This window comes from Glycine max, chromosome 1 (genome assembly GCF_000004515.6).
Source record: "Glycine max cultivar Williams 82 chromosome 1, Glycine_max_v4.0, whole genome shotgun sequence".
Classification (NCBI taxonomy): domain Eukaryota; kingdom Viridiplantae; phylum Streptophyta; class Magnoliopsida; order Fabales; family Fabaceae; genus Glycine; species Glycine max.
The window spans coordinates 52,875,654-52,947,392 of NC_016088.4; the positions used below are offsets into that span (position 1 = coordinate 52,875,654).

General features: G+C 33.0%; 8 protein-coding genes across 9 annotated transcripts; 3 read left to right on the plus strand and 5 right to left on the minus strand.

The window, feature by feature from the left end:
- The first annotated feature begins 724 nt into the window (after positions 1-724).
- On the plus strand, positions 725-6,550 carry LOC100792065 (cytochrome P450 CYP82D47). Its single transcript, XM_003516544.5, has 2 exons — positions 725-1,809; positions 5,727-6,550. Exons 1-2 carry the CDS (start codon positions 847-849, stop codon positions 6,354-6,356), a joined length of 1,593 nt encoding a protein of 530 aa, XP_003516592.1. The 5' UTR covers positions 725-846; the 3' UTR covers positions 6,357-6,550.
- A 119-nt stretch (positions 6,551-6,669) lies between these two features.
- LOC100778059 (extra-large guanine nucleotide-binding protein 1) lies at positions 6,670-12,764 on the minus strand. Its single transcript, XM_003517221.5, has 8 exons — positions 11,210-12,764; positions 10,984-11,121; positions 10,780-10,884; positions 10,488-10,673; positions 9,597-9,774; positions 9,102-9,343; positions 8,121-8,284; positions 6,670-7,561 (listed from the first exon to the last, which is right to left on the minus strand). Exons 1-8 carry the CDS (start codon positions 12,350-12,352, stop codon positions 6,970-6,972), a joined length of 2,748 nt encoding a protein of 915 aa, XP_003517269.1. The 5' UTR covers positions 12,353-12,764; the 3' UTR covers positions 6,670-6,969.
- A 5,400-nt stretch (positions 12,765-18,164) lies between these two features.
- On the minus strand, positions 18,165-19,945 carry LOC100778593 (protein JINGUBANG). The gene has a single exon (XM_003517222.5). The coding sequence runs from the start codon at positions 19,852-19,854 to the stop codon at positions 18,472-18,474; it is 1,383 nt and encodes a 460-aa protein (XP_003517270.2). The 5' UTR covers positions 19,855-19,945; the 3' UTR covers positions 18,165-18,471.
- Positions 19,946-27,126: 7,181 nt separating this feature from the next.
- Positions 27,127-29,008, minus strand: LOC100306577 (uncharacterized). The gene is made up of 6 exons (NM_001250061.2): positions 28,879-29,008; positions 28,735-28,797; positions 28,572-28,624; positions 27,691-27,867; positions 27,516-27,599; positions 27,127-27,418 (listed from the first exon to the last, which is right to left on the minus strand). The coding sequence occupies exons 2-6, from the start codon at positions 28,780-28,782 to the stop codon at positions 27,250-27,252; spliced, it is 531 nt and encodes a 176-aa protein (NP_001236990.2). The 5' UTR covers positions 28,783-28,797; positions 28,879-29,008; the 3' UTR covers positions 27,127-27,249.
- Positions 29,009-37,322: 8,314 nt separating this feature from the next.
- LOC100779130 (wall-associated receptor kinase-like 14) lies at positions 37,323-43,693 on the plus strand. The gene is made up of 4 exons (XM_003517223.5): positions 37,323-37,577; positions 37,861-38,619; positions 41,762-41,842; positions 42,071-43,693. Exons 2-4 carry the CDS (start codon positions 37,905-37,907, stop codon positions 43,357-43,359), a joined length of 2,085 nt encoding a protein of 694 aa, XP_003517271.1. The 5' UTR covers positions 37,323-37,577; positions 37,861-37,904; the 3' UTR covers positions 43,360-43,693.
- Positions 43,694-45,004: 1,311 nt separating this feature from the next.
- LOC100779657 (thioredoxin-like protein HCF164, chloroplastic) lies at positions 45,005-47,000 on the minus strand. Its single transcript, XM_003517224.4, has 4 exons — positions 46,635-47,000; positions 46,360-46,554; positions 45,736-45,839; positions 45,005-45,567 (listed from the first exon to the last, which is right to left on the minus strand). The coding sequence occupies exons 1-4, from the start codon at positions 46,809-46,811 to the stop codon at positions 45,285-45,287; spliced, it is 759 nt and encodes a 252-aa protein (XP_003517272.1). The 5' UTR covers positions 46,812-47,000; the 3' UTR covers positions 45,005-45,284.
- Positions 47,001-49,515: 2,515 nt separating this feature from the next.
- Positions 49,516-50,273, minus strand: LOC100780194 (uncharacterized). Its single transcript, XM_003517225.5, has one exon. It carries the CDS (start codon positions 50,220-50,222, stop codon positions 49,713-49,715), a length of 510 nt encoding a protein of 169 aa, XP_003517273.1. The 5' UTR covers positions 50,223-50,273; the 3' UTR covers positions 49,516-49,712.
- A 134-nt stretch (positions 50,274-50,407) lies between these two features.
- LOC100781270 (methylesterase 3) lies at positions 50,408-58,949 on the plus strand. 2 transcript variants are annotated; one of them, XM_041016419.1, is made up of 3 exons: positions 50,414-50,812; positions 57,598-57,721; positions 58,546-58,949. In XM_041016419.1, the coding sequence occupies exons 1-3, from the start codon at positions 50,636-50,638 to the stop codon at positions 58,830-58,832; spliced, it is 588 nt and encodes a 195-aa protein (XP_040872353.1). In that variant the 5' UTR covers positions 50,414-50,635; the 3' UTR covers positions 58,833-58,949. The 2 variants fall into 2 exon arrangements, with proteins under 2 accessions (XP_006573618.1, XP_040872353.1); XM_006573555.4 differs by lacking the exon at positions 57,598-57,721 and having other exon boundaries at positions 50,408-50,812; positions 58,548-58,949.
- Positions 58,950-71,739: the final 12,790 nt, after the last annotated feature.

The window sequence follows — 71,739 nt, forward strand, 5'->3', positions numbered from 1 at the left end:
ATCAATTATGATGTAAAAAAAATTATGATCGAAAACAAGTAGAAATAGTTTCTACTTCTATCAAAATCGATTCTATATAATTAATTCTGTAAAATCAATTTCATTCAAAATTAATTTTTTTACTGTCAATTCAAACAGACTGTGTTGGTAGTAGTTTGTGGGAGATGTTGTAAACCTCCTCATATTTGAGATCCATTTTTATTGATAAAAAAAACTAATTTGCACACCTTGACTTCTCACAAAAATTCAAACAAGTCACTCCTTTGTTTTTGGCTCACCCTCCTTTCTTACAACTTTTTTATATTATGAAACTACTAAATCTACAATAGCCAATTCTTTCATACACTTTCTATGAGACTAAAAACTTGAAAATGTTTTAAAGTACCAATTTTAAGTGAGTCACTAAACATATTTATAATTACTCATTAATTAAGTATATTTTAAATGTTTTTCATTTAAACAACTTGGTTTACAAACCGAGCACGTGAATTAACTAATGAAAGGTTATTTTAATTTTCACCTTAATAAATGATTTAAGTTTATGTCCTGTGTGTGTTAAATATCCAGAAAAAAAAACTTGGTTTAGGATGTGATAATATTATGGACAAAGTGTTTGGTATCTAAGAGTTTTTGTTATTATTGGATCACTTAACTCAACTCCACTACTATTGAAAAAAAAAAGGACTTAACTCCACTACTAATGGTGAAAATCTTGAAAAGAACACCCAAAGTGACACCCCTATATAGATGGTAAGATGCGAGGCTAAGCTAAGCAACTAGATAACCGACATATGTGTTGCCTATAAATTCTTTAGCTAAATTTGGTATTTCAAGAGCATCAGGGTCATGGATGCTTTTCAGTTCAAAATTCTTATTTCAAGCATTCTTGCCCTGTTAGTGTGCGCCTTGTTTTATCAATTTAAGAGAACACTTTGTGGCAATACAAAGAAGATCTGTAGTGCACCTCAAGCAGCAGGTGCATGGCCTATCATTGGCCATTTGCACCTCTTCAATGGTCATCAACTCACACACAAAACACTTGGCATGATGGCTGAGAAACATGGTCCAATTTTCACAATAAAACTTGGTTCATACAAAGTTCTAGTATTAAGTAGTTGGGAGATGGCCAAAGAGTGTTTCACTGTCCATGACAAAGCATTCTCCACCAGACCATGTGTTGCAGCCTCAAAGCTAATGGGCTACAACTATGCGATGTTTGGCTTCACTCCATATGGTTCTTACTGGCGTCAGGTAAGGAAATTAACTACCATAGAACTTCTTTCTAACAATCGTCTTGAGCCACTCAAGGAAACAAGAACGTTTGAGTTAGATGCTGCAGTAAAAGAGCTTTATAAGTTGTGGACAAGAAACGGTTGTCCAAAGGGAGGGGTTTTGGTGGATATGAAGCAGTGGTTTGGTGATTTGACGCATAATATTGCTCTCAGAATGGTGGGAGGGAAGTCTTATTGTGGGGTTGGTGATGATCATGCTGAAGGTGAGGCAAGAAGGTATAGGAGAGTTATGAGAGACTGGGTGTGCTTGTTTGGGGTGTTTGTGTGGTCTGATTCATTTCCATTTCTGGGGTGGTTGGATATCAATGGATATGAAAAGGATATGAAGAGAACTGCAAGTGAATTGGACACTCTAGTTGAAGGGTGGCTAGAGGAACACAAAAGGAAAAAGAAAAGAGGTTTGAGTGTGAATGGAAAGGAAGAACAAGATGATTTCATGGATGTCATGTTGAATGTTCTGCAGGGTACAGAGATTTCTGGTTATGATTCAGATACCATCATCAAAGCTACTTGCCTGGTAAGTAAAATGTTCGGCTCTCTTTTTTTTCATGGTTGCTACTTGCTTTTACAATTGATGGAGTCCAAAAGGAATCCAAGACTTTGTGCTATAAACTACATAATTTAGGACATGCTAATAAGGATATTCATAAGACGCTTTTAAGCCTTTGGTTCTAAAAGAAAAGAGATAAATTATGCTGAATCTAACGTAGCATTTTATAAATCAATAAACGAACCATTGCAATCTTGAGTCCATCTAAGTAATAAATTCAAAAGGAATTATTCCAACAGAAAAGCAGGAGTACAAGACATAAATTTCGAAAAAAGTTGATATATATTTTCTTTTGAATAATGATTCGAAAATGCTAAAGAGTACAAATTTGTGTTGACAAAAACCATTACCACTACCACTGTTATTCCTGTCAATTTCCCCCCTTTTTTTATTTTGTTGTTCAACCTCGCTTCTTATTATTTCGTACGATGTAACGAACTCTTAATAATTTGGTTCGTCTACTCAAGTCTTTTCACAAGGAACAAAGAATATATCAAAAGCTATTAGTTTTGTTTTGCGAGGCCACAAGGGTCCACTTGTTCAGAAGAAAATCTCTCTTATTTTAAAATCCTTCAGTATCACAAGATATCAAAGCTATTAACACCCATAGCAGGAGTGCAACAACAACAACAACAACGCCTTATCCCACTAGGTGGGGTCGGCTACATGGATCAACTTCCGCCATAATGTTCTATCAAGTACCATACTTCTATCCAAACCATTAATTTCGAGATCCTTTTTTATAACCTCTCTTATAGTCTTTTTGGGTCTTCCTCTGCCTCGAATTGTTTGTCTTCTCTCCATCTGGTCTACTCTCCTCACTACAGAGTCTACCGGTCTTCTCTCTACATGCCCAAACCACCTAAGTCTATTTTCCACCATCTTCTCTACAATAGGCGCTACTCCAACCCTCTCTCTAATAGCTTCGTTTCTAATTTTATCCTGTCGAGTCTTACCACACATCCACCGCAACATCCTCATCTCCGCTACACCGACTCTATTCTCATGTTGGCTCTTGACCGCCCAACATTCTGTTCCGTACAAAATCGCCGGTCTTACCGCAGTCCGATAAAACTTTCCCTTTAGCTTGATCGGTACCTTTGCATCACATAACACCCCCGATGCTTTTCTCCATTTCATCCATCCTGCTTGAATGCGATGATTCACATCCCCTTCAATTTCCCCATCATCCTGTATTACAGACCCAAGATATTTAAACCGTGTGACTTGAGGGGTAATATGGTCTCCTATTTTCACCTCTGAGTTAGAAACCCTCATTCTTTTGTTGAACTTACATTCCATATACTCCGATTTGCTTCTGCTTAGGCGAAAGCCATGTGTTTCTAGAGCTCGTCTCCAAGTTTCCAACCTCTCATTCAATTCCTCCCTCGACTCTCCAAGGAGGACTATGTCATCTGCAAAAAGCATGCATCTCGGCGCTATCTCTTGGATTTGTTCCGTGAGGACATCCAGAATTAAGGTAAAAAGGTAGGGGCTAAGGGTTGACCCTTGATGTAAACCAATTGTGATGGGAAAATCGTCTGACTCTCCACCCTGTGTCCTAACACTAGTCGATACCCTATCATACATATCTTGGATAGCTCGAATATATGCAACCCTAACCCCTTTCTTCTCTAGAGCTTTCCACAAAATCTCTCTAGGCACTCTATCATACGCTTTCTCCAAGTCAATAAAAATTAAGTGCAAGTCTTGTTGGGCCATGCGATATTGCTCCATCACCCGCCGTAATAAATAAATCGCTTCCATGGTCGACCTTCCCGGCATGAAACCAAATTGATTCTCAGTAACTTGAGTCTCCTTTCTTAATCTCCGTTCGATCACTCTTTCCCATAATTTCATGGTATGACTCATGAGCTTGATTCCCCTATAATTTGCACAATTTTGTATATCCCCCTTGTTCTTATAGATTGGCACTAACGTGCTTCTCCTCCATTCCTCCGGCATGCGTTTTGACCTCATAATTTCGTTAAAGAGTTTGGTGAGCCACTCAAGACCTCTATCTCCAAGAGTTTTCCACACTTCAATAGGTATGTTGTCTGGCCCCACCGCCTTACCATTACTCATTCTTTTCAACGCTTCCTTTACTTCCTGTTTCTGAATCCGACGATAGTACTTATAGTTCCGGTCCTCTTCTCTTGTGTCTAGACTGCTAGAGTCATATCCATATCCATCATTAAATAAGTTGTGGAAATACGCCTTCCACCTTTCCTTGATATCTTTTTCATGCACTAAGACTTTGCCTTCTTCATCCTTAACACACTTTACTTGATCCAAATCTCTAGTCTTCCTCTCTCTACCCTTAGCAAGCCTATATATAGATCTTTCTCCGTCCCTGGTTCCTAGAGCTTGGTATAGTCCGTCAAAAGCTTGGGCTCTTGCCTCACTCACCGCCTTCTTGGTTTCATTTCTAGCTATCTTATACTTATCCCAAGTTTCAGAATTTCTACACCTAGACCACTCCTTGAAACACTCCTTTTTTACTCTAACTTTGCTCTGAACATTTTCATTCCACCACCACGATTCTTTACCCCTAGGTCCAAAACCTCTAGATTCACCCAACATCTCTTTAGCCACTTTAATAATCTCTTGGGACATCTTGTTCCACATATCATTTGCACTTCCTTGTGATTGTCCACACCAACCCTCCCATATCTTTTGTTGGAAGATTCCTTGTTTCTCACCCTTCAAGTGCCACCATTTGATCCTTGGTGCTACCAGAGGACTTCTTCTCTTTGCCCTATCTCTAATTCTTACATCCATAACCAAAACTCTATGTTGGGTAGTCAAGCTCTCTCCTGGAATAACTTTACAGTTCAAGCAATACTTCCTATCAGACTTCCTGATAAGGAAGAAATCTATCTGAGAACATGTCCCTCCACTTTTGTAAGTGATAAGATGTTCCTCTCTTTTCTTAAACCATGTATTGGCTATAGAAAGATCCAAAGCCTCCGAAAACTCCAAGATGGATTTACCCTCCCCATTCATCTCCCCTAGGCCAAAACCCCCATGCACCCCCTCAAAACCTCTAGCCCCGCTACCTACATGTCCATTGAGATCCCCTCCTAGGAAAACTTTCTCTCCTTGGGGTATATCCTGAAGTACCCCTTCTAGATCCTCCCAAAATTTTACCTTAAAGTGTTCTGCTAACCCAACCTGAGGTGCGTACCCACTAATAACATTAAAGGTGTCCTGTCCCACTACCAATTTTAAGACTATGATACGATCTCCTACTCTTCTTACATCCACGACATCCTTCTTCCACTCCTTGTCCACAATAATCCCTACCCCATTTCTTGATCTGATTTTTCCCGTATACCACAGCTTAAATCCCGAGTTGTCTAATTCTTTCGCTTTTTCACCTGTCCACTTAGTTTCTTGTAGGCACATAAAATTGATCTTCCTCCTCACCATAACATCCACTATTTCCATAGATTTTCCAGTAAGTGTGCCTATATTCCATGTACCAAAGCGAATCCTCCTGTCATGAACTAGCTTCTTTACCCACACCCGTTCACGAAAATGTGGGAACCCTTGCTTACTTTTCACTACATCCGGGCGGCGATGCAGCGGCTCTTGCTCTTTTGACACTGTACTCGAGCCATACAGCGCGTTGCTTCCGGGCAACGACCTAGCATTCACATTATTACGTAATTGATCCATGTCATAGAGATTCGACAAAGTTTAACGTTGGCTGTCGAAAGCCTAACACAACCCTCTCCTTTTATCCGGGCTTGGGACCGGCTAAGAATAGCAAAGCTACCCTAGGCAGGAGTGCACTTCTCCAAATTTTACGTTGGTGCACATGAACGTTCTGTTTGACGTCTAATTTTGAATTACAACCATGAACTTGTATATATTTGCAGAATTTGATTTTAGCAGGAACTGACCCCACCATGGTCACGCTAACATGGGCACTATCTCTGCTACTTAACCATCAAACAGAACTTAAAAGAGCCCAACATGAACTGGGCACTCTTATGGGAAAGCACAGGAAAGTAGACGAATCTGACATAAAGAAGTTAGTGTACCTCCAAGCCGTTGTGAAGGAAACTCTGCGCCTGTATCCACCAAGTCCAATTATCACCCTTCGTGCAGCCATGGAAGACTGCACCTTTTCATGTGGATATCACATTCCTGCAGGCACACAATTGATGGTGAATGCTTGGAAGATCCACAGGGATGGTCGTGTTTGGAGTGACCCTAATGATTTCAAGCCTGAAAGGTTTTTGACAAGCCACAAAGATGTTGATGTAAAGGGTCAGAACTATGAGCTCGTCCCTTTTAGTTCTGGAAGGCGAGCATGCCCTGGGGCATCACTCGCTCTGCGTGTGGTGCACTTGACCTTGGCTAGACTCTTACATTCTTTCAATGTTGCTTCTCCTTCAAATCAAGTTGTTGACATGACAGAGAGCTTCGGACTCACAAATTTAAAAGCAACCCCGCTTGAAGTTCTCCTAACTCCTCGTCAAGACACCAAATTTTATGAGGACTAGATTATATTAAGCTAGGTTTCTCAAAATATATATGGTCAGGAAGCTTCTGGGTACTGAAATCGGGGCTTTCCATCTTGTAATAACATGTTTAATTAAGTTGCACTGTATTATGATTGCTGGAGCAATTTGTAGTATTCTGATAATTCTGAACTTGGGTAAAAGATAAATGAAAGTGAATGAATAACCTTCACGAATATTATGTCTTTTTTATGCCATTCACAAACAGGATAGTAATATCTTAGGCTTGAACGATATACCGCCGTGATACATCATGTATTTTCTAGCACGCAGATGCAGGTTTGCAACTCCAATGTAAGTTGACAGACCGACTAAAAGTGATATACAAATTTATCATCAAGTTGCTACCTTACAATATGAAAAATAAAAAATGAATTTGAGCATTACACCATGATCTGTGGTATGTGCTGACTGACTCACCAGCATACTCTAATCGCTGGAAACCTTACCTACATGTGTCTACGTCTAGCGAATCATACAAGTGGATAGCTAGTAGAGGAAACCATCCATTTTACTCTCAGTTAGCAGTATATGTACACGAACAGATATCAAGCCATACATAAGTATGGCTTGCAACTCTTGCCTGAATTAGCAATCAATGAGAGCATGAACTCGCCTCAGTGCTATACATCGAGTACTCACTCAAGCTAAAGTTTGGTCTCTCTTCGCTCCACTTCAAAATTTCCTTGGCGTATTTAAGTGATGAATCAACACTACCAGGCTCCAACCCCTTCACCAGGGACACATACAACTTTCGTCCTGTAAGAGATGAATAAAGCCTTTTAAACTTAACCGCTACGTAATGTGAAGCCAGCTGACCAAGGGAGGGATTATTATTAATGCTGTTGCTATTGCTGTTGGGACGATTGCAACTGATTATTGGATGGAAATCAGAGAACCATTCACACTCGGTCAAAGGAACTTGTTCGATTTTCTCCTCAAACAGATCATATTTGTTCAATATCAACAAGAAGTCCATTTGCTCAAAGGTTGGATGAGTGACAATGGTTTCAAAAAACTTTCTGCTTAGTACCATCTTGTTAGTGAGACAACCGTTGCCATCAACAGAAAACTGATCATAGTCAGTCAAGGAAACACAGAAGATGACCATTTCAACATCCTCAAACATCTCTAGCCACTTGCAATTTTCTCCTAGCCCCCTTGCATGCACCCTAATTAGTTGATACCTGTTAACCAGACAAAAATTATGAATCATCAGAAACATTCAACAGCAGGTGTAACAATGACCTTGAGGGACAATAATATTTCACTTTCCCCCATTTGCAACAAATATAGAAATTGGAGCACATCTTTCTCATAAGAAGTTCAACTTTTACACACTAAGCCCGACTATAAAAGCACTTCAATAACCATTACAGTATGATATTGGCACTTCTATCCAATGAATACAAAAATTTATCTAAAATATAAAAAATAGAGACATTAAAAATGAGAGCACTTCATATCCATATCCAGAGATGGGAGAAACCTCCATTGTGTTTCTTAAACATCATATTAGTGAAGATTATAATTCATCCTTACTACAATTCTACCATACTTATCCTGCATTTAGTTTCTTTAGATATTTTCTAGTTCTGATGTGCTTGCATTTACAACCCTTGTACCTTGGCAGTTTCAGTAGTGCTATTAATTGCCAAGAGAAAACAATTACAAGAGCAATTGGATTTAATCAGAGCGGCAACACATTTCTGATGCATAACAAATGGCACAAAAATTTTCACGTACCTGACCAAAGAATCATATCGATCGGTAGTGTCAACAGTTTCCTCAGACACTGATTGGGGAAATGAAAACTCCACACAAGCCACCCCATTAGATGAAGTAACTCCCTCGGCATAAAGGATATCTAAATCAGAGAGTTCATAATCTGTCCTTAATATTTTAACAGCCTAAAACAGAAAATTGTCATAGTTAGAAACAACAGTGTCCATGAACAGCACAAGTTGTCAAAGATACTAACTCAACAACTTCTTCTAGGAGAGAAAAAGTAGAAATGGAAACCTAGAAGAAAAGAAAATAAGGAAGCAAGCTCGTGCAACAATAAAATAATATTAATGAAGCATTCTAATAATGCTAGCATGTGAAAAGCGGTTTTAATTTATACTCATAAACAGCTGAATTTGCTAGACTGAAATTTAATGTTACTCCTCAAGCTTAATGCTTCTGCCCAATGTCCATTGTACAATAGCCACTACCTCTCCCTGAGAAATGATCCTTTTACAACCAAATTTACACCCACCAGTCCAACACCTACTCTCATTAAAACTTGTGAAACCACCATGTACAACAATTATATTTATCCCTCCATTGTTTTTCTCATCTTTGCAGAAGAAATTGATTAAATATAAAATCCCTTCATAAAATGAAAAGTCGTTATTCCATAAAGAACTCAGTTAGCCAGTTTTAAAATTTTTAAATGTATTTAAGGAGCTTCTTAGATCAAATTTACCAGCCTGAAGCATCAAATTACTTCTTACAAGTGCACCTTAATTAGTTGTTCCCTTTGATACTTTAGAAGATTTATTCATGCTGCTTAGTAGAGGATCTCATTATCTTCAATAATCACAGAATTCACTTTGTATAATTGAAAACGCACAACATTCTCTTCAATATGCAAGTAACAAACAAAAATATAGAGGGTTAAGGGTTTTACACAATTAATTTGACAAAAGCATACAAAGTAATACAATTTAAGAATTATCTTACCCGCTCTAAGAAATAACCGGCAACACTAGGCAGCATTTCTAATTCGCTTCTCCTTTCGTATGTAGCCTTAATGGCAGCATCATTCCATAATTCCTCAATCAATGGTGCATATTCACGAGTAGCAGCTGGAAAGATGGCATCAAGTTTGCCCAACACCATAGTTTTCAGTAACCAATCAGAGAATGCTTTCAATCTTGGACCAATGGAATATACAGTCTTCTCATCAAGCCTTGGACTAGTTCCTGTAGAAAACCATAATTGTAACAGTCAATTCTTTAGTATAATACAGAAAAAGATAAGAACAGAACTACGTACCATAACAATACCTCAAACATACACATAAGCATGCTACAAGCCATTTGGACCAACAAGTGACAACTAAATGGTGCACAATTGGTGCTTTAAAAGGAAGATAGCTAGGATACTAAGTCAAACCTCAATATAAAGCACATATTTCTGAGGGAGAAGTGTAAGGGAGGGAGACAAAGCTAATACCTGTGGTATCTTGTACAGATGATTGCCTTTTTTTTAAATCCCCCAAACTTTCCTCTTCAAAACGCTCACGTCCCTCGAGCAGCATGCCAAGGTAGGCATAAACATTACTCTGAATGATCAACTTTATATTTTCATGCTCATCTTCTGAGAATGGGACACTTTTGTACAGAATCTTGGCCTGCCACAAATAATTTGCAATTCTATGACTACATTGACTATTGCCAGCATCTCTATCAGTGACTTTGTTTTTATATATAGAAGGGAGCTTGTCAAAATATTATTTAAACAATTTCTCAAGTACCCATGAATAATCACATACTGCATCCAACTATGAATTCAGTTGTCATTTACCACCAAAATTGGCCTTTCTGATCAAGGAAATACTAGATGGGACAAAAAAGAGTAACACAATTGGGCATCCAATTAACATTTACAACAGCCTTTGCTTTTACATTGAGGAGGGGGCTTGACAAAATTTTATTTAAACAATTCCACAAGTACCCATGAAAAATCACATACTATGTCCAACTATGAAGTCAGTTGTCATTTACTGCCATTATTGGCCTTTCTGAATAAGGAAATACCAGATGACACAAAAGAGAGTAACATAAATGTGCATCCAATTAACATTTACAGTAACCTTTGCAGGATTGAAACTATTACTGTCCAGTGTCCACAATTTATTGTGATTAACTAGGTAAAATACTCATGTTTAGTGTTTAGAAAACTCACAGAAGTTTCTTTCCTTTCAGTTTAAGAGAATTAAGAAACAATTATTATGGTAGCAGGTGCCTACAAGAGTACAGACCATATTTTGTCCAATTTAATGTAACTAATAAATCCAAAAGAAATTTAAACATGACTTGATTCACAGATCAAATAAGAAATCACCTGCTTAAAAATAGTGCTCGTTCCAGATCCACTGCAACCAACTAAGAGAAGCTTCTGAACTATCCCATGCTCAAGGTAGTCAGGCATTGTTCTGCTAGCCAGACTGGAGGGTTGTTCTCCCAAAGAATTTGAAGATTTAGAAGGAACTGGCAGGGACAGGAAAGCACATACAAGCTTCGTTCCAGCCTAACAGGCAGAAATGAAAGAAGTGTGTAATAAATAACATTTGGCTGGAAGGAAACAAGAGACAAATACCTCCCCCGTCCAAAAAAAATAAAAGAAAAGAAGTTACCTTTCCCCATATATATCCCCTTGTATTCTTCTGCCCCTCTTCTTGGTAGGAACCATCCTCATTGACCCAAAAATGTGGGTTGCCAGCACATTGAACTCCTGCCAACTGCACACAACAACCAAAACAGGATTCTTTCAAAAATTCTGTTTCACAATAAACAAGATATGGTTATTAAGAGAGAGCCTCTCAATATGAATTTTTGACCTGCAACATACGAAGCTCCACTTTAGTTATTTCCCGACCATTGATGAAAACCTGAGTGTTTCCATTGCTAGCATCCGGTTGGATGGGGCCTCCAACGTTCAGATGCGGACTAATAATTTGTGAAGGCTTCTGTCCCTCCTGTGAAATCATAAACCAATCAGCAACCGTAGTAATAACACTCAAAATTCAAAAACCATACAAATCACAAATGCATTTAAATGAATACCTTCCCCCAAAGGCCAGATACTTTATCATACCAATAGTTTCCTGGCTTCAGCTTCTTCGGAGGGTTGGGGCAGTTCTGCAACGTAACCAATTCCTCATAAGAAAGTGGATGTCCATTCACACAAACATACTCAGGTGGAAGCTGATTCGCTTCACAAAACCTCTCAGCCTTCATAATCTGGCGAACCTCCAAGTCATTAAGCAAACGCTTGAGCATCCGAGAGAACTTCCCCAAACTCCCTCTTTTGGCTTCATCAATCGGGAATCCAATGCAAGTCACACATTTCCTCCCCTCGGGCATAGACCCCATAGCTCTAAGCACACAATTACCACAATATTTCGCATCACAGACGAGACAAACCTCTTTCTCAGTAAACCTACTCCCCTTGAAGCACCTATAACAAGACCCTTTCTTCCCCTTCGTGAGAGGTGCCCTTTTAACAGGTTTATTACTCACAGTGTCGTCCACATCAAACTCCTCATCCAACGCATCATCAGTGTCCACATCGAAAGTAACAATAGGGGGACGTTTGGCATCGATATCCTCAGCCTTGAGAGAAGAAACCCGAGTTGATGGATACTCCAAACTCAGCACTGACTCAGTGGACGCCCAATCTTGCTGATTCAACTCGTTGAAATCCAAACTCTCTTTTCCGTCTTCCAAAACCCTCAACGCGCCAGAACTTCTCCCTGACTTGTCCCAAAACTCAACGGTACTAGAGCTTCTAGTTTCTTCCAGCACTCTCGAACTTCCCCCCAAATCGGACAATTCGCCGGAGCCGTCGTTCCCGGTGGAGAACTCGAACGCGCCAGAGCTGCTCAGCTCGCCGGAGAGCTCGCCAACGTTGCTCTGCGAAGCTCGGTGCTCGAACGCGATCACGGAGGTGGGAGAGACCGTAGTTTCGGACGCTATCTTGGAAACCCTAGCTTCGGTTCGGAGGGGCTGGTGGTGTTGCGGCAGCAGGAGCGGCTGCACGACCGGTAGAGATAAAGCGTCGGAGAGAGGAACCTGGGAAACGACGGCGGCGACCGGAATGTTGTCGACGCTGATCGGAACCGCCCTAGGGAGGTCGCAAGTTAGCGGCGGGCCGTCGTACTCGACGGCGAACGAGTACTCGGCAGCATTGGGCGCCGCCGGCGACATGGTTGGAAGAAGAGAAGCGGTGGAACCCTAATCGGAAGCGAAATAGGAATACAATAAAACCATGAAAGGAAAACAGAGATGGTTTGTAAATGATGATTGAGAGAATAATAATGCAGTGAGAATGAATGCGTGTGTGAGAGTGAGAAGAAAGGAAAAGAAAAGAAAAAGGTAATTTTTAGGTGAGGGAGTGAGTGGGAGGGGAATTGGGGGAATCTTTCTTCTTTTTTGGGCCACCTTTGCACATAAGTTGCGTGTGCACTTGTTTTATCAAATCCTCCATATACTTACGCTAGTTTTGGGAAAAAGAAAAAACATGTAACGGATGGAGCCATGAAGGATTGGATTGAAGAAGAATCTGTTCTGGTGCCAATCTCATTCCATCACTCTCTTGCGCGCGATTACATTTAATCTCCCTGACTTCTCGCTATCAATGTTATTATTCCAAATAAACAATTCTTGTTGTTCATATTTACTTTTAATTCTAATCAACACGGATAAATATGTTACTATTAGTGGTATTCATTTATTCATCTAATCAAATATGGATCGAAAAAGCCCAGAATCAAACGGATTGAAAAATCCAAATACTTTGTATCGAATCAATTCAAACCAAACTTATATATAAATATATTTTTTATTCATAAATTTATAGTATCAATTATTTTTATTTTTATTTTTTATATTTGTAAAATTATCATATAATTTATATCTATTTTTTAAAAAATATATTTAATTAAAGATATGTGTACTAATTATTTGAGTTAAGATCAATAAATATTCTATTATTACTTATATAATGAGATATAAATAAAACATGAAAAGTATGATTAAAATTATTTTAAATTGAATTCGATTAATTAAAAATTTAAACTAAACCGATTAAATGATAAATTAACAAAATCAAAATAATTAAATATGATAATTTTTCTATTCAAAATCTATCTAATTCAATCTAATTTACAATCACTCTTGATTACTATCACTTTACTTTTAAAAAGACTTATCAATATTTAGTTTACACCTTATCCAACTTATAAATAGTATCTTTCCCACTCTCAATCAAAACATCATTTATTACAACTTAAGCATGTTATACGAGTTCAATCCAAAACATTAATCAATTAAATGACAGAGTCTCAAAATTAAGTACCGCATTTTTAGGCAAAGTAAGACTTCTAACAAAACAATACTAATAGTTTATCAAAATTAAAAATAATATATCCATTAAACTTAGAACCTTTAATTTTTTATATAAAAAAAATAAGATTACGATGTTAATATCAATGAGTGGTTAGATTTGAATTTAATTTTTTTAAAGTCTCTAAATTCAAATATATCGATAGAATTTAGAGTCATTAAAACGTAGTAAATCTGTACATAAATGACTTCTTAATATTTGTTATTATTATTAAGATGTTTATTTTCACTATTATTGATATTTATTTTCATTAAAATGCATTTAAGTAGTAATATCTCACAACTAACCATTTAAGACTTGAAGTTATAAATATTTATCAAAATGAATTTTATCTTTCTTAAAAAGATTGTACACGTCGCTCAATTTATTAACATTGTCAGATATTAACGATAAACATATGATTTTTTTTAAAATATATATGGAAAGATAATCTAACTTAAATATTTCCAAAAATATAGAAGTGTAGTTTAGCTTCATTAGTTTAATTAATTGCTACAATGTTTAGTCTTACATCAAATATTAAAACAAACTATTAATTAACTGATTATAAAATATTGTAATTATTACATCAAAATGATGTAATAAAAAACACAACACACCTGATAAAACCCTGGTAAAAATGGACCATCAAAGTGAACATAAGCTAAATGTCAGAAGACATTTCATCCTAATTTTGTTTTTCTAAACCTTAAAATGACATGAATAAAATTTCTGAACATTTGAATTCAAAACCAATAGCTAAAACAGATAAATTAGCATCAAAAGAGGTGCAAAAGCAACAATTAGGGGTAACATTATATAATGCAACCTATTCCAAACTGCATAAATTAAGAATTTCTGATACACAATCTGTAATGACCCCCCCCCCCCCCCCCCCCCCCAAAAAAAAAAAAAGAATCATCCCTGATAATTCTAGGTAACTTAGCTCAAACGTCAATATATTATTAAAAAAATACATCTGAATTCAATAATCAATGAACAGAATCCAATCGAATGAAACAACGAAACGGCTAAAACAGTCAAATTAAAAGCAACCTCCTAAAACCCTCGCAAAACCCTAAAACCAAAAAAAGAGGGGAAAATCAAAGGATTTTCGGAAAGTAAATGACTTGTTGGGTGAATGGGGAAGAAAGAGTCATTAAAACGTAGTAAATCTGTACATAAATGACTTATTAATATTTGTTATTATTATTAAGATGTTTATTTTCATTATTATTAAGATATTTATTTTCATTAAAATGCATTTATAACTTAATTTAAAATTGAATCATAAATTAACAAAATCAAAATGATTGAATTGGGTGATTTTTCACTTAAAATTGATCTAATACAATCTAATCTACAAATACTCCTAATTACTATCACTTTACTTTTTGAAAAGACTTATCAATATTTAGTTTACACCTTAATCCACCTTATAAATAATATCTTTCCTAGTCTCAATCAAAACATCATTTATTACAACTTAAGCATGTTATATGAGTTCAATCCAAAGCATTAATCAATTAAATGACAGAGTCTCATGACTTTAAGTACCGCATCAAATCCTTTTTTAGGCAAAGTAAGACTTCTAACAAAACAATACTAATAGTTTATCAAAATTAAAAATAATATATCCATTAAGGACGAGTGGTTAAACTTAGAACCTTCACTTTTTTATAAAAAATAAAATAAGATTATGATGTTAATAACAATGAGTGGTTAAATTTGTATTTACTTTTTTTAAAGTCTCTAAATTTAAATATATAGATAGAATTTAGAGTCATTAAAACGTAGTAATTAAATCTGTACATAAATGACTTATTAATATTTGTTATTATTATTAAGATATTTATTCTCACTATTATTAAGATATTTATTTTCATTAAAATGCATTTAAGTAGTAATATCTCACAACTAACCATTTAAGACATTAAGTTATAAATATTTATCAAAATGAATTTTATCTTTCTTAAAAAGATGGTACACATTGCTCAATTTATTAACTGTGTCAGATATTAACAATAAACATATGATTTTTTTAATATAAATGGAAATATAATGTAATTAAAATATTTTCAAAAATATAGAAGTGTAGTTTAGCTTCATTAGTTTAATTAATTGCAACAATGTTTAGTCTTACATCAAATATTAAAACAAACTATTAATTAAGTGATTATAAAATATTGTAATTATTACATCAAAATAAACTAATTAATCGAGTTAATCATTGGTGTTTCATATTAATAAGCAGTGAATGATTGCTGTAAAAATAACCAGTAAATGATTGAATTAGAAAAATCTTAGTTAATTCGTAAATGAAATTGATTAAAGTGTAAGGTAAAGTATTTGGATACGGTCGACAGAGTATAACTATATACTAATTCATAAAAAGAAAAAAAAATAAAGGGTACGGAATATACTTTTGAATTGAAAAGGAAAAAAAAATAGAATCAATTTTGTGACATAATATTAGTCTGTCACGTTATATATATAAACGAACTATGTTTTGACCTATTATGTCATTTGAGCTTGTCATCGTGTCATAAACACATAGTTTGCATCAACTCAATTTTAACTTATTTGACAAATCAAATTTGATTGATTTTAAAAGTATTTTTATAAATTAAAACCATAGGAACCAAAATCACTCGTGATTCAAATAAAAAAATTCTTTTAAATTTTATTAAAAAAACAGTACAAAGAGAAAGACGTTTAAGCTTCATTTTTCTTATAAAAAATTGATAAGATTTAGTTTAGTTGATTAATGTGAATATTATAAATTTCTGATATCTATTTTTTATTTTTATGAATAAAAAAATCTTTAAAAACAGACAAGAGTCTAAAAATAAATAGAACTTACACAAAAAATGTTAGACTTCAATAGTTGTCATTCTCTCTTTTTTTATTTATTTATTAATGGACTTTTACTTTTTTTATTCTCAAAGTTCATCCTCATTATAATTGAATATATACTAAACTGTTTAACGATTCTCTTTTCCATGTCAACAAATTAATAACCAGTCAAAAATTTATATTTCATCATATTGTGATTTATATAGTCTTGACTATATGCTAGAAAAAAATTAAAGAGAGGAAAAACTACATAATGAAAAAATGTCAAACCTTATTTTTTTATGTCAAACCATCAATAATATAATAACATAGGTGGAGTGGAAGTGTACGTGAATCTATTGATAATTATTTGATGAAAAAAAATTTGAGTTCTTTGATATTCAAAGTCGTTATATATACACAATTCTTCTTGATTTTCTCTAATAATGAGGTGTTAAAAAAGGAAAATTGTTCATCTGACTTATACACCTTAACTCTTTTTTATAATTGTCAAGTATTAATCTTTATGAATAATTATGCCTTTAGAACATTACATTTATTCGTGAATAGTTATGGCTATTATATTTCTTATTTATGTTTTCACCCATCATGTATAATAATAGAAATAACATTTATGGTATTTACAAATTATATAACCCTCACTAAATGACATGTTATAATTCTCAATAAATTTATCCTTATAAAATGCTTTTAATATGGACAAAAATCTTTTAGTACAATTTTTTTTTCAATAAATAAAAGGAGGCGGAAACTAAAAAATTAATACCCATGCGAAAAAATAAACGAGTTTACATCATCCATAAAGGCAGGCAAAATAAAACTAGCTAGGCACAACAAAAAATAACATAAGATGATCCCTAGAAGACAACTCATCCTTCACAAACAAATATGCAACTTGATTTGTCTCTCTTAAAATGCGACTCTACTTATAAATTAAGTTGAAACCAAACACCTTCACGTTTTATATAAAAAATTAACGATGAGCACACATGCGTTAAAGGACAACCCTCATTGAGGAACCAACTATCTACGAATGAATTCGACTTAACCATGGCACGATGATAAGCAAGCTTTTTAACAAAGTCTCACTTGAGTCACATACATATATATACAATAATGTATTATAAAAGTTTAATTATCTTATTATTTTTAAATTTATTCCTTTTAGTTTCTATATTTAATAAGTGAAATTCTCAAAACATCTTTACTGTTAAAAACTAACTGAATTAAATTTTTTTAATAACAAATACTTTTAAGAATTAAAATGTGAATTTCATGAACTAAAACCTTCAATTATTAACTATAAAAATTAAAAATAATAAATTTAAAAATTATAAAGAGTACTTAATCCTATTATAAAATAACTCTTCGAACTCAAAATTGTTATCTTTATTTAATATAATCTCTGCAAATCTCGTCCGTCAACTGTTATCTCACAATTCTTAGAAACTTTTTGATTTCGATCCATATATATGACTATATCATCACTAGCAAACAAATTGTCATCCACACCAGAATATACGAGACATTTCAATTTTTTGTTGTTGTATTATCACCTTTTTTTTATCTTCAACTCCTTTCCTTTCCAATTTCCATTTCTTCAACCAAAACATCACATTAATTAAGTTGTATGTATTATGCACTATCTGTCCATAAAATCACATATTTCCGCGTGTGTAATATTTCCATTTAACTCCCCAGGCTTCCTTCCCATCATCACAAAAAGGAAACTTAAAAAAAAAAAAAAGTAAAGAGAAAAGAAAGTCATAATTCACAATCTGGTATCCAAAACATTTACAAACAATTGTTAGAAGTCAAGAGGTATACATTCCTCCTCTAACTCATTAATGTATCAATACATATTACACACACTTGAACACGAAACATATATACACCACCAACAACCTAGCAAATGAAACCCAAACCAATGAGTAGTATCATGGTTTTAACTTACAGTCCGCAACATCAACATATTTTAAACTCCAGAATTGCATTAAGATGGCATCAGTGACATATTTTTTGACTCACTATAACCCACAATTTAAAACGGTGAGTGATATGATTATATATTCTCTTGTGCACACAGCTAGTATCTCCTTGACCCCATTTTCCTTAAGGAAGACACTCTGGGGAACTGATCAACACTAAGCCTCGGTGGCTGGTGGTTGTTGTTCTGCGCACCCGCATTAATATTCTCCGACACTTTCCACACCTTCACCGACTTATCCAAACTCCCACTATACAAAATCCACCTTCTCTCGTTACACATCGCTTCAGGGTCCTTCTCCGCCGCCAAACACTTAACAGGCCCAGTGTGCCCCGACAGAATTTTCACGCACGTGTGCTCCTCACTCAGCGTCCTCTTCCACACGCATATCGCCATGTCCGCAGACCCGCTGAACACCAAACTCCCCGCCGCAGCCAAGCACAGCACCGCCAACTTGTGTCCCCTCAAAACCCCTTTATGCTCCAAATTCGTTTCATGAACCCAATAATTCACCAACCCTTCAGAGGAACCCGCGTATAGAACATTCCCCTCTTCATTTATCGCTAGCGACGTCACCGCACACTCCTGCTTCAACAGCGTCTGCGAAAAAAAATGCTTCGTCCCCTTCCCCTGAACCTCGCGCCGCCAAATCTTAACGGTGCCGTCAGCGGACCCCGTGAAAACCATACCATTCAACCCCACAACAAGCGCGTTAACGGCGTCGTCGTGCGCCTTAACGGACTCCAAACACTTGAAATTCGATGTTCGCCAAACCTTAAAAGTCTTGTCCCACGAGGCGGAGTATATGAGAGAATGATCCTCCGTTAAACTGAGGCAGGAAATAGCGTCGTAGTGTTTGATCCATATTACGTTACGGTGCCGTCTCACTTCCACGTAGTTGCTCGGTTTCATGGAACATTTGATGTAGTTTCTCAGCGTTGGCAGCGTCGCCACGCGCTTGTGTTGTTGCTCGTTTTTCCCCGACACTTTCCAAACCCTGATCCTTCCGTCTTGGTGTCCTGTGAGGATTTTCTCTCCGGCAATTACAATGGCTTTCACCAAGCCGCTGTTGGATTTGAACCCCGCGAACTCCTTCTGGTTCTTCCACACGCGGATGTTCTTGCTGTCGGAACCCGTGTATAACAAGTCCTTGGTTGCAGCGAGGGAATAAATGTGACCCTCTTCGCGGACAAGGGAGCCCACGAGAGCGTCATTTTCGTTAGAGCCGGAAAAAGCGTCATCGTTCGTGTGAGAGGACCATGGAGATTTGGATAAGGGAGAGAGGGAAGGGTCGTAGGGAGCGTTGTCTGCTTCCATTTGAGGATCCAAATGAGGCGCGTCCAATGTGATGGGGTTGTTTTTTCTTGGATGGCTATCGGAGTTGTAACCATCGAACTCGTCTTTCTTTAACTTTCCGTACTTTCTTCCATGGATACTTCCTTCATCCATGTACCCGCGTCCTTTTCTCGATGACCCTGTCATTCTTTCTTTCTTTATTAATTATTATTCCTTCCTTGCACTACTCCTCATGCAAAGTAGAAAAAGAAACAATAATAGAAGCCGAAAGGTTCAAACTTCAAAGGCAACTTAAGCTTTTATTTGTTTTACAGATAGGTACAATAAGGGTTGAGGGTTCGTACAATTAATGAGGAAATGTTAATGATTCCTTGTCATGCCAAACCGCCGGAGGGAGCGTTGAAAGGTTTGGTATTGAGGTTGACAAAGGAACTTTGTTTGGCATGTAGTTGTTGTTGTTGCTGATGGCCTGTCCATGTGGAGCTATTTGTCTAATTATGTTATGCCACGTTTGCTATGTGTGTTGTTTGTCTAACTATGTTACGTGTGCGAATACGTGGGTCAATATTCGTGCCAAACTAATGGAAACCTTGGATTAGGAAAAAAGGTTGTAAGATTAGATAGTGAAAGAGAATTATCAGGTGATGATGATATCCATATTGCTAATCCGAGGAATTGTGCGAATTTAGATGTGTAGAAGAGTAAACGGGTTGATTTGACCCGTCAAACGAGGTTTGATTTGGTCAATAGACTAAAATTGGTAAGTTTTCGTCCTCTTCCAAAAAAAAATATATTCTAAGATTGGTGCTTTTGTTTTTTCCTGTAACAAAAATCTGGTTTATTATGTAAAGAAATAAACCTGTCACGAGACCTACCCATGGTTAACGTGCAATTATGCAACCATTCAACACTTCTATACAAGAGAAATTTTAGTTAAGTAGGTACTTGGATGCTAGAGAATATACGGAAATGTTGGAAAAATATTTTAAATCCGTGATCACACTAACAGTAATAATAATAATAATGAGATATAATAGAGACAAAAGGTGTATACAGAGATTTCCAGTACTTAAAGCAAATGTTTTGTAAAAAACAAAAATAGATAAAATAAAATTTTTCCTTTCTAGTATATATGTAGTTGAAAGGAAATGACAAAGGGAAAGATAATTTTTTTAATCTCATTTAATTTTTTTAAATAACATATTGTCAATACCCCTCATATAAATGGCATGTTTATAATTTTTGGGAAATGAAAGAGTTTAGTGCTTGATATATCTTGGTGGTGTAAGTCTTGCAACTAAGTTACAAAGGTTATTGTAAACAAGTATATTTCTTCATCTCTCTGTCTTCCACCTGCTGCGTACATAATTATTCAGTTATAAAAATGTTACACCGATGTTTTACTTTTTTGTATTTAACGGGACTAAAAAGCCCAAAAAGGAGAGACTACGAGGAAAGTAACTGGGGGTTGTAAATACCCCTAGCATCACTGCTAAGCCACTGCAACATCATAGAAGGAGCATGCTCAAAACTCAGAAAGTCATACTCCATATCACAAGCCCAATTAGCCAAAACATCCGCACAGACATTAGCTTCTCTATAAGCATGAATCACCGAAACACTCCTAATCTCAGACATCAGAAGACGGATGGCTCTAATCAAGGAGAATCAGAAAACACACCCCATAGAGGTGCTAGTAATACTTTGCATAACTGCCTTGGAATCAGTTTGCAACACTATATTAGACAACCTTTTCTCCTTAGCTAACTTCAATCCTTGATACATTCCCCCACAATTATGCAACAATGGGAGAAGCACAACCAGTCTTCTTAGCAAAACTGCCCATCCATCTCCCCTGATGATCACGGATTAGGCCACCACAACCCGCCAAAGCAAATTGATCTTTAACAGGTCCATCAGTATTAACACAAAAGGAACCAACTTGAGGAGGCTTCCATTTTTTTAAAATTAACATTTCCACTTTAATCTGTGGTTTCAAAGAATGAATGTCTCCCGGATTGTGCAAATACCCTTTGACAAGAAAGCTTAATATCATCCCAAGGATTCCTAGGATATATGAAGTTACTATCAAGGATCGATTTGTTTCTCCAAAACCAAAGAAGGTAGCAAGCATAGGCCCATAAATTCATCCAATCATGACTGAGATTGAAGATGATCCAATGCACCTCCATTCCAAAGAAATTGCTTCTAATCTCAACCGAAATTAGATGCATCCACACCAAAGTTTCTTCCTGAATACCACAATGATGACAAATAGTTGTGCCTCCACTCCATTTAGTTGTTCTACTTCTTGTGTGCAGTCTTCCATGGGTCAATTGCCATATGAAGACTCTGACTCTTTGAGGCACTTGCATCTTCCAGATTTTCTTCCAGTGCCCTTCTATAATCAGAAGGTGAAAGCCATTAAGCCTCTGGTGGGCACTTACAACAGAGAATTATCTCAATTTCTTCTCGGCCAAAGCCTCTTATCCTCACCAGCTTGGTCTTGGGGAGGTAACATAGCAATGATATACTGAACAATATCCATAGGTTATAGGGAATTCAACAGAGTAATATCCCATTCCCCATTTAAATCAGTTAGATCTTTGACCCTCAAATTAAGAAAATTGGAAGGAATATGAGGAATAACATCAATCAATTTAATCGAGCCATTGATCCATTTTTCCTGCCAAACATTAATATTACCCCCATCACCAATAATACAAATTTCATTCTCCACAATGATTGGCCATAAATTGGCAATGGCTTTCCAGATATGGGAATTTGCAGCTAGAGTTAGGATTTGGCCAGAATTACCTTCAGCTCCTCTATTGTATTTTCCCAACAGCACCTCGCCCCAAAGACCATACTTGTAAGAGCGTAAGGCCCATCCTAACTTCATCAAATAAACCTTGTCCATCTGCACTAAGTTAGACATCGCCATACCACCATGGTCTTTAGGAAACATCATAGTTTTCCAGCTCACTGCATGTATTTTCCTCATCATGCCTTGGTCACCCCAGATAAAAGCTCCCTGGGTTTTCTGAATGTCCTCAAGAGTTATGCAGGAAGCGTTTGAATCACTGATTTTGCAAGAGTTATGCGCCTAGCAAGAGAAAGCTGCTGGGACATCCAACCAGAGACCCGATGAGCCAGTTTTTCCACAAGATACTGAAAATCTCTTCGTCTAGGCGCTTTACCAAGAAGGGAAACTTCAAGATAACGACCTAAAGAAGTGACCTCATTGAAAGGAGCAATCTAAAGAATACCATTCTTTATATTTTGATCAACGTTCTTTGAGGAAAAAAAATGCAAGATTTTTCAGCACTCAACATTTGACCCGACATATGACAAAATTTATCTAGCATTCCATGACATTTCATTTGATCAATGGTTGCCTCCCCAAAAATTAACAAATCATCAGCAAACGTTAAGTGAGAAATCAAAGGCCCACTTCTACCTGCCTTCATTGGTTTCCAATCACCCACTTGCACAGCTTCCATAATGAGATGGCTTAATTTGTCCATACACATGACAAAAAATATACGGAGACATCGGGTCAAAAGGAGCAGCTCTATTACCATTTCACATAACATTTGATTGCACCAAAGATATGCAATGCATAATGACAGAAGCAAGTTTGTCAGGAATTCCCACTTCATGAAATATATCCGCAATGAAGGACCATCTCATGCGGTCATAAGCCTTGACAAGTTCCACTTTAAGAACAAAGAACCACGGCTTCCTTTTTATGAGACGCATAGAGTGAAGTATTTCTTGAGCAACAATAATATTTTCATGAATACTCCTTGAGGGAATAAAACCAGTTTGATAGGAAGATACAATCCTAGGCATTAAAGGCTTTAGCCTATTTACAAATGCTTTTATTAGAATTTTATAACTAACATTGCAAAGGGAAATTGGCCAAAACTGGGTGGCAAACTCTGGTTTATCAATTTTGGGAATGAGACAAATGTCAGTATGATTGATGCTACCAATAGAAACCGAGCTGCTCCAAAAATCTTTAGTGGATCTGCACACTGTCTCCCCCACAGTATCCTAAGATTTCATATAGCTAGCAATCGTATTTTTTACACGTTTGAAATCAATAGAAGTTAAATAACTATAAGATTAGCAATTTAAGAAAAGAAACCAACTTCTTTTGGATTTTAAATTTGAAATAAAAGACTTTTACAAAAAATGTAATCAAATATAAATCAAATTAAATTAAAATGAGTACATCCACTAAAATTTTAAAAGATAAACCTTTTTTCCCGACCCGAACCGTAGATATTACTCTCAAATTGAAATGTTGTCTATATCTTTTAGAGAAAATAGGTTAAATATAGTATTTATAGATAAATTACAATAGATCGTTATAATAACTCTCATCGATTTGGAATTTAAAATTTACACATCTCCCTAAAAATGCTTCAAGTGTTGAGGAACCATCTCCATTTTGATCTCCAAAATTTGAAAAGATTAGCCCGATACTTATCTTTAAAATCTTCAAATTTGCAACTCCCTAAGAAATGACTCATTAACTTATGACCGATATCAATGTATTTGAGAAAAATCTTTAAATTGTGAGTTTTCAATTTTATTTTTGTTCCTTTGAAATCTTTTTTTTAATATAGAACTCTTAGTTGAATTAAATTACATCAACACATCTACAGTACCTACTTAATATAAAAAAAAACTATAAAATGAATTTTAAATGAGTATAAGTGGTAACGACTGAAATTCGTAGCTCTCACTAGTCACTAATTTTCAATTTTGTTTCGTTTTCCTTATGTCCTTCCAACATCTCCACGACGATAATTTATTGCCTTGACTTGAAAAGAGTAAAGTGGATTCTTAGTGGAATGTCATAAATAAAGAATATAAAGAGAAGTACGCCATCAGTTTACTTGAAAAATGAAAACTACTTGAAAACTACTTGTAAACAAAATAAAAAATAAATGAAAACTACCCATTGTTTTCCTGCCAAGTCGACTCCATCGAAGAGGAGGGGTGTGCAATGTATTTCTTATGGTCTGTTTTTCCTTTTTTGGGGAGAGGAGGGGAGGTTCTGATTTCAGTGATATGAGTGCCAAATTTTGAATTAGGAAGGAAGATCTTACTAAAATTACAACTTCTATCTCGCCATCACACACCACATCTTAAAAATAGACAATGAACTTACCTAAAAATTGGTAGATGACTTTTAAGATCCCCTTAATCTCACTATCCAATACACCCTCCTTTCAGATCTTAATATTTTTTCATGGCTGAAATTTAATGCATTATAAATAACTAAATAAGCAAACACCAATCATCTTTATCCTACAAATGAATAATGGAGTCCTACTAACTATTACCCATAGAGTACTAGTTAAAGAATCAACAAATAAAAAGTTTGTTAGAATTGCATTGGAAATCAATGAGAAATGTATTATTACACTTTCTTATAAAAACTTTTCACTTTTGATTTTCTAACTAATGTCTTAAGTTACTGGTTAATATTTTCCTAAATAAGGAAGGAACATATTAATTTACTTTTTATAATTAACTTGCTTGGAATAATAAAGAGTAGTAATAACTATCGCTTGACATCACACAAAACAGCCAGCGGAAACTGTTTGGTGGTTTCGTAGTAATGCACTGAATCTATCTAAATACTTTTGTCAGTTAACACACGTACTTTATGTCTCTTGGACATACTTACGTCCGCATCCCTAGTTTGAGAAAAAACAACAGGCTTTGAGAACCCTGAAAGGGAAACCACTTCCTAACTTGGTGGTTTCCATCTATATATATTAGAACTTCATCCCATTTCAATACTCCTATGCTATGCTATGTTTAGTAGCAGCATTCTACCCAAACAAACAAAAACAAAATGGCTTTCATGATGGAAGACAAGGACTCTAACACACTTGATGGCGTCTCAAGCCAGCTCCAGCTAAAATCCTCGTTGTCTTCCAAAGCCTCATCGCAAACCTTGAACAAACAACAAGTTCTCAATCGCATTCGACACCGTAAGTCCTTAAACAGAATCAGAGGTGCTTTTGAGGATCTTTTGGGTAGTTCCAAAGGCAATACAGCCTCAGCCCAAGACCAGATTTGGCTCCAACAAGATGACGCTTTCTCTTCTCCTTAAATTCCCATATGATATGACTATTGACTTATCGCTGCTACTGTTAGTTTTATTTTGTATATTGAATATGGAAGTACTAAACTACTTAAATGTATCATCACCCTTCAAATTGACTAATTTGTTTTAACGATAAATGATTGTCTCATCAATCTTCAAATGGACTACTTAAATGATGATTGTACCACTGAAATTTATAAGCAGGTCTAATTTGTATGTCGTGCCACGCCTAAATGTTAAGCAGCATCCCTCTACTCAACAAAAATATACATTTTATAAGGGCCACTTTTTTCCTTGCTCTGTCCTTTCAGACAGAATCTGTAATCAAAAGAGAATCTTAGGGTGATTTTGATTTTGATTTTTAAAAATTGTTTCAAAATGTAATGAAACAATGTTGATTAAACAGGTAATGTAAAGGGCAGAGTGTCAAATTGGAGAAGGGATTAACAAGATAAAAACAAAGATGAAGATATATATCACATACTTGTTTCAGATTTTAGTATTTAAAACACTTATTTTGGAAATAATTTTAAAGCTTAACAATGAGAAATTAATTGTTGAGTAATATAAAATTGAAAAAACAATTTTTTTTCAATAAAATTCATCCCCTCATTTAAAACTAATTCAAGGTACCAAAAGTCATTTAAACAAGCAGACACTTAAGTCCCAATGGAAGTGGGTTAGTTCATGTCAAATAGAAGCTCCTAATATTTGTCCCAAAAAAAGTCCAAAATACCTATAGAGCTACTGGTTACAAAATTTTTAATAATAATTAATACAATGTTTTTGGGAAGGGTGGTCTGTGGGGGTAAACACAGGTGGGCAAGCAATTAACTGCAACTAACATTTACGCGTTGTATATATTAGGGAATATGAGGAAGGAAAGGAAACAAGTAAATAAAAAAAAAAACACTAAATTTTTAACTGTTTTTAAGCTGAGAAATAAAAAGTTTTTTTTTTCTGTTTCATCCACAAGATTAAAAAAAAACACACCCACTTCTCCCTCATATTGACATATAATGAATGGAAAATGAAGATCTCTAAACAGTTTAATAATCTTTAATAGAATTTTTTTTAAAAAAAATTATTTTATCTTAAAAAACAAATAATGGAATAAAAAGTTCAATTTTTATTTTTATTTAATATAATTATATTTTTCATAAAATTTCCTTTTTTCTTTCAACTCTCTTCGACACATTCAAAGAAACAGGAAAAAAAAATATTCACTTTTTTTCTTCATATTTCCATCCATTCAAACAACTATTTTGTTCAAATTTCTCTTTCATTTTGTTTGTATTTTACTTCTAATCCAAACAAAACTTAAGGATATCTTTAGGTTACACAGTACAGTAGACCAACAGCAGCACCAATGCTAACAGGTTAAAAATAAATATTGCAACACTAACCTCACTTGGCAAAAAAAAAAGTTTATAAATAAATAAAAATCCTCATTTACTGCGAAGCACCCCTGACCGAGAAAGGAGACGAAATGCTTTGTTAGAATTATTCAAAACCGAAGAAGATCTTTGAACTGACATTTGCTTCTTCTTCAAGAAATCTAAGGCACTGTTTAAGCATGGAGGAGGACCTATTTCGCTCAAAATAACAGGTTTCAAACTGCAAATCACAGCAGGAACATAAATAAATACAGGGTAAAAAGCAACATGAATGCATCAAAATAGAATATAGAATTAAAAGGGATGAAATCTCTAACCCTGATTTCCTTGATTTTCTCTTCCTAGAAGTGGTAGGCTTTATTTCATCTTTCTCCTCATTGTTGTCAGATAAGAAAACTTGTCTTCAAATGAATTATAACCTCTTAGAGATTTTGTCCAAATAAGAACGCATATTTGTGATACAAGAGAAAAAGAAAGATAGATCATACATACTTCTCACGAGCTGCAAGCATTTGGACAATGTTGTCAGGAAGAAATCCTGCTGCTGTATTTGATTCTTGCTGTGGTTCAGAGTCTTCTACATCTTCAGATTTTTTACCAGCTTTGGATGGTCGAGGAGTTATTTTTTGGGCCCATCTCCTCCTACGCTCTTTTCCTTCACGAACAACCCTGCCAGTCAAAAATGCAAAGCCATATAATTAGGCACTCACTGAATTAGATTGCTTTGCACAAGTCCAAAAACAAATCCTGCGAGTGACTTCAACAAAGCTGAAGCGCATGCAATTATATCTTAACCTATGGTTTAGCACAGAAAAAAGAGTGATACAAAAATTGACATTTGCAGGAACAATTTAACTGATGCTAAAGGTTAGCATATATTAAATCATACGATTCAACATCCTTACAAGAATTTGTAGACTCTCATTTAACAAATGTTGAGCTGGAAAGCCATTTTATATATACACTGAGCAGACCCAAGTTTGATCGGATTTACTGAATCTTTTTTCCAACAAATTCTTCAAAACCATTAGGCACCTAATGCTAATCGATTATTAAACACTAAACAGCAGAATCAGAAGCTCGCAAAGTCACGTCTTTCAATAGAAAAGAGTTTTTGAATCTACTCAGTAACATTCTTTGCAACTATTCACCCCAACCCCTCAACGGTATTTAGACCAAGCTAGAAATTATCCCAGTATCTATCAATCTATATTCGCGAATTTTCAATCATGATGCAAAGGAAATACAGAATATTCTCAAAAGCATTTTCTTTTTTTTTTTAAAAAAAAATCTTAATTCTCAGTTTTCACTCTCAACAACTAGGTAAGTAAACTGAACCTCATAACTAGGTAAACAAAGGTTTGAAGCAATACCTGGCCTTATTTTCTCTTTGAATCCTCCGAATCTCTTCGTCTTGTTGTATACCCTGCAAAACACATGCTTGTATGAAGTATGTATTGATTTTGTCCCAGTCAAAAAAAAAAAAAAGATTTTGATTCGATTAATTGAAACAAAAATAAGAAAAGAGCAAGAGACCTGTTCGGTTGTGAATTCCTCGGGGGCGTTGTCTTCTCTGTCAGACATTGTTGCTCTTACTCTCTGTCGAGAACGTCAAAATCAAACTATGTATAAATTTTAAGCAACGCAAACGTTTGGAAAACAATAAAGAAGGTAACTTACCTTCGCCGGCGTCGGGGTGGCTTCAAGCCTTCAACTGGTTCTCCGCGCCTTCACGAGTGAGGTGAGGGAGTGACGGTGCAAGGAAGAGGGTGCTAGGGTTAGGGTTAGGGAACGGGGTAAAGCAGCACGTGAGGGAAGGGGTGTTCAGAGTTCAGTCATAAGCTATGAGGTACAGTGTTGTCCACTCAAAATAATAGGGGTGAATGAAGTAAAAGCCCAATAATGAGGGCCTTAGCGGTCCATTCCACCGTCTAACTACTACTCATACTTATGAATCGTGATCACCAAAGATTCACACTGATTTTTAGATTAAAAAATTTGGAAGGAAAATTAACAAAACTGAAAAAGTAGAGACAAAAGTATAACTAAATCTCTATAAAATTCAAAATTTGATAGTTAAATCACGCGTTAAAGTGGTACTGATGGACATAAAAATCATGAACAAAACACGATTATAAAAAAGTAATCCTTTCTCTATCTCAATATAATTATTGTATAAGAAAAAAAAATTAAAATAATTATCATTTTATTTATTTATTTATTTTAGATTTTAAATAATTTGATCTACTAACTACATAGGATATATGTATATATGTGTTAAAATGCATACAGATTTAAATTGTACTTACATGGTCTCAAATCTGCCTTCAAAGTCAATTGAAAAATAATGTTTTTTTTTACATAGTGTTTGATAACTTATCAATATGACAAAAATACATCATCGACATGATATGATTAGTCTTGATCAAACATCATGAAAATTAATTCGAAATAAATGACATGAAAAGGAGTCTAATTGTAACTGGTCCATTAAGGATAATATGATTAATGGTCTTGGCTTCATAATTTTCATGAATTTAAGGAAGTAGGCATATGGGGATAAAATTTTTTAATTATATTCTTATATTTATTCAATTATAAAATATAACAAATAATTAGATAATATATAATTATAATTCAATTATTGAATTAATAAATATTAAAATGTGTTTGACAAGATAAATAAACTAGTCTACAAGCTCAAAGGTTATTTAATTAAAATAATTTTTTGATAAATAAGTTTATTTTACTAGTTTATAAGTCCTTAATTTTTTTTATCAACTTATTAAAACTAGTCCTTATTACTTTTATATTTGGAAACCCTTAATCTTCTCTCTCACCAAAAAATGGAGCTTGAAAAAAAAAACTTCTTTTTATCTTGTTTCTTTTTTTTTTTTATTTGATTTTGATTCATTATTATATTCTACATTCTTCTATCTTTTAGTTTCCTTTTTCTTTTTCTACAACTAAAGAGCCAACCTGTCCCTCCTCATGCTCTTTTTATTCTCATAAATATTGAAGAACAATGATTTATTTGAATTGGATGTACTTTATTCGAAAAAAATACCTTCAGCAAAAACAAATTAAATTCAAAAATATAATTTATCTCGCTTTTCAAATTTTATTAGAAGATACTCTAATGATGTCATCAGATTTATATAATTTCTTTATATTATAACATCATCAAAATTGTAATGTAAATCCATTTATATTATCTCATTCTATTTAACAAAAAATAATTACAAATGAGAATAAAATTGAAATTTTATTATCCTAGTTAATATAAATTATAAATAAATAAAAATATGAAATTGATCACTATTTAATTAACCTAAATCAGAAATCATAGATATCTTTCAAATAATTTGGTCATAGATTAATTCCGTTTGCAATGCATATTCGTCGTTAATTTAATAAAGTTTTGCATACGATAAAAGTTAAATATAAATTTTTTTATTAAATAAATTGTTTTCACACATATAAATATAATATGATCTTACACTACTGTGTGAACTCTTTAGATTGAGTTACATTTAACGAATAATTTTGTTGGTGAAATTATCTACCCACATAATTGAACAACTGTTTTTTTGTGCCAACCTTAGAAAAAAAACAATAAAAAGATTCTATTGTTGACCCGGTGGCTTAAGGTTTTGAATTTGTGTTAAAATTTAAGAAATTTAACACAACAAAAAGCTTATGTCTTTGTTATTATTTAGGATGTTTGCACAACTTGATCGAGTTGATGACTCTGTATTTTACGCTATTACTTGTAACGCATAGTCATTTCGCCTACAGCTTCATTAAGACAGGCAAATATTGTGTGGAGGTTAATGTGTGAGAAGGAGAGCCTTTCGAGAGAGCTTTTGGTGAGAAAATATATGGTGTCTTTGATATGGATTGGTTGCTAAAGGGTGAACATCTTATTAAAGGGTCCTAATGGTGGTGTGATATCCTAAAGTCTTGTAGAATCTTTGACAATGAGCTTGGTTGGTTTCAAAGAAATGTAACAAGTGTGGTTGGGGATGGGAGGGAGGTGATCTTTTGGAGAGCTAAATGGGTTGGCCAAAAGAGCCTTTATAAAAGGTTTAATAGGGTTTTTTAAACTCGGTGCAAAAGGAGGATAAGGTTGTGGAAATGGGTGAATGGAGTGGGGTGGAGTGAAATTGGGACCTAAAATGGAGAAGATTATGGTTCTAATGGAAACAATCACTTGTGGCAAAGATGTGGGATGCAATAAAGGATTTCAAACCAAAACAACATGAATCGGTTGGGTGGGCTTGGAATACCAATGTGGGGAAGTGGTATGGGGTTAAGGAAGTCTATCATAGCTTCTTTGAGGAAGAAGGCATTGACAAGGAAGACTTTTACCAACAATTATGGAAGTTGAAAATACCTTCAAAGATTAAAGGTTTCATTTGGAGGGTTTCTCGTGATAGGATACAAACTATGGAAAACTCGTTGGAGAGGAGGATTATACAAATGGACTCTAACATAAATTGTGTGTTTAGTAATGAATGTGTAGAATCTCCACAACATCTTTTGTTTGAATGTAGATTTGCCCATTATATTTGGTTATCATGCTATCAATGGTTTGGGGACACTATAGAGTGTTACCATCATCATGCATTCCCCACTTTTGGCAACATAGGGGGATGATCAAGGACACAAGGCAAAATCAGTTTGGTGGGCGTTTGGACATCCATTGTGTGAAGTATATGGCTACACCGAAATGATATTCGGTTTAATGCAAAGCCAATTGACCTGGACTTACTAATGGAGGTAATCTGATATAGAGCTTGGTTGTGGCGCAAGACAAGTCTTGCGGACTTTGACGTTCCTCTCTATGGTTGGAAGATTGATGTACCTGAGAATTTGATGCACATCATGTAAAAATGAATTATTAAATGCGGAATACATTTTGAGGGGATTTTACGTATTTTACACAGTGGGGTTGATAATATTAATTTCTATCACTGCAGGATACTTGTTGTAGCTTCTTTAATGATGTCTTGTTTCTTAAACTTTTTGCATATGTATTTCTGGTGGTGTTGACATTTCTAGTCACAATATTCACCTTATTAATATTATAAGATGTTTGTTGTTGAAAAAAAAAAAAAACAGTCAAATAATACCGCATTGGTCTTTATAAACTAAACTTCCCTTCCCTAATTGCCACGATGATCTCAATCTCAATCTCATCCATCTCCTGTTAGCCTAAGCAACAGTAAAATATGATAATAGAAGCATTAATGAATTGAAATGTTACCTTTCTTTATGCAATTTTTTTTTATACTAAGGAAAACATCTTTATGCAAATATTTATATGCATGATTGAATTTCCAGTAAGTTATGATATTATGATAATAGAAGCAATAATAATGAATTGATGAAACTTTACTTCTCTTATGCAATTATATGCATGATTGGATTTGCCCTCAACTGCACGTTAACAATCATAAACTTGATTTTGTTAAAAAAAAGAAGAAGAAGAAGAAAAGTTTAATTGCTTTATTTTTTTAAGTCGATAAATTTATATTTAAACTACAAAATTTAAAACACAAATGATGCATTTTGAATTTAATTTTAATTAAATTAAGATCGTTCAACGACAGTCTGTTGGCTAAATGGTGTTGGAGATTTCTTCGACAAAAGGGATGTTTTGTGGGCGGGGCTGCGGAAAATAAAATATGGGGACTTCCAGAATGAGCCTTACTCACAGCCAAAGTCGACTAAATGGTCATTATGGTGGCGAGACATATGGAGTTTTGACAAGCGAAATGCTGCTGCATTAGGAAGAGAGTGGGTGATGGACACTCTACAAGCTTCTGGGAGCACAAATGGATTGGGGAAAAGCCACTAAGACAACTTTTTCCCATATTGTATCTGATAGATGATGGAAAGGAGGACATTATTGCAGAGAAAGGCAGCTTCAACATGGGTTTGGGAGTGGAAGTGACGGTGCAACCTATTTGTCTCGAAACAGCAGCTTCTACAAAGCTAACTCTCAAGATGAGGGTTGCCCTCATTAGGTGAGTGGATTTGGATGGCCCTTTTAATGGATCTAGAATAGGTTTATGATGACTCTTTTAATGGATTTGGGTCTAACTCAACCTTAAAATTAACTCTTAAGATGAGGGTTGTTTCTTCTTATATACTCTTTCTTGACACTATCTCTACGTGGAACTTGTGTTTTTTTCCAATAAGCTGATTTTCGACCAAACAGCAATGTAGATACTTGGATCTGGATTAATGGACCAGCGAACTCTTTCACAGTGGCCGCAGTGGCATAGAAGCTTTTAGAAGGACTACAACAATCTGAACAAGAGGGTCAGCAGAGTGCAAACTTGTTTTCCAAATTCTGGCGTGCAAAAGTCCCAACGAAAGTACTTGCTTTCTCTTGGAAATTACTCCAAGATAGGCTTCCAATAGCACAAGCGCTCCAGAGGAGGGGAGTTATTATTCAAGACTACAAGTCTTCATGCAAAATGTGTGGCCTTGAGGTGGAAACCAGCAATCATTTGTTCTTACTATGTTCGGTAATTAACAGATTGTGGGAAAGAGTTATGACATGGGTGGGAATCGATTTACAAATTCCAAATCATATCAACCAACTGTTCGGGATGATTAGAGAGAATCTGTTGGGTGCTAGAAGGAAAAGGGCAAAAGATTTATTTTGGCATGCTACTTGTTGGACAGTGTGGATCAATAGAAATCATATTGTGTTTAATCAGAAGCATATAGATGATTTTGATTTTTTATCACAGATTAAGTTAGTGTCCTGGAATTGGTGGATGTATAGAAGGGAGCGTTTTGGGGGAGTTGCTTTCTCAGATTGGTGTATTAATCCTTGGGATTGTGTTTTGAACAAATAACATCGTACAGCATACACATGGGGTTTTCGTTTGTTTTGAATCCTGTTAGAGGATTGATTGGTTTAGGTGATTGAAAGCAATAGGGGTATATTTTTGCCTACTGCAGAACTTTATTGGTTCTGCTTATTGTACTTCTAGTACATGTTACTTATCTAAATACAAATATGTTATGACTTTCAAAAATAAAAAAATAAAATCTTTTAAAACCAACTTTACAAATACTCATATAAATACATGATAAAAATGAAATTCAGCAAAAAAAAAAAATGATAAAAATGAAGACTAATATCAAGCAAAATTCAAACTTGTCCTCTTTCTCCGCTTTTCTAGTGTTTATGTTTTGTTGACTCTGGATTGCCTTGTCTCTTATTCTCTTTGGATCAGAATGGATTGTAGTAAATTGAATTAACTTGGAAATGCAGCCTCCAATCTCCATGGCCCTAGCTGAATGCGTTTTGCTTAATTTCGAGTGGATCTTGGCAATGATGAAATACTGTGTGCCTTTAACTTGTCCACTTATAGACGTGATTCATTGCCTACCATTTAGAATATTATATTACAACAAGATTTTGATTTTTTTTGTTTTGTTTTCTTATCGTTTATTAAATATTTCAGTTTTCTTTTTATTTTTCTTTCTCATATATAAATTTGATACATCTATACGTAACAAAATAAGTTTAGATGAAACGTGATCATTATACATTAACTAGGTACATACACTTTATAAAGATAAAAAGAAAAGAGAGAAAAAAATAAAAGATGTAATTAATAATGTAATGTAAAGAAAGGAGATAAATAAAAATAATATGTAAATGCATCCATATCATTGTTGGTTTTAGCTAGACTTCTATTTAGCCGCAAATGTTACTGTTCTGAAACAGTGACATACAGATACAGACATTATAATATCTTACTACATCGACGTCCATTTATGTACTTGCTGGAGGTAATGAATTGACAAATTCATATTAGTTAACTTGACACGGACAAATTTATAAGGAGAAGATAATTGAATGAGATTGGATAATTATTCTTTGATCTTAACTGGCACAATCGCACACGCACATATAATAATAATAGTCAACTATTTTGGCTGTGGATAAATGAACAATAATATTATTTAATTGATAAGCAGTAACTCGACTGTGGTGCTTGTTGCGTCACACTTGCCAATTGCCATCTTATAAGTTACTATCTAACAAAATATTCTACCACCACGGCGCCGAGTCAATCCTCACCGTCTCGGCGGCTCCAATTGGTTCTTTTATGCTTCCCTTCCACTTTTATACATATTTCCTTCACGGTAGCAAGGAAACCAATCAAGCTCCTTAAGCCTTCCTTTGCTCATGCAAACATGTCATTTGATCATATATCAACTCCTCATACAAACATGTGTTTCTTATTTAATCATTTTTTTTTATTTTTTATTTATATTAAATGAGAAGTAAAATCTATCAAAATTAATGTTTTTTAAAAAATTCTTATCAAAAACCTTCAAGGGAGAGTGTAAGAAAAAGAAACACTACCCTTCCTTTTTATCTATTTATCTCCTAACATAATGTCACAAGCGTGAGAGATATTTTCTTCCTTAATTGATAGTATGTTTTTTTTTTAAAAGAAATTGATAGTATTCTTGTTGAGGATAATGTTCACGTTCAAACATAGTGAGGAGTCCTCTAGAAACTCTAATAAGCTATTTCTTCCCACCTATTTATTAATCTGGGAGAGGTTAGATGCCCATCTGTCCTAAATCAGATGATTCATAGTCCTTTAAGTTTTGTTGATCAATCCAAAATGTATACTAATTAATCCATATTGTTTTTAGTCGAGTCGAATTGTTGAAGACTTATAGTATTAAAGTACTGTCATTCGTGCTTTGTCGTCCCCATTCAACCCACTGGCCCTTGTTCCCCCCCGGGTATGCCCACCCTTCATTTCTCTTATTTCTTTATTTCGTCCCCTTCTTTCATTTTCCATTTTAGTAACTTTTATTTCCTGTTTGTTTTATTTTCCACTTTAGTAAATCATGTCATGACCATTTCTAAATTTTAGAAGTCTCTCTCAATCTCTCCTTCTTCCAGTATTCACTGGCTCCTTTCCCTTTCCCTCATTTATTCTCTTGTCTCTTAATTATTTTTCTTTGTACATAAGCAAGTTAAGAAGTGTAATTATTGTGGTAGCATGCTATTTGCATATTTCCAAGTCAAGAAGTCTCTCGACTCTCAATCTCTCTTTCAGGTTTTTTTAAAAAAGTTTAAGAATATATTATTTTAATTAGTTGATACACCCGAGCTAACTAAATTAATTTTGGGTTAATATAAATTGAGTTACTTAAAACATAACGTATCCAATTCATAGGATGGGTCCTACGGCAAGTCAAGTCAAACCTAAAATAAATCTTTAAGAAATAATTATTATTATGTAAAAAAAATTAAATTACTCATTTTATCAATATAATTTCACCATTCGTATTTTTTTGTCTTTATAATTTAAAAGTGGTTTTTTTAGTCTTTATAATTTATATTTTAATTCTCTTTTAGTCCATATAATTTAAAAGTGATATTTTTAATTATTATAGTTTGTATTTTAATTCTCTTTTAATCTCTATAAGTAGAAAGTCATCTTTTTAATTCTTATAATTTGTATTTTTTATTACAAATCATCTTTCGATAAATTAGTTACGAATTACTCGTTAATATTTTTGTAGTTAATTATAATTGATAATATTACTCATATTTTAATAACAAGAACCAAAAGAGAATCATATAAAAATAAAAAGATCACTTTCAAAGAACTAAAAAAGAATTAAAATACAAAAACTAAAAAATTATTTTCAAATTATATGGATTAAAATAAAATTATATAAACTAAAAAATCATTTTAAAATTATAACAAAAATTAAAATATATAAATGATAAAATTATAAAAATGAAATGAGTAATTAAACTTTAAAAAATTATATACCGCACCATCTTTATCAATTGATTATACCACACCATTTTTAGTTATAAGACGGCACCATTTTTAGTTATAAGGACCACTTGAAAAGCAAACAGTGTGTAGGCCTTAACCAGATAAGCTCTGTCCTATAAGTCAAACGTCGTATGATTTGCCTTATTTTGACTAAAACTTTACGTGGAGTGCGGGTAATTTGGCGCAGGGAAGAGGGGCTTTTTGTCCAGAACAAAATTGAGTGAGGGGTATATTCGCCATTCCATAAGCAAAAGAAGTTGTCGACGGGCACATGTATTTTATTTCCATCAAGAAGACATTGACCCACAGACGCCACAAAGTGTGAACGAGGCTAACTTTCGTATCAGAGTACCCCTCAATTTTTGCAGCTGCTGCTTCCTTTTTATTGTTTCCTTCGCTTGGAGAACAACGTTAAGCAGACAAAGGATATCTCTTTTTCTTTCCAAAGAAAATTTATTGTTCTCTTTTGCACAATTCAACTCCAAAACCGGATCTACTTCTTCAACCGCGTCATTCATTTCAACCTTCAAGGTATATATGCATATTTATACATGTCTCAGTACAATTAATTCAATTTTTGATGTTTTTAATTTAAAACAATTTTTCCCCCATTAAAAACTTGCTATTGGTTCTCTTGTATGAGCCAGCATTTATTGAGATGGATGGCCACCCACCTGTATCGATCACAGCTTTTAATTCTCATTTAATCCGTCATCTGAAATACTATGTCATATTAGTACTATGTTTCTTCTTCTAATTTCCCAAAAGGCTAAAATTCGGGCAATTCAAGCTGAATCTTTGTTCTTATTTTCAGCTACGGAAGAGCGATGAACTCATGATATTGATTAGCATCTAAAAATGTTTATTCTTCGTCACCATACAAATCTCGCTATAGTCCTCACAATCTTCATAGCTTGCACAACAAGAGCACAAAACCTCACCACCTGCAATGGCAAATGCGGGGAGCACACCCTTCAGTTCCCTTTTGGCTTCTCCCAAGGTTGTCCAATCCAGCTTGACTGTTCCAACGACCAAGTCCAACTTCGCAGCGAATTCGGTGAATTTCTGGTCCAAAACGTAACAAACAGCAACATATTCGTAAATCTCCCTGCAAAATGCAACCGTACCATGGAATCAATTCAGCCAATTTTTACTGAGAATTTTGCCCCAACGATTAACAATAGCTTTCTGGTGCAAGATTGTAGAGAGGTGTTTGGTGGGTGTGTTATTCCTGCTAGTTTTGTGAGCAACCAAATTGATGTTGAGAACTGCAGCAACAAAAGTGCTAATATCAGTTGCTTTTCGAAACAAGATGAAGTTTTTGTGACGTACGCTGATTTGAACGGGACTAAGTGTAAGTACTTGTTCTCTGCGGTTTCTTTTGGGCAGAGCAAGGAGATTCCGCTGCAGTTTCAGGTTGTTGAGTTGGGGTGGTGGCTTCCTGGGCAGTGCGATGATCATCAATGTTCTAACAACGCTACCTGCACAACGGTCGACAGGGTTGGGTTCCGGTGCCAGTGTATCGAAGGTTTCACCGGAGACGGCTTCAAAAACGGCATCGGTTGCCGGAAAGGTAACTTCAGATACATATAATTTTTTGACATAAATATTTTTTTTCATATTCTAATATATATATATTGGTTTACCACTATTTTTTTTATTAGGTGAAATTTTTAAATCATTTTTTATATCTATTTTTAGTTTAAATTTATTCTTAAGTGGCGACGTGAGTTAATTTATCTGTGATATTTTATTAATTTATTGTCATTAATATTAATAGTAGGTGTCAAAAGTAAAATTTTAGAAATTCTAGATAATAAATTATAAAATATATATTCAAGTGTGAGTTGATTTATTTATTTATGTGTGTTATTTCTTTTATTATTATATGCTCTGGTTCTTGCTTGTGGAATAATCGTGTGAGTTGACTGAAAAATTAATTGGGACTTTAACACCTGGTTGCGGCTACATGTGCTGGCCAACCATGTGGCAAGAACTCAATTTTGACCCGTCACAAATACTGATCATGATTAACTTGCTATACTAGGAGTATAATAGTGTAGATCATAGAATACAACCTCGAGAGTTTGCATTTGGGTTTTTCAACATTATGTATTTGCACAAGACTTGAAAATTATTCTTTCTTAATTTGCTGAATTGTCATATAAAAACTGACATGAAAGATGCAAATTAACTTTAAACTGTATTATTTTGTTTTCCATTTTAGCTTGAGATGGCCTAAGGGTTATCCATAAAATTAACTTTACATGTTATTATTCATTATATATTATGTTGGATTTTATAATGATTAATTATTATTTAAATCATTTCATTTGTTACACATACATATCACATTTTATAATGATTAACTATTTTATATTTAAATTTATTAAATATTTTGTTTATCATATTTTATAAGATATAAAGTGATATTTATATTTAACTTAAATATAAATAATGATTTCATATATGAATACCTTAGTGCTCAAAATACTTTTCAATTCATACTAGTAATGCATCTAAAAGTCCAAAAAATATTTTTCTTAAACAAAAGTATGAGGACATACATTATCATTGCCTACCTAAACCCTACCTGTTACCATCCTTAAATTAAACCACGTTGACTTTTCCTTTCTGATAAACAACGGGCTCATTATGGTAGTCGTGTAGACCTTAAGGTAAGGCCTTCACAGGCCCCTTAATATTGCATAGATGTGGAACTGAAGCAGCTATTGATAGCTTGCTTTTTTAGTCCTGTTTAATTTTATTCATACTAATTTTGATGTTCCTTCTATAATGATTCCAATTTCAGGGAAAATATATGGAATAAGGAAATTGGATTGGTTCTTGGCTTCGTGTTCAGAATGTTGTTAATTTTGGGTTAGGGGGTGGGGATATGTTACTTGGAGAAACTCTAGAGACAAGTTTAATACATTATTCTTAAACACAATCAATAAGAATTTTACAACAAATAAAAAACTAGAATGTCAAGTAAAATTAAATTTGATATTCTTTCTTTCTTTTTTTTTTATAATTTTCTTCCTTTTTTTTTTTGCTAAATTGCATTCAAATTGAAATATACATAAGATTATAATAAGATTTCAGAAAATATTATTTAAATTTCAAAATAATATAATTCGGTTGTGTAAAACTAGAGTATTTAATTTTAAATAATAACTTTATTAATGAAAAAAAACACATGTTAGCTTTAAGCAATCGTGAAACTTTGTTTATGTTGGGTTTATAATATTTTAATTTTTAGAATACAATTTTAATTAAGATTTATAATTATTACTGTGATGTTAATATTCAATGTATTAAAAAAGAAAGATATATTCAGTTTGATATAGCATATCAAAATTTTAAAATTAAAATCAAATTATAATTATAACTATATTTTAAAATAAAAATTATAGATAAAAACTTAAAATTAAGAAAAATTCCTCAATGTGAAGTCGCATATTGTTTCAAAAATAGCGTGTTTTAGTATTTAACTTTTTGTTTATAATATTTTATTTTAAAAAGTTATTAATTAATCATAATTATAAATAAAACAAAGTCTCACTCCACTTTCCCGAATTTTCTGCATCTTATGCACTTTATAATTTTTTTTATAAGTTTGACTTACCTTCAACATTAATTAATAGATAACATGAATATTATATATTAAAAAAATAATTTTAGAGAAAAATTTTATTTCAATTTATCGTCATTATAATTTATTTATTCAAACAATCTATTCGTTTTTATAATTTGTATTGTGTATTCTTTTATAATATTGTTTATGTACGTGATTAGACTTTTTCTTATCATAAAAAAAATAAATATTACTAATATACTTTATAAAATATTTTTGGTATATTTTTATATTGATAAAATTTTATTATAAAGAACAAAATTTTGTAGGTTTTATTTTCTTATTTAAGAAGTTTCACTCATAATCTATATCTTTGATTTGACAGAAAAGTAGGAAGAAGATTAGGATAAAAACTGAAACAATATCAAATTTATTTTTATTTGACATTCTCATTTTTGTATTTATTTTATTAGTTATAAAATTGTTATTGGTTATGTTAAAATTGATGTGTTAAATTTGTATTTAGCTAAGAGTTTTTCAAGTTGTTTGTTTTGAGTGGTAATTTAATCAAAAGTCAATATTTTCTGGCCCCACATGCGTGGTCGGATGGTTTTGAATTTTCTATGTATTAGTCGTGGTCAAACGGCAGATATCGGTGACTGTATACATTCTCAACGTGAGCAATTAATATTAGGAACTGACCTAATTTTAAGGTAATTACTTGTAACCTTAGGCATATTGACGTCACCGACAATTTGTTTATCACCCTTGTGTTGACAACGTAATTTGAGTGTCAGTGTGATACGAATTACCCTTTCTACTAGATCTACCATCTTACACAAGAGTGTTTTCTTTGCCACTTCTTGTAGATTTTGCGTATTGCATGTGTTTGATTTATTTTTTAAATTCAAAATGGTTTTTAATTAAAACTTTACTGAAGAATTAAAACAATCTTCATAAAATAATCAAAATTAAACAAGCAAATTCTGATCAATAAGAATCCTGTCTTCAAAAGCTAAAAACTGAATAAAGTTATTTTTTATTCAATCAACAATGAAGATTATTTTTTAATATATTCATTCCTTGAGTAAATATTGTCATTGTTTTAATTCTGTCTCTATGTTTGCCTTGTCATCAGCTTCGGCTTCAAGTTGCAGTGCTTCAACACTAACGTCCGGTGGATGTGGGAAAGCAACTAAAATCGGTGTTGTTGTTGGAGGTATTAAAGAACCTTACATCTTAGTGGCCTATTTTTTTCACTATATATATAATCATATGTTGCAGATTTGTTTCATACGAGAATCTTTGTTAATCTGTCACCTCTTATTGAATGCATGTTTTTTCATGTCTCTTTTCCCATTTGCTGATACAAAATGCATAGAAAAAAGAACTACTGAAATTTCATATTTGTATTAATGCTGGCTGCATGATTGTCCACACTTGACAGTAATCACCACTGGAGCTTTGGTGGTGGCTGGTCTGTTTCTTCTATGCTACTGTGCCAGGCGGCGTTCTACTTGGTTGAGAAAACATACCATGGTAAAGCGCCAATTACGCGAAGCTGCAGGCAACTCTAGTGTACCTTTCTATCCCTACAAAGAAATAGAAAAGGCGACAAATTTTTTCTCTGAGAAACACAGGCTTGGAACTGGGGCATTTGGTACAGTTTATGCTGGAAAACTGCACAATGATGAGTGGGTTGCTATAAAGAAGTTAAGGCAAAGAGACACCAACAGTGCTGATCAAGTCATGAATGAAATCAGGCTACTTTCTTCAGTGAGTCACCCGAATTTAGTTCGCCTCTTAGGTTGCTGCATAGAGAAGGGAGAGCATATCCTTGTTTATGAGTTTATGCAAAATGGAACACTTTCTCAGCACTTGCAAAGAGAGAGGAGTAAAGGACTACCGTGGACAATAAGACTTACCATTGCTACCGAAACTGCTAATGCTATAGCATATCTCCATTCTGCAATTCATCCCCCAATTTACCACAGAGACATAAAATCTACTAATATACTCTTGGATTATGGCTTCAAATCTAAAATAGCCGATTTTGGGCTTTCTAGGCTTGCATTGACAGAAACATCTCATATCTCAACCGCCCCACAAGGGACTCCAGGTTATGTCGATCCCCAATACCACCAGAACTTTCAGCTTTCTGATAAAAGTGATGTCTACAGTTTTGGAGTGGTTTTGGTAGAGATAATAACTGCCATGAAAGTGGTTGATTTTGCTCGACCTCGAAGTGAGATTAATTTAGCTGCACTTGCTGTTGATAGGATTAGGAGAGGTGCTGTAGATGAGATCATAGACCCCTTCCTTGAACCACATAGAGATGCTTGGACACTGTATTCTATTCATAAAGTGGCCGAGCTTGCATTTAGATGCCTTGCTTTTCATAGTGACATGAGGCCTACTATGATGGAAGTAGCAGAAGAGCTAGAACACATTAGACGCAGTGGATGGGCATCTATGGAGGAAACTCTCACGGCTTCACCGATTGGGTCCACTAGTTCATCACCTCGTCATGGAAGTGAGAAGTCACTGGGTGGTATCAAAAAAGCTCGGCAAGGCCAAGGGAGTGAGAGATTGATTGTTCCGCAGAAGACGGAGAGCTTTTTGCAATCTATGGAGGTGAAGGACAGCTCCCCTGTATCAGTGCATGATCCAATTCCTTGGTCAAGTGGACACAGCTCACCTTCATCAAACAGCTTGTTGGGAAATGTCATCCCTTGACATATACATACTTGGGGTCTATAGCCTCCATCAATGTGAATACTAAAGGCATATAGCCCCTTGCTTTCCTCGTTCGCAGTTGTTGCTATAGGCCATAGCTATTTTTGTGTATGATTATCATTAGGTTTCTGCTTTACTAACAGCTTCCAAAGATTATATGCATAAATCATCAGTAATCAATATGCATATTCCCTGTGCAGGCAGGATCAAAACTACAAAAAGTTGCTAACTTCCTATGTATAATTGTGAAAAACCACCTTTGGCTACAATTGTCTATTTAGTAATAGCAGCTAAAGATGAAAATGCGCAAAATTATGGGGCTTTTGGTGTCTGAGTAGTCCAAGTCATGCCAAATTATAAGCAGCTAGAAGCATGTATGGTTTCATTTTATGAAAAACTAATTATTTGAAATAAATTTAAAAATGAATTACTGTTTTTTTTTTTTTTTGCAAAATAGAAAACAGTTTTATATCGATTCAAAACCAAATTTTAAGCTAAAAAACCAGTTTTAAACTAATTTTTTTTACAAAATTCAGTTTTTAACTGAAACCATGGCTCAAGACCAACTGTTATTGTAGCTGGGGCATTTCAGAACTGGGGATACGAAAACAGAGGGGGTTCTTATTTGGATGAATGTAATATGAACTAGAAGGAACTTGGGCAGAGTTTGCAGTGGCAGCCATGGAAGGGAGATTTGGAGTTAAAGAAGAGGATAAGAGAGAAGGTTAACTTCTGATATATTAATTTGGAAAGACGAAAATATAATTTCATTTCAAACTATCGAGTCTTATATACAGGGTACAAGAGAAGAGCCTTTTACTAATAGGTTGAAATCCACATAATAGAAGAAACTGAAAAATAACAGATTCAACTAATTGTTAACAAGGAAAAATTAATTAGTTGACCTATCCTCTGTCATGGATAAAAACCGATTTTTAAAATCAATTAACTGAACTATTTGTTAAGAAAAAAAAAAACAGCTTAATCGAGCACTAGAAGATGATTAATACCGATGCCACTTGAGTGAGTAGTAGAGTTAGCTATGGTTTTAGTTCCGAGAGCGGGACCATTTAAAAATTATTTTCATTATTTGATTTTTTAAATATGATTAGCTTGGATTATGATTTGATTTGGGTTAATCAAATTTTTGCTCTGTCCTATAGGCAGCACTTGATGGCTGCTACATGATCCTTGTCTTTGTCTTAACGCTGCTTCAGTGTCTTTGTTGTCAGAGAACTCTAGATCTTCTGGCTGTGACAGGTATTAACAACAATGCTTGTGCCATGCCCTATTTTGCTGCTTGTTTCTTTTTTCTTCTTTTTTTTTGAAAAAAAAAACATTATTTCTATTAAGCCAGTGATGTTTTGAATCTTAAGACATTGACACTAGAACTCGAAGAGAGTCCAAGCAAAAGGAAGATACAAATATTGTAGAAAACATCAAAGATACACTGTAGGATCCAGACTTGCGTCGGGTAATAATGCGAACAACCTATGTCATCAGATGTCGTTTAAATTTCTTTGTCGTGGGTAGTAAACCATGATTGGGGCAGAACAATCATATTGTTTCCACCAAAACCATAACTTTCTGATAGACTAAGAATTCCATGAATTTAGAGTGTGAGGGGTGGGCGGGAAGATATAAATTGTTATGAAACAGATGATGAGTATTGAATAGAGTAGCAGATTTGTAAACATTCAAGTGCATCTTCACCTATAACAAGATTGCAAGAATATAGACACATTTGAGCTAACAATTTCAGTTGATACCTAGATTCGGATCCTAGTCTATGACAGACTCGCACAATGTTTATAATATAGTGGGCTTGTGAAGGGTAAAAAAACAAGAGCAATGAGTTGTTTGCTCACTGACAAATGAACCAGTTACTGTGAAACAGTAAAAGAAGGTACTGTATATTTGGTCATCTAACCATGACTTCTTGGATCAGCAACTTGATGCACCTTCCTTGCCTCAGCACTTGAATATTGACCTACAACACGAGCATGAGGAACAGATGCTTCTCCACGAGCAAGGGCATCCACATTTTCAAGCAAGTACTGTCTTGGTAGCCTACCGACCACATTGCCCTCCTCATTTCCTTCTTTATCCAGGAATGCAAAGTGTGGAATACCCTCCACGCCAAACTCGTCAAGCTCTTGCTCCCACTTTGTGTTATCAACATTCAACATCACAAAATTAACTCGATCCCTATATTGAGAATTAAATGGTGCCAAGACTAGAATTAGTACTAACGAAAATTAATGTTTTACGAAATACTATGGGTGATCATAAATGGTGATAACAAATCTTTAAGGCATCAAAATCCAAAAGAGATAAATGTAGAAAAAGGAAACATGTGTGCATAAAGATGACTACTTGAATTGCTGCTCTACTTTGTAGACGTCAGGAGCTAATTCCCGGCATACCTCACACCAATCTGCATAAAACTCCACCACAGTGGGCTTCCCATTGGAGAGAGCCTGGACCATCCAACACCAAAGCACAAAAACTATGAGAAAAATATGGAGCAGATATCATGTAACAAGTAACAACCACGAATGAAACTAGAAAACCTAGTCAGAACCAACAGATATCTTAAAATGATGGTGAATTAATCATTTGTGTGACGTTGATTCTTCGTTTTATTTCCTATACGTAACAGTTCTACGATTTAATCCTATATGAGGAGGGAGAAGGAAAGGAGAGAGAGAAGACGCAGCTTCAAATTCCTTGCTAATAAAAACTAACAATCCCAACAACTAACATTTGTTGATAAAAAAAAAAAATCATACATGAGGATTTATAGTTTTTTTAGTTCCTCTTATAAGTGTTCTGGCAGTGTAAACTTGCCACAAAATAGAGGCAGAAGCAGAACAACTAAAACATAATTATTCAAGTGTAAGGACTAAAGCGTAAAGTTGGCACAAGGAATCAAATGATTAATTAAACATAAAAGAATTAATTAAGAGAATAGAAAGAGTGAAGCGTGGGGGAAGAAACCTCTTCGTAAGGCATTGCATTGGCAGAGAGATCCTTGAGGGAAACACCGAAATCCAACCTGGCAGATAAGAAAAGCCCCAAGGCCGCTAAGGTAGAAACAAGTGCGATTTTGTTGTTGATGTTTTTGGTCGGCAATTGAGGAAGAGAACTTGTTGTTGTACTCGTGCTGGGCTCGACCACAAGTTTTTCTTCATCCTGAGCAGAGGTTAAAGAAAATTAAGGTGAGAAATAAACAACCTCGTTGCTTGTTTAGAAAAGCAAGGAAAGAAACATACCGTGGTAGGGGTATCCTTTTGATCAAGGTTGGGGTTTGTTTGGCACGCTAAGGTCTGTAATTTGCGGGTGTTGGTGGGACGGCGGCGGCGAGGATTTGCGGAGAAGTGACGAGAAATTGGAAGGCATGGTTGAAATCTGTGGAGGGCGATGGGGTTTGAAGATATTAGGCGAGCCATTCACCAAATAAAAATCTTCTTTCTAGTTGGTTGGTAGAGTGCAAGGCAAATAAATTAGGAATTAGGAACTGGCAGCAGCTACCATGTGATGTGCTGAATTTGACACCCGCACCGCTGGCAATTTAGCAAAGCAACGATTTTTTCTTTCCTTCCCATCACTATGGGAAAAAACTAGATAAATTCAACCTCTATTCATTTTTTTTTTAAAAAAAAAACTCTTGTTGTAGAAATGGATGATTCTAGCAAAAAAAGGATTTGTCTATAATATTTAAAATTAAAATAAAACACAATTTATTTTTTTTATTTAGGTTATGTTTGAAAAAACTAAAAATTAAAAGATAAAAAACTTATTGGTAGTTGAAAAGGGAAAAACTATTTTCTTCAACATAAGTTTTTTATAAAATTATTTGTTTAAGTAACGGAAAAATATAAAATTATTAAATAATAAAAATAATAGTGTTTTTAATTGCCACAAACTATCATTGTGATGGTTTTTAGAAAGAAAAAAAAAGAGCCTAGGATCAACTTTTTTAGTTCAAGACCCCATGAATAAAAAATTTACAATCCTATTTAAAAACTTATAAATAATTTAGCGACCTATTGAATTTGTCATTCACATTTTAGAAAGGTCATTTTCCTTTCTTGTAAATTATAATGATACACGTTATAATTGTATTTGATCTTTAATTAAAAAAATATTTGCCTTAAAGATAATTATCACAAATTGCATTATTTGAGGTGTTGTCCTCTCCCACGATTAATCTTGCTTTGAATTTTTATTTATTTATTTATTTACTTGGTCTTCAAAACAAGAAAAAAAGCCAAGAAAAAGTTAACCACAACTTGTCAGTAGAGATCATTTTATAAAAATGAAATGTGACTTCACTAAGCATTATACTTTCACTTGTAATTCATTTTCACCAAGCAATTCACCGAGTAATAAATTCCTACAAAAAAATTACATATCACTAAAAATTACAATGGTTGATTAAGTCCAATCTAGGATTAAACATATTTGTAGTCTCTATAAATATTTAACAAGTTTATTTTAAATTCATTATATTAAATTATCAATTTTTAGTCTCTAATTTTATAAAATATGTCACAATTGAACATAATTACTAACTCCCTCAATTGACATTAATAATGAACTAATTTTTAGCAGTAAAAAAACACTACAAAAAATAATTATAAATTACAAAATGTAACAGTTTTTAACTATCATAAAAAATAGAATAAATTATACTTACTTCTTGTATTTTTTTTTCAAATTACACTCAGTAATTTTTCTTTTTTTTTTACCCTACATAAAACCTTTACTTGTTTAGTTCATTATACCCACATCTCTCGCTCCTAAGCATCCTTTAATAATCTAACGGATAGACATATGCTAGTCACATGATTTTTAATAAAAATTTATGTCTAAAATATTTTCATCTTCTTCCTCTTAACTCCATAAAAGACATGACACAATTTTCAACTTGAAAATATTTTAAGACTCTTCCTTCTTTTTCTTTTTTCTCTAATTGGATGTGAATCCAATTTTTTGTTGAATATGAACTCACCTTGTTGGCACACATGTGTTAAATCATTCCTTCTTCTTCTTCTTCTTTTTCTTTTTAGTTCAATTTTTATTGTGCGTGTTGGGTCATTTAGTTGTTATGTTTTTGTTAAGCATGTTTCCAACAATGCCTATTGATCGAATAATGTCATTTGCTTCAAATTTTAGTGTTTTGCTTCTCCATTTGTGTTTTTAACTCCTTTCTTTGAAATATTTATTTTTTATGGTTAGGTGTTTGATATAATGTCTCAATCAAGAGCGGCATCTTCTTTAAGTGTTAGCAACAATGAAGTAAATGTCAAATATTAAAAAAAAATGTTATTACCTTAAGAAAGGTCCATGCAGAGGATCAATTGTTAGTTTGTTATTGAGTATTTAACAAAGATGCTAGAACAATTTCATCCGCTCTCATATTTCAATTGACGTTAGTTAACAATGTTAACAAGAGGAGATAAAAGTAATCTAAAAAAGGAAAAGAGTATCAAGTGTAATTTGAAAAAAATCACAGGGGTACGAGTGTTACAAAGATAGTAGGATAATTTCGTTTACTCTCATATTTCAATTGACGTTAGATAACAGAGTTAAAAGAAGGGATAAAAGTAATATAAAAAAAATATCGGGTGTAATATGAGAAAAACACACAAAATATGAGTTTAATTCAGTCTAAAAATTGCAATGTCACATATTACCTTCCATCACGGGGCATAAAAGGAACTAGATATTTTCATATAATGCAGTTTTATAGTCACTTTCAATTAAAGATTAATAAGATTTAAATTAATTATATGGCTCTACCTTTATGCAAACTTACTAATTTTGTAGGTGTATATTTGTATAAAGTGATTTCAAGATTAAAAAAACTTATTATCGACAAATTACAAAGGTTTTTTTTTTTCCAACAATCCACTCATCATCATAATTCAAAAATCCAAGTCCACACGGGATTAATATAGACATTATAGCTTAAAAATCCAAGTCCACATGCGAGTCCGATAGTAAATTATCATCTATATGATCACAAGATTTGTGAGGAACAGAAATTGCTTATGCTTAATACTTTAGTAGTCTCATAGTCCATAAGGCTAAAAGTCAACAAAAAAATACTATGATAACGAACAATTTCTATGCATAGGAACAATGCTATTGGATTCTAGATGCATTGATTCATTCAAACGATATGATCACAAAGCTACAAACATGAACACGTAAAGCGGACATTCTTACAAAGTGACTGGATCAACTTCCACAAAAACATATCCAATTGAACACTTAACACTACGATATCGATGGACAACAACAATGTACTGATAATTACTTATGAGTTATGACCAACTCACGAGTCACGATTTTTGAGCTTCAGGACCCAAAATACCGTTCACCACCGCCGTTGCAACCAAAATCCCAAAAACCTCCGCTCCCGCCACCGCTCCCGCCTGCGCCAACCCCCCAAAACTCACCGTCTCCTCTATCTCCCTCTCCGCTTCCTCTATCCCCTTCTCCGCCGCCACCAACCCCTTCTCCGCCGTCTCCAGCCCCTTCTCCGCCGCCACCAATCCCTTATCCGCAGCCTCAAATCCCTCTCTCACAATCTCCTCCGCTTCCTCCTCCACCTTCTTCAGACTCTTCCGTATCCCGAACAAGGGAATGTCCTGCGCCACGGACGCCGCTTCCCTCGCCGTCAACGCCGTCGTCGCCGTCAGAAAAAACAGCAACTGCCTCCGCCCCGCGCTCGGAAGTGCCGTTAAGGGTTTAACGGCACGCGGCTTGCACGGAGACGGCGTCGCATTGCGTACGACGAGACGCCGAAACGAGAGAGTTGAGAACGGTGATGACGAGATTGCACAAACCATTGTCACAACCTCACTGATCCTCTACGTGTGGCCACTCGCACTTCCAAACTTTAATCAATTTATTTAATTACAATAATGTCCCTTGTTTAATTAACCGTTATAAGCACGACACGTGTCACGCGGCAAAAATGGGTAGTAATAAAACGGTGCGGATTAAATGGCCCGCGGGTTTAAATCCTTCTGACGACTCTTATTATTTATGGGTGGGTAGAAGGATAAGGTGTGAAGAGAGAGCAAAGAATAATGATGGAGAGGGAGAAGAGAAAGAGGCATTTGGTGTTGATATAAGGTCGCTGATTTGCTGAAATCAAGTGGACACGAATTCACAGCTCAAGACATGGCTGCATCTGGCATCAATCAAAAGCAGAAGGGCGATCGAGCTTAATTCGATCACAGAATATTTTGAGCCATTGATGGAATTTCTGCTGTCTTTGGCAGAAGAAGAGCAAGTAATCCTTGTGGGTCATAGCTTTGGTGGTCTATGCATATCTGTAGCCATGGAATTGTTCCCTACCAAGATTGCAGCTGCAGTATTTGTTTCCGCTTGGCTGCCTTCTCCCGACCTAAACTATTTGGATCTCCTCCAAGAGGTATATATATTAGCCATTCTTTTCTGCTAAATAATTTCTAACTCCTAGTTTCATCATATCATATATATACGTGATTTTGTGTGTCTTTGGGCTAAGGAGAATGCAGGTTGCATACTTATGTCTATTGTCATTGGTCAAACCAAGATAATGGAGAGATTAGTTAGTGACTATTGACTAGTAATGAATAAATAAGGGTGTGACTCATAAATAAGGGTGTGACTCTGGATCATATTCAAATCTGAATTGATTTAAACTAATTTAAATAATCTGGGTTAGACCTAAAACAAATTAATTAAATCCTTTAAGATATGTTTAGTTTGCATTTTCATTTTATGTTTTCATTTCTTGAAAATTGTTTTCATTTTCAAAAGATTAGAATTCTGAAAACATATTTGGTTTGATTTCTTGTTTTCTGTTTTTAGGAAATAAAAACACTGAAAATGCGTTTGGTTTGAACTATTTTCATAACTGATGTATATTATTTTATATAAATACAAAAAAAAAACAAGTGAAGAATTAATAAAATTAACTTGCAATTTAACTTGAAATAAAATCATCTTGCAATTTAACTCTAAATAATAAATAAGATAATACAAGCCATTAAATATAAATGAAAGTTCTTAAGTTTGAATGCTAACAAAAACTTAATATTAAATATAAATTCTTTTAAGATCTACGGTAATTTTTCCACATTTCATTTGTTATGGTTTGTCGAACTTGTGCCATTTCAGCTACTTGATTTTCGTTGACACCTTGTTGCTCTACACTTAAAGAATTAATCTTTGTCTTCTAATGGGATAACTTGACATCAATTTCAAAATTGGAAATCTTGCTTTCAAAACTCCAAAGCATTTTTCAATGACATTCCTTAATGAAGAGTGACTGTAATTGAATAATTCTTCTTTTTCACGTGGACGACCACCTTCTTCACGAAAATCGCACAAATGATATAAGTTCCTTCTTAAAGGGGCAAGATAGTCTGACATGTTAGGAAATCTAGAGTCGACCAAATATAATTAATCTGCAACAAGAACAATTCATCTATTCAATAAGAATGTATGCTTTGGACTATAACAATCATTACGTTAAACTAATAAATAAATAAATAAATAAAAGATAAACATACCTCCATTAGGCTTTGGAAAATTATTTTCGGGAGATAAAACATCCAAAAATACCCTTGAATCGTTTGCCGTCCCTTCCCAACCAGAATAAACAAACGTGAAAAGCACATCAAAATCACACATAGCTAATACATTTTGTGTCACCAACACTTTTCTTCCATGAAAAGCAGTTTGTTTAGAAGCAGGAGCCCAAGCAGATACATGTGTTCCATCAATGGCGCCAATGCAATCCTACATTTATAATGATTTTAACATGATACTTACTTCAGTAGAAAAATATAAGTAAACTAAATTATTAATAAAGAAATACCTTGAAGTATGGGTAGTATTTTGGATTGTCCCTAATATGAGGATGTGTACTTGTTTGATTTCTTTGATGGATTATGCTCGTGCCTAGCTTGCAAACTGCTTTTAGGATAATTCGGAACCACTTGCTCACCATGTGCAATGAATGTTGAAACTGTTCAGCAACTACCCGATGACGCAAGTTATGACATATTATAATTAAGAACATTGCAACCGCTTCCTCTATGCTGACTTTCTTACCATCACATAAATTACCAACTTCCTTTAAAGTTTCACAAAAATTCATAAATACATCTTTCTTCATCCGGAAGTTCTCATAACATCTTGTTTCATGACCTACTTAGAATTCTATGGTATATATTTTTTCGATCAACATAGATGTCCAGTGGCGGACCTATGTTGGCTTCAGGGGGTGCACTTGCACCCCCTCATTTTTTAAAATTTACTAAATTTGTAAATAAAATTTTATATTTTTATATTTTATTTTATCTATATTTATATAATTGAACCCACTGATTTTATTTTTATAATTTGTCCCCACTGACTTAGGGTCTTGGATCCGCCACTGTAGATGTCCTACATGAAGTTTTATCAATAAAACTCTGTTCATATTCCATGATGGTCATAACTAACACTAAATCCATTAAATCGTCATAATCATCCAATTCAGAATCTATGCTACTTGAGCTATTGTCAGATGAATTCAAAGACATATCTACCTGCACATATAAATAATGTAAAGCATTAATTAAAAACATTGTCCCATAATATAACCTACCATTATACCAAGCATAATGTACACAATGACGTCCTAATTATAAAAACATAAAGCAATCCATCACACCACAATAAAATTAAACAAGTGCAGACACACCACAATAAAATTAAACAAGTTTAGACACATGACATAAACACTTTGAATAAACATTTGCCTCCAATGCTCAACAAGAGATTCTACTCAGTAAGAGATTCTGTCAATTGTTTGCTTCGCTCTGCATCCATCACTATGAACATTTGCCTCCAATGCTCACTCGTAAACTTCTCCATCAACTTAAAGTAAGCTGAAGTGGGAACATCTTGCATGCTGTCCAACAGTTCCATGCATGCCTTTGCTTAATAAGGATCACTTATTGGACCAGTAGCTTAAGAAGTTTGAGAAGTCTTTCCCTTATATCGCTTTTCTCTAGCTCTTGAAGTTGTTGTCCTTTGGCTCATTGAATCACTCCATATGCTTACAATTTTGTCTAACATCCCTTTGTTAGAAGTTTTTCCCTCTTTACGGCGACGCTCACCCAAAGAAAATATTTACTTCCTTTTGTGCCTAGGCCCTTTCATATCATCCTTCTCATCATCGAAAACATTAATATGAATCCCCTTTGTAAGGAAATCACCTTCCATGGCTTTCTCCTCGTTAGAATTTGGTGGCTCTTGAGTAAAAGAATGACTTAGTTTCCCAGTTGATGTGCTTGAATTGAATATGTCACCGAGGATATCATAGTTGTACTCAAAACCATGTTTCTTGAAATTCTTGTAATGCCTTCCTTTCTATAAAAGATAAAGTGTACAATGTCAATACTAAGCAATGACAACATACAACAATAACAATAACAATAATTTTAGGATCAAGTTATACCTTAATCAATTCGTCCCATACTTCATCAGGGGCATTCACTTTGTTGGATTCCATTTCCCAAGTGACTCCGGTACGAGCTAGCAAAGTTGAAAAATCACGATGCATTTGTCTCAGACGATTAAACTTAGACTTCAGCTTGTCCACACCATAATTAGTTTGGATCATCTCAAACAAGTCCTTGTTAATTTCTTCCCATGTGGTAGTTTTGAAGGTTGACCCTTGTAATTGCCCATTTTTCACTCTCTCATAAATTTTTTCAATGAAAGCCTTTGTGTTTGCAACTGACCACTCCATAACTTCACCCTTCTCACTTTTTCCTCCCATCTTAGGCCAAGAACACCATGTCAACAATCCATATAACAATGATTATATTTATGTCATCTTAGACAAACCACAATAGAAATGAAGAGAAGCAATAAGTGAATAAAAGCATTGAGATTCAGAATCAAATTTGCATCTATACATGTAATGCCTATCATTTCTATCACTCATACACTTTTTCATATTATAATCATTTCTCACTAATAATTCAAGTTCATAGCCAATTGATCCTATCAACATACAAACGGTTACTTATTAGTAGAGAATAAAATAGGCATTTCAAGTTAAATGATCAATCAATATAACATTCTCCTCTAAACCAATTCAGTGAAAAAATCCCTTAATAGATAATTAAAATCCACTTAACAAATTCAATCTTCAAATTCAAAGAAATATTCCCAATTTGTCACAAACCCTAACTCCAAGAAATGTTCCCAACTATCTCAAAAACCTTAAATCAAAGAAATACCTAGTACAACGACGAGTGTTACCGCAAGTACGATGATGACGATAAAACATAAATTATGCAACTTAAAAGACAAGAACTACTTCAATGTAAACTCGACATACATTACAAAGATGAGGTTAATCATGAAACAGGAAAAATGTAGATAAGCTCATATCAGGCATCGAAGAAAATGAAGAAGATGGAACAATCAAACAACTCGAGCGAAATTCACAAATGATAGAAAGTAGAAACAATAAAATTCAATCATTCATTTTCCAGACAAAACTCTCAGCTCCAAAATCCAAAGTCAGATTTCTAAAAGCCAAATTAGATCACTTGCAAGGCACTAACAGACCTAGGTCAAAGAGATAAAACCATAAAGGTCAGCATTTTCATTTCAGCATAAGGTAGCAATGAAAATTGAAGCGCATCAAGTAAACTAGGGCTAATAACAGCTCGTTTGCACTTTAACTAATTAATTCCATTTGGCAAAGGACTAATATTGATGCTTCCATAGATAAAGAAGCTCAATTTTGTTTTGAATCAGCAAGTTTTAGTTAAGAATTGGTAAAGACAGATTCGTGGCAAAAAAAATTGATGACACCCAAAACCCCAAAGAAAGAGAGAAAGGTACCTAGCGGCGAGATGTGACGGTGGCGAACGACGTCGACGTCGAAGCTAGTTTGGTCCGGTGGTGGCGATTGCAGTGTGCTGCTGTGTGTAGCTGTGCGGCTAGGTCGCAGCAGAGAATGGGTCATGGTCGTGGCGGAGAGTGGGTCTCAAGTCGCTACCTCGACGGAGAGTGGGTCGAGGCGTGACTGCGTTAGGCGTCAAGCTCGAGCGGCTGTGATGGAAAGGGAGTGAGTGAGTGGGTCAAGTCGAGGCCGGCATGCGTGAGGACTAAGTAGCGAGCACTAAGGCGACGACGGAGACACGAACTCACGGAGAGGGAGCGGCACCTGAGGCATAAAGTGGCCGAGTAGGTCGATCAGATGTTCTCTGTTTTTTGTCGAAGAAGGAGAGAAGCGTGTGAAGGAAATAAATTTTATTTTACCCAAAATGAGGTTCCTGTTTTCAACTGAAAACACTGAAAACGAGATTTATTGTTTCCATTTTTTGGTTTGTTTGGAAAAATATTCTTACTAAAAATATTTTCAAAAATCCAACCAAACACATTTTCATCACCATTTTCTATTTCCAGTGAAAATAAAAACAGAAAACAACCAAACCAAAGACCCCCTTAGGTTTTAGGTTGAATCACGAATTTTAATATCTCAAAATGTTAACATGTTAATTTGTATTAAATTATTATTATTGTTAATACATGCAATATAATATATATATATATATATATATATATATATATATATATATATATATATATATTTAAATTTTAAAAAAATCAAATATTATTGACTATTGATTACATAGACTTATTGATATGAATTAAGTAAACATCAACGGATCTTTAACCTTCAGGATCAAAGTGACAAAGATTTTATTGATTAAAGCCACTTTAGATGCACTTCTAAAAATATTTCGAATTTATTTATAAAGAATAGGTCTCATAATGTCTCGTTGATTTTGGTAGAATAAAATATTTGAAACTCATCCTCATTATACTTATTGAAATTCTTTATCTCAAATATGATATGCTTAAATTCTCATCCATCGTGAATAGATAGATAGGAGTGGTATGATAGCATCACAAAAGTTGCTTTTTAATATATAAAAATCTAACAACAAAACAATTATGTATAATTTATTTGATAAAAATTTAACTTATAAAAAATATTACTTAAAAAAACACCGACAAAATTAAATATTTGATCCGTTGATCCAACCCCACACAAATTATTTACAAATGGTTGGTTTGAGTTGGGCTAATTTTTTTTCTTAAAAAATCAACCCAAATTAATTCATTCAAATTTAATTAGGTTAAATTTAATTGACTAAACTCAACCTAAAACGACCCGCATACACTTAGTGATGAAAGTATAAAATCATTTCTCTTTCTTGGATTTTCTCTTCCCTTTTTTATGAAATTTATTTTGTTCGCTGGATACATTATGGAAGGAAAAAAATCCAATACTTTCAGAAAAAAAAATACCGGCCTATTTGTCAATTTAATCTTAAGCGCATAAATTAACTCAATCATTTAAAATATTATAACATGTTCCTTTTATTTTAACCCACTTATGTATAATCAATGTGATGGCAGTAGTCTGTCTCAATGAGGGGTAAATGGGTAATGTAATGTAGTAGGACAATGTCGGTACCAAGATGGCCCAGAAGAGGTTTCAAAAGTCTGTTTCTGAAAAATGTTTGGTAAACTCAAATTATATGAGATCATTTATCTAAAACAAAAAGTATATGTGCTGTAAAAAAAAAGTATACAAGATTATTAGGTATCGACATTTTGTTTCACATTTATTTTCCATATTTGACGTTCTCTTTTTTCTTTGTAGCAATCACGTGACACGCACTTTTAACAGTGTTTTTTTTTTATTTTTATAATAGATTTGTTTGGTATAAAAACTTTCAACAATTATTCCTCGTATGTCTAAAACATGATTGAACTTATTTAACCCAAAGTTCGATCATATTTTCTACATTTTAATTTTTACACCCATTTTACATACTTTTTTTATTTATAATTATACCACTTTATCACATTTATATATTTATTTATTTTTCTTTTTCTCACGTTTGAGATGCATGCTAACTCAGTAACTCCAAGAGTGTGAAGTGGTCACCCTAATTGAGCTTGAGTCAAGCAAAACAAAGTTCTTTTTATTGGATTTTTAAAACAACTGAATTTCCAAAAACTCAAACTTAAAACTACTTATCAAATCAAAAGAACTCCCCATACGCTTAGTGGTTTAAAATGTTTATTTTAATTTGTAGAGTAAACAGGGTGTTTTTGTACTGAATTTTATTTTATTTTGTAAAGTACAAAAGCAGGTCAGAATTTAATTCGATTATGCTTGATGAGAATACCAACAATCATCAAAATGGGTCTCGGGCATTTGACCCTCAATTCTTAGCTTCCAACACATACCAACTATCTCCATCAGGGTATGTCTTTAATTACAAATCGAAGATGTTTATGTTGAGTCTAAAAAAAAAATCAAAGTTGTTTACAAATCATTATCATTTCCAGTAACCTCAACTATTATTGCATATTGTCATTATTTTTTTAAAAAGGATTGCATATCGTTATTCATTAGTATATGCTTTTACACTTTCCATTTACTTTACATAAATTAATAAATTATTCAGACAATAATTTTTTTTTTGTCTGGGAACATGCTAACAAGTCTTCATGATAAAAAAAAATGAAAACATTTTTCTTTGATGAAAAGTATTATCAACACATTCTCACTGTAATTTCTAATATAATTCTACCATAATTTATAATAAAAAAGATTAACTTTTTAATCTGTGCTATTAAAACATTCAGTAATAAAAATTTTGTTTATTACATTTTTGTGACACATTAATATAAAATCTAATGCATTTATTGTGTTTTTTTTTATTGATTGTGTGCGCTATCTTTTTGGAAAGTTGCTAATTCAATTACCACGAAATAAGAAATAGTCTCACTATTTATTTTATTGTTAAAAAATATTGAAAATCTTTTGATTAATCTTAGAAATTTATCAAAAAACTTTTTTTTGGTACTGTATAATTTTTTTTGGTACAGAATTTATAAAATTAAGTATTTATTAAGATCAATCTAGAAATTTACATACCGTTTTTTGGTTATCAATTATCATGGTAATAATATTGATAGATTCAAATTAACAAACATAAAATTAGTTTATTAAGCATTATTGATTTTACACTTGATCGCAAACATCTCTTAACCACGATATTTGATGGCATGTGTAAACGACCCAGGACTTGACCCTGGCATTGTCACTATTGAGACCCTTTCCTATCTTTGGTGATGAAGATTTGCAAGAGAATACACAACTCACAAGAGACAACTACGGAATTGTTGCCAAAGTCTATATAGTGTGTGAACAAGATAAATTGTTTAAGCATGATTTCCAACTGTTTATGATTGAACGAAACCCTCCTAACGATGTCAAAGTGATTGCTGGTGCTGATCACATGTCCATGTTCTCTAAACCGCAAGAGCTTTTCTCTTACCTTCAAGAGATAACCGACACCTATTACTAACTACTGAATACATGTCTGTTGATTTTATTTGTAAAATTATGTGTGATGACTATAAAGACCAAAAATCAAAATTTGTCATCGTTAATAAGGCAAAGTGTTTGTAGTTTCAGGGATTTTTATAGATGGACTTCCTATAATTGTCCTGTCTACTTTATTGGGCTTAGTTTTTCCTTGGGCTTTTGTCCACCCATTAGTTAAAGGCCTATAGTGGATATTGTTATTTCCACTGTTAGAGTTGTTATTGACACTTCTAAATCTTAGCAAATGACCATTTATCATTCTCAGTTTTCCTACACTCGCAACCTTTTCTCACTTCTCCATCATAACACTCCCCTATTTTTCCTCCTCTCTCACTATTTTCTTCCCCTCCATCTTTAATTATAATCAAATTTATTATGATATAAATTAATATCACTAATTAATTCGGTTATGTTTATAAATGGTAACTTCTAACCAATTAATTTATTTTTAATTAAAAATATACCATTTACTATTAAAATTAATAAATTATATCATAATTATTTTGAGTTCTTTTAAAAATAGGTAACTTGCATTTAAAATTAATTTAAAAATTCATAAAAATACAAAATGAAATTATATTTTTATTGTATAAAATAGGATGCAAAAACTTTGCATAATACAAACATGACTTCATTAACAAAATACACAACAAAATCTTCGTTTTGATGTGTATTTTTTTTTCACTTTCAAACAACATAATAAAAACATAATTTCGTGATAATGTTTGGAAAAAAAAATAATAAAATCATAATTTAATTGTGTTAGTTGGATGAAAAAAATAACAACTCCAGCCTACAAAAATCATTTATCATCAGCCGAAAAGAAACAACGTATACTATTAAAACAAATCATAGAGCGTGCATTTCAACATTGATACAGTACATCTTCATGCAACAACTTTAGTGAAATTAAATAGCCAAAGAGCATTTGGAGAAGCATGTGGAAAAGGTTCCCCGTATTCCCCCTCCCCCCTTTCCAGAGACTGTTTACAATTCCCTTAAAGCTGCATCGATGAAGTATATATATATATATATATATATTAATGCTAGATGTTAGTAATCAAGCCAATGTGCGGTGAGGTAGAGGAATCTGACATGCACATGCTTACAATGTTCTAATTAAGGCTGCTGTGTTATGGTTTCTTTTTCCTTTATCTCTTTGTTCCACCTTTATCAGTATATGTACAGGTCATGTTGAATTCGAATGTTATAATAGCATTGCTGATATCATTACTTGAAGGAACTAATAATTTAGAAAATTATACTGTCCGAAGAGTATGTAATTGCCTGCATTGCATATCATCAGAATCTATATTCCTTTTCTTAGATAAGCCAAATAATTTTAATTTATTAAAAGAAATAAGGATAAAGTACTAGATCTTAAGCAAAAGGGATGCTCAAGACTAGCATGAGTACATGTGCAATATAAGTTCTGAGATCTGTAACAGAACCAACCTTCAACACCTGTTAATCTCATATAAGCCATGACAAACCAAAGCAACGCCACTGAAGGCCTGAAAACCAAAGCAGCAAACTACAATAAATAACTAAGCAGAACACAATTGACTAATTCTGCACATACTGCTAATTAAGCGTCATATATAATTAATTTATAGCTAATTTGTCTGGTTGGAATCTAGCTAGCACAAAAAAATCAATAAAAATTATCTCTACAAAGCCGGTGCGTCCTAAGACTAAAGTTCTATCCACAACAGTAAAAACAGTAGCCTATTCTTCACTGCATAGTTCTCTCATGGTTTCAGGATAATCCCATAGATCATTTTGGCTCCAAAACCAATCCCATAAAAAAATCTATATATAACTTTTAGCGCCCCCCACCCCCCCAATGCATCCACCGGTTTAGAACTTTAGACAAGATAATTTTCAACTGAAATAACAATGCCAATTCATCCCCTTGTGTTGCTTGGAATTTTTCTCTATATAGCTTCACTGCTGTAGTGAGGCAAACGATGAAGTTATGTATCAATGTACTCATTTGTTTATATATATATATATATAACAACAAATAATTCATTTATATGGCTTAATAGTTTGCTTTTGGGCTAGCTTTTGCCTTCTTTTAAGGGTTTTTTTTAGCAAAAGATAATAAATAAATTACGTAGTGGTCAAATCACTACCACAGATGAGATCTTTAAAAATATTTTTTTTTATCTAACCCTTATTAAAAATATTATTAAATTTTTTTAATAACTTTTAAAAAAATATTATAAAATTATGAACAAATATTGTTAATTTTTTCTGTAACATTTATTAAATGTTATATATAATTCATGTTAATTTTTTATTATTATTTTAGGTTTTAACAACATGAACTATATATATTTTTTGATAAAATATCATAAAAATATATGAGTAATATTTATTTATAATTTGATAATATTTTTTTAAATGTAATTAAAAAATATTATAGTAATATTTTTATTAAATGTTAGAAAAAAATATTACTAAAAATAAGTTTTTGTAGGTAACCAACCCTTATATATATATATATAACATAGTACACAAAAACCTGGCTACTACAAGCTTACCTACACATCTATAATACAAACCATTTATACTCTATTGGATAACTATGACCAAACTCCAAATTTCGTCAAAATAATTAAATACACATTCAACATTCAGTGTTAGTGTCAGGCGCCTCGTTTTTTTAAATAATACTATTTCCATACAGTCATAAGGATCATGACAGATGCAAACTAAATTAACTAGCATGCCATGTTAATGAATTTTCTTTCTATAGAATCCACAATTGTGTTGTGGTTGTCAGGAGTTACATATAAAATCTCACCGCATCATGTATAAAAAGAACACTTAGTTTAATAAAAAAAAATTAAAAAGAAAAACTATCTACCATTCTAAACAGTGTTTGAACTGTATTTTCACTGTAATTTCAGCCTTTCTAGCACTGCAATGATCCCAATTATTATCATCGTGCAGTTAGTAAGTTTTCTACTCATAAAATTTCAGAGACGGAAATATAGACCATGAAGAGTCATAAGATTGCTTTAACAATAAACGGAAGAGAGAGAAAAAATATCATAACTTTAAATTCTTTCATTAATAAAAATTCACAATCTAACAATTAATATTTATTAATTAAAAAAAGAAAAAAGAAAATGGACCATGAAGTAGCTACTCTCTCTCCCTCTGTATAAAATACTGTATTTTATAGGTAAATTTTGACTATTGCCTAGTGACTTCACTGATCATCTGGTGACGGTAAATGTTGACTATTAAATTTAATTATCAATAATTAAGATTAAAATAAAAAAATTATGTAATTTTTGAAAGTCGTGTGTAGTGATTTTTTAAATAGTTACATATTTTTAATTTTGATTATTGATGTCCATTTAGTTAAAATTTATTTCTTAAATTACTCTCATTTACCCTCCTGGTAATTTATTGGCAAAGACATCAAATTTGTCACGGATAGTAAAGTACTCGAAAGTTCGAGTGTCGAATCCACAAGGATTTTATTTGTACTTAGACTTATGCAAACCTAATTTACAAGTAAGAGATAAAGAATTTAAAATAACCGACAAAGAAACATAGAAGATAAGGTAAAGATTTAAAAGAAAAGATAAAAGATGACAAAGATAAAAAGAATGAAAGATAAGATAAGAAAAATAAAAGATAAAGATAAAGATAAAGACAAATAAATTCAGAATGTAATAATGTTGGAACTTAGGCTGCCTTATTTGCCTAAGATGTATTATTTTAGATTTTTTTCTATCAATTTGATGAATTTTTTCCTACCCACATATGTTAAAATACTTTCCTAGATCTCTCACGATTAACAAGTCTATCTTACCTATTTATCTCTCAAATGTCTTTGCAAAGACTCACTAGATAAAATATATGAAAGTCTAATTTTAGATGTTTGCTTTGATGCATGGGCATAATGCAATCACTATATGTCTAGCAATGATTTTATTAAGATATCATTCCTTTTAGTTCTATTAGAAATTATTCTCTGTCGAGTGACTAATCCCTAAGACTGATGTATACAAAATCTTCCTTGTTTTTCTATTAAAGATTATCCTCTGTCCAGCACCTAATCCTTAAAGATGATGTAAGGATGAATAATGCATGAAATTAAAAGTAAGAAAGGATAATAGAAAAGAAAACACCTGTTATGAAGTGTACAATACATTTTTTGACTTTTTAGGTCTGCTAGACCCTAACTAAGGGTTTAACCTCTCATAAGACATAGAAAGAAGGATTCTCCTATTTGAGATGCTCAAACTTAAGATGTATTCATTAGAGAATTTTAAGTCTCCGGGATGATGTCTTCCCTCTTTGGCTTGACTCCCTTTTTATAGCTGTTGGAGTGGACTTGGATTTGACTCTCTTTTTATAGTTGTCGGAGTGGACTTGAACTTGATGTAAAAAATCTTCCTTATTTATATTTTTGATATTTTATAATTTTTTTTATTTTAATCCTTCATTGTCATATCTATAAGTCATAAATAAATAAAATGTCAATTTCTATCATTTAAGTAAAAAATAACAACTAAATAAATATTTTTTTAAAATCTTTTAAATATATTTTTATTATAAAAAATAACTCATATTTAGTAGCTATCACCCCTCACTAAATTAATACATCTCTACAACCATTATCAGCCGCGAGAGTCTTTAGCAGGTTATTTTAAGATGTAATTTCTTTTTACAGCTTCGCCAAGGAACTCTTAAATTAAATAAATCTCTAAAAACAACCTTTACCAGACAAGAGCATGGACTATCTGTATCTGTTCCTTTCGCTTGGTATTTGACCATATAAAAATAGAATTTCAAGAGGAAACATCAATTAATTAGCACCAAGGGGAGAAAAGAACAGAAGCTACGTGCCACTTCAATTCTTTGTATTATGTGTAGGGTGTGAAATGATATAACTTAGACCCCATTATCCATTAACTCCCCTTCTAAGCAAAGGAAAATTACAAACGACAAATTTATTATCAAAATCATAGTCATTATCTAGTATACATCAATCCCTAATTAACACTATAGCCACTTATTATAACCATATTGTTCTAATAGGACAAAAAAATAATCAAATTAAGCGTGCGATTTTAATTATCTCTAATTAGTTGTTGGGTGAAAATGGACCCTTTCTAGATCGTGATTTCTCAAGAGGTGAATATGAGCTTGCAAGTAAACAATTCTATGCGCTTGAAAATTGGCTTCAGATCAGTGCTTTATTGGTTTCTATGCGCTTGAAAGCTAATCTAGAAAGATTCGCTCAATTCGTGAAGGTGAATTGTTTTACCTTTAATAATGTTTTCTGCTTCTATTATTATCCCAGTTTCCAGGTGGCTTTGCTAGAAAGAAGATGCAGGTTATATATAGCCAGAGACGGAGTTGAAATAATTGTGTAAGAGTCACACCCCTTTAACAGAAATTAAATAAACGAGTTTGTTGGACAAACTACTGCGGTGTGCAAAGATTCTCCATATTTAGGATTGTTTACAATCATGTCTTTTATGCACAGTATGAAATGATTATTATACAACAATGGACTTTCGATTGGTTTTTCACCTTGAGGGGATATTTAGCAGTCTTTTGAAACCCATACGGATTATTGAATTAGAAGACACGTAATTTATAATTCACCGATCCTACTGTAATTGAGCCATCTAAACCGATTATAATTAATAATTTTAATTCATATAATATGTTAAGAAAAGAAATAATCTAAAATCATAAAAAATATTATATTTTAATTAATTCATTTTTTTATATTACCTTAAATTAATATGTTAGATACATATAAAATTCAATTAGACTAATTAAAAGAAATAAAATATATCTAAAATTGAATATTGAATCAAAATTGTCATTTTTTTTAAAAATAGGATGAAAAAATTATAGATCATAAATTAAAGTGAAATAAAAAATTATTATTAGTTATTATATATTAATGAAATTTGAATACACCATGTATATCTAAAAATAGCAACCATTAAATTTATATTTGTCAATTAAGAATATGTGAAAGTAAATAGAAATTAATGGAACAGCTAATATTTCTACTACAATGTGTAAAATTCAACATGTGTGTTTATAAATATTGAGTAGCTTTAAATATATTTTTATAATACAATGCGAACAAAAACTAATGTATGCACTGCAACTATAAAGTTCATATTTGAATTAACAACATTAAATGTGTTTATTTTTTCACTCAATACTCTTTTATACAGTGTAAAGAAAATATGTGAATATAAAATTACCCAATGGAAATTGAATAAGTAATGTACTTAAATACTTATTATTCTCTCTGTCTTATATTATTTGTTTTTAAGGTAGTATACACACTTCTTAAAAAAATTATTAATTATAAAAATTAATATGATAAAAAATTGTCAAAAATGTCCCTTATTAAAAAGAGTTAGGATGTAGTTGTAAATAAATTTAAATATTTAAATGAATTAATACTAATAAATGGGGATATTACTAAAAAAGAATTAATGTTTTATTGATTTTATGAATAATAAATATTTTGAGACAAAATAGAAAATTTAAATGGGTATCTTAAATTATTGGGTAACATGAGATGATCCAAATACTTACCAAATAAGCCTTTAATTAATGGGTATCTTAATGAGTGTCTTAAGGCTATAAATTTATTTATAGATTTGTCTAATTAACCCAACCAAAAATGGGTTTATCCCATTCTCTGTGGTCTAGTCAATTAGAACAACCGTACCATATTAAAAGTTGAATCCATTTGTTTAGATTGTTTTTATACACAAAATTTTAAATAATTATATATTATATTCATTACTTTTTACTAATTTCTAATTTGTCCACTTTTCAGATTTAGGATTTTTTATTTCTGTAATTGTTTTTACACCATCTCTTATAAAAAAAAATGATGACATCTATTTTTTTTTATCCAATCTTTCATCTCTCGGAGAAACTCCTTCGCAAACTGATAACGGTGGAATACAAAAATGAGAGAAGTTTGCTATCTAACACTCACGCACACTAAGATGAATAGAGGAATAGAAACTGCACTATTTTATTCACTCATTCTCATGAATTGTAAACTGATACCGTAGTGATGGTGCAGCCAAGTTGTGTCCAAGTGCTGCAATTTGCTTAGGCGGTGATAAACGCTTCACGTAGAAGTAATTTTTTTTTTTGTTCTTGTGCAATGTAGGAGAAAAAGTCAGGAAGACAAAGGTAGAATATATTTAGTAAAAAATAATAGGAAGAGCATATAATTAATAAAAAAAATTGTGTATAAAAAAACTAAAAAGGTGTCTAACTCATAATATAATTCTTATAATTTTATTAGGCTATCTAATATGAGATTATTTAATCCTATTTTTACTTAAGATCAATTAGATCATCTCTTTATTTATTTATATTAAAAATCATGGTATGAATATATTGAGAATATTAAATATGATATTCTTTATAAAAAAAAATGCTATTACTATTTAATAACATTTATTTTCATTTTCCGATCCTAAACTAATTATGTTTAAAATTGGCTAATTAAGCACCTAAGGCCTAAAGGAACAAGGCTCTGATAGCTAGCCTTGGTGTAACAGTAAACTGAAAATTCTAATAACGACTTTGTTGGTCGTGGTTTTGTGAGCTACTAGTACCTAGTAGCCTAATATGAATTTGATATGTGAGAAATTCCTCTTATAGGTCTCTCCCCACTCCGATTAGAAACCATACGCCCCCGACACATGAGGCGATCTATGGAATTTTAGCTTACTATTTTTGCTACCCAAGGAATCTTGTCCAACAATAGCTTTTGTCAGCTTTGAAACCTCCGTTGGAATTCTCACTCCTCAATCAATTTCATTGTAGGATTCAGATGACCTATACCTATGCATGTAAGCATATTTTGCTGCTTTTAAGGTAGGGACCGTCCAACATGGCGAAGAAAATCTACAACTAAGATGCATTACTTTCTTTATTTACCATATGATTAATTTGTAGAAATGAGGCTAAAATTTTGTATACATTTTTGTTTTGCCTTTGAGGATTATGTTATAGCTATCTAGCTAGCTTCCTTAATGGCCTAGGGTCTAGAAAAAAAAAAGCGCGCAATTGTTTAAGCTAAATTTGCTTATCTAGTGTACTATATATGTAGATAGATAGGTATCCGAGGTTAGTGACGACGCTTGTTGTTGTAATGAGACATTCAAGGGTTTGATACACATTAATATGGAACATATAGAGTATCTCTATATGCAGCCAAACACAAAGGCTTCTCTGAATGATCAAAGGGAGGATCATTAAAAGTCAATCACATGCAGTCTTAGATTGGAGAAGGAGTGATTATCATTCATCATCATCAGTACTTAGGGATTTAAAAAGGAGAGAAGGAAGGTGAAAAGAAGTGAAGAAGAAGAAGAAAAAAAGACGAAATGAGAGGAGCCCTGAGAAAGCTGTAGTGCTGGATAAGGAGAAACATGAGACATGAGTAGGGGCCCATGACCCATGTATATAGGAATAGGGGTTTGTATTGTATGTATCCCATACTATACCATACCATACAATGCAATGACATGGACATGGCCCTTGACGGCGACAATAGAGCTAGATAAAATAGTATGGTATTTGCCCGCGCGCATTGCCCGCGTTGCCCAACATGTCGTCTTTAGGCAAAGCTGGCGTCGTTTCCGCTCTGCCCGCCCAATTAAGTGCCCAACTTTTGATTGAAAGAAAAGAATAAAGTTTTGCTTTGCTTTGTACTCCTTCTCAAACTGAACATAGCAGCAAACACTCACTATCTCTATCTATCTTTCTTTCCCACTTCTCCTAATCCTAATTCCTATAGCATGTATGTAGTATATATGTACTAACCAAAGCAAGCAACACAAAAACAATAAAAAGCCAAAAGCTATGTCGTTCTCATCTTCTGACTTACCCTCCCTCTCCGGACGGCACGCGCGCTCAGGCAGGCCACTCATTTTTATTTTCATGCATTCATTCCCTCACATCCATCACATCACATTTCGAATTATGGATCCCAATAATTGATTTTTGCAGTTTCCTTCTTGTGCTCCTGTCCCTGCATGCTTTCACTTTCCCCTCTCCATCTGTTCCACTCTTTCATCACTTTTTTTATTTCTCTATATCTATCTTTAGTCTAATAGCAATTTCCTTGCTTATTCATATATTCATGATTCACGTTTTTGTTTAATTTACCTGACTGCTATGTTCAATGTTCACACTATAGCACATATATTCCCATTTCCAATTTGGAGAGTCTTTGTTTGCTTTGGTCAGTCGCAATCAACAATATTGTGGTCGACATTTTTATAAGTGGTGGAAATGAACATATAATAAACTTTACTCGTTGGATTTTTGCCAAGTTGGAACAAGTGTGAAAGAGATCATTTCCTTTTGGTCAATTGTAATCTAAAAGAATATTGGACGTTGGATTCCGTTGCTGGTTTTTTTTTAATGTTGACTTGAGGCCCACTGGATAAATGCTTGTATTAGATAGTAGTGATCCATCAATTCCGTTAGATTTTATACCAAGAAGCAATATGGGAGAAAAATATTATGTAAACAATCAAGACTTTGCGTTAAGGTATCACCAATTAATTGGTTGTTATGACAGTTATGCTATCTTGCAACTTAAGTGATAATATGCATTACTTTATCCTTCATCATCAACACCCTTCCTCAATCAATCAAGATCTTAATTGACAAATGGTTCTGCAAATCCTAGACATATAGACCCCTCCTTTTTCCATAAGCTCCTTTTTTTGTCACTTTCTTCCTCTAACTAAATTATTCTTGACTTTTACTATCATGTTTCGAAAAAATAATTCAGGTGAAAATATATATGGTAAAAAGTTTTGCTATAGCCTGATCAGCAATTTACGGAAACAGCTTGTTGACATACACCATATATATGGTACTGATCATAACTGATTGAATGATTGTGCATGCATGGTTACTCTGTCACTTCAGTGTGTAATCGTTCAATAATATATATTTACAGTTCATATGATCTCATTTGTAGCAAATTGACAGATTACATAAAGTTGACACTCAATTTGTCTTCTTTTCATTATATAGGTCAAACAGTATAAAGAAGTATGGACACTTGGTGAGTACAACTTCAGGTTATTACGACCAAAGTCTTTGTTTTGTAAATATTCTAAAATTCCTACTAATTACTGCATGCTTTTTGGCCAATTCATGTAGTCGGTCGTATCAGATTGAGACTGATCAGAATTCCTAGTCGTCTCTGCCTATGCATACAATCGTGCATCCAATTTTAGTTAAGAAAATGTTTCTCTGTACTGTGATATTTATTTTCTATCTTTAACAACTTTTATATATATATATATATATATATATTATATAATATTCAAATAAGTTTCTATTCCTATTGACGACTAAGTTGTATCATTATTAATTAATGGTAACCTTATTTTGATTGTTAGAAATTTTTGTGAAATATTTAGTCATGTATAAGTCATTGGTAGTGATGGAAATTTTTATGGGGTTATAAATAGGATTACTAAATATATTTTATTGATATTTAAAATTACTTGAAAATTAAGTATTAATTGAATGACTTTTGTATGTTTAATACAATAAATAATTAAATTAATTTCTTCTATTTTTTATCCCTCAACATTTATCCTCATACATGTAAATTCAAAAAGTATAGTTACTAATAAAATTTGACACAAGTGCAATATATAATCGAATCTCTTAACCATTGATTAAAGTTTACTATTTAGTCATGTATATAAAAAAAATAATTATTGAGAAAAGTTACATATACTCACTTTAATTCGAAAAGGAAAAAACGTTGTTAATAGTATATCTAAATCAAACTTTTACATTTATTGCATTTAAGTGCTGTGGTTGACCCAATTTCCACATGGGATCCACGGTGTTTGTGAATCCGACTTAGACCTGTGTAAGAAAATGGTTTGTGTGTGTTCAACACTGCCCTTTGCATCTAAAGCGGTTAAAAGCACAGTTTTTTTTTTCTTTTTTCTTTTTGGGCTAGAATGAACGGCACGTTTAATCAAAGACTGCGTTATGGTCATGCCATAAAATTTTCAAGAAAAAATTCTACATCCAAAACAGTATGCGAATATGAATATCTAAGAAGAGTCCGAGGAAATAAAATAAAATTAAAATACTATTATGGGTCAAGTTAAGTAAAGTGGACCGGAGAATTAGCATAGGAATTAACAAGGAAGCATATAATCATTGCTAGATCCCCCTACCTACCATCATAGTCATATTCAAATATGCTACTTCATATTTTTTTAAAGATCAATATAGTTTTATCAATGTCTCTAATTAATCCTCTTGTTTTTAGTTCAACTTCTAATAGCTTAAATTCTCGTCTTTCTTTCCCTGGAAACTAAGGAGTTTATATAGGTTTATTTTCATGATTCATTCTCAAGTTAATTACTACACACATGTGATCTTTCTTTTAATAACATTTTTTTATCTAACATTTAATAAAAATATTTTTAAAACTTGATAACATTAAAAAAAATATCTTCAAATTATGAATAAATTTTATTAATATATTTTTGTAACATTTTATTAGATGTTATGTATAACTTATGTTGTCAAAAAAATTTGTGACATATTTAAACTTTAGTAACATAAGATTCACACAATGTTTAATAAAATATTCTAAAAATATATTAATAATATTTATTTATAATTTGATGATATATTTTTTTTAATTTGTCAAAAACTTTTAACAATATTTTTATAAAGTATCAAATAAAAAAAGTTACTAAAGATGATATATGTAATAGGGGTTAATGTTTTATCTGACATAAACTGAAAATTAATTAAAACTATAAATTATTGGGAACTACAAGTTAAAGAGGTAAAATTGAAAATTGTTATTTTAGTTTATTGAATTAAGAGTGTTTTTTTTGGGTACATGAAGAGTGTTTGATAAAATTAACCATACAAAATAATATAAAAGGCATGTTAAAATTAATAAATTGATGTATTGTTATTTTTAGGTAAAGTATATTTCATAAAAAAAGTTAAAGGGTGAATTACTATCTTGGCACTGGCACATACTATAATTTATTGAAAGTAAGAGCACTAACTATCTTGGCACTGGCACTAGCACATACTATACTTTTTGTTAGTATCAAGTAAGATATTTAACTTGTTTAACACACACTAAGCAGATAAACATATATTCGAACACATATTTAATTTTCAATATATGCTTTATCTTTTTTAATTTTAGATTTAATTACTCATTTAGTCTCAATAGTTTTTAAATTTATTTCTTTTAGTGTTTATAATTAATAATTGAATTTTTTAATTTCTGAAATTTACATTTTAATTCCTAAAAGATTTTTGATATTAAAATTATTTAACTAATAAAGTTAAAAAATTTAAAGACAGAGACCTTTAAATTTTAGAGATTAAAAAATTTACTTATTAACTTTAGAAACTAAAATAAATAATTAAATTTAAAAATTATAAGAATTAAATAAATAATTAAACCTTAATTGTATTATCTCCTTTCTCCTTTGTGAGATTATTCTTTTTAATGAGATCTTGTGATATTAATTTATTTGTGTGTCTCTTGTTTTGGATAAAAAAAAAATTGAACATGTGTAATCATCTCTATTTATACGCGTGTGTAGAAAAAGATTGAGACCTTGATTGACTGGGATTGTGTACCACACTTATGGACTATGACCGCAGGACAAAAATTACAATATATTTTATAACAAAGTGGTTTGATATGAAGAAAAAAATAGAAATTAATGTGAAATAAAATGAGTAATATTATAAAAAAATGAAAATTATAAAACATATTGTAGTAATAAAATGTTTCTGTTTTTGATTTTGCTAGAGGCTTGCAG

Excerpts from the sequence above, each read along its gene's own strand:
- LOC100778059 (XM_003517221.5), bottom strand. The coding sequence starts at position 12,352 with ATGTCGCCGGCGGCGCCCAATGCTGCCGAGTACTCGTTCGCCGTCGAG. Across the intron at positions 11,122-11,209 it reads TATCTGGCCTTTGGGGGAAG|GAGGGACAGAAGCCTTCACA; the intron begins GTATTCATTTAA and ends ATGATTTCACAG. Across the intron at positions 10,885-10,983 it reads TGGAGCTTCGTATGTTGCAG|TTGGCAGGAGTTCAATGTGC; the intron begins GTCAAAAATTCA and ends TGTTGTGTGCAG.
- LOC100781270 (XM_041016419.1), top strand. The coding sequence starts at position 50,636 with ATGGAATTTCTGCTGTCTTTGGCAGAAGAAGAGCAAGTAATCCTTGTG. Across the intron at positions 50,813-57,597 it reads ATTTGGATCTCCTCCAAGAG|TACAAAAGCAGGTCAGAATT; the intron begins GTATATATATTA and ends TATTTTGTAAAG. Across the intron at positions 57,722-58,545 it reads ATACCAACTATCTCCATCAG|AGGACTTGACCCTGGCATTG; the intron begins GGTATGTCTTTA and ends TGTAAACGACCC.
- LOC100779130 (XM_003517223.5), top strand. The coding sequence starts at position 37,905 with ATGTTTATTCTTCGTCACCATACAAATCTCGCTATAGTCCTCACAATC. Across the intron at positions 38,620-41,761 it reads CGGCATCGGTTGCCGGAAAG|CTTCGGCTTCAAGTTGCAGT; the intron begins GTAACTTCAGAT and ends CCTTGTCATCAG. Across the intron at positions 41,843-42,070 it reads AATCGGTGTTGTTGTTGGAG|TAATCACCACTGGAGCTTTG; the intron begins GTATTAAAGAAC and ends CACACTTGACAG.
- LOC100779657 (XM_003517224.4), bottom strand. The coding sequence starts at position 46,811 with ATGGCTCGCCTAATATCTTCAAACCCCATCGCCCTCCACAGATTTCAA. Across the intron at positions 46,555-46,634 it reads AAAAGGATACCCCTACCACG|GATGAAGAAAAACTTGTGGT; the intron begins GTATGTTTCTTT and ends ACCTCTGCTCAG. Across the intron at positions 45,840-46,359 it reads ATGCAATGCCTTACGAAGAG|GCTCTCTCCAATGGGAAGCC; the intron begins GTTTCTTCCCCC and ends TGGATGGTCCAG.
- LOC100792065 (XM_003516544.5), top strand. The coding sequence starts at position 847 with ATGGATGCTTTTCAGTTCAAAATTCTTATTTCAAGCATTCTTGCCCTG. Across the intron at positions 1,810-5,726 it reads TCATCAAAGCTACTTGCCTG|AATTTGATTTTAGCAGGAAC; the intron begins GTAAGTAAAATG and ends ATATATTTGCAG.
- LOC100306577 (NM_001250061.2), bottom strand. The coding sequence starts at position 28,782 with ATGTCTGACAGAGAAGACAACGCCCCCGAGGAATTCACAACCGAACAG. Across the intron at positions 28,625-28,734 it reads AGGAATTCACAACCGAACAG|GGTATACAACAAGACGAAGA; the intron begins GTCTCTTGCTCT and ends TGTGTTTTGCAG. Across the intron at positions 27,600-27,690 it reads ATGCTTGCAGCTCGTGAGAA|ACAAGTTTTCTTATCTGACA; the intron begins GTATGTATGATC and ends ATTCATTTGAAG.
- LOC100780194 (XM_003517225.5), bottom strand. The coding sequence starts at position 50,222 with ATGGTTTGTGCAATCTCGTCATCACCGTTCTCAACTCTCTCGTTTCGG.
- LOC100778593 (XM_003517222.5), bottom strand. The coding sequence starts at position 19,854 with ATGACAGGGTCATCGAGAAAAGGACGCGGGTACATGGATGAAGGAAGT.